The sequence below is a fragment of the Protomyctophum bolini genome (assembly GCF_963924005.1).
Source record: "Protomyctophum bolini genome assembly, chromosome: 3".
In the NCBI taxonomy this organism is placed as follows: Eukaryota; Metazoa; Chordata; class Actinopteri; order Myctophiformes; family Myctophidae; genus Protomyctophum; species Protomyctophum bolini.
In genome coordinates this window covers 28021-93351 of record NC_137864.1, presented here as the reverse complement: position 1 = coordinate 93351, position 65331 = coordinate 28021, and the positions used below count along the sequence as shown (strand labels likewise).

Below are 65331 nucleotides of genomic sequence, written 5' to 3'. Positions count from 1 at the left end.
TTTGAGTGCCCTCAAGGTCGTTGATACAAGCTGCTTTCACTGGTATGTTGCTCAAAAGATCAGTCAGTCTTGTGTGCCTACTCAGAACATCTGGAAATGTGAGTGGTCTAGTTCCTCTTTGAAGGGCATGGTAGTCTAGTATCCACAGAAGAATACAAAATGACTTGGTCTTTTGCTGTGACTATGACAATGTCTAGCGATGTCTTCTTTGTGTCACAACTGAGATCTATAATGTAATTGATCTTGATACCATATTACTTGTATATACTCAACACTGGTGACTGACAACAATGAATTATATAAGAGGACTTCTGCTTTTAGCATTGAAACATTATTCCATTATTGATACAGCACCTTCACCTTACCAATAAGGCAACCAAAAGGCTGTGACGGTCTTATGCTTGGTGACCACCATGTATATAAAGCTGCTTGTAGTATATAAAATTGCACAACTTGCATATAAGAAATTCTAAATAGACTGCATATGTAGGAAACTATTCTGAAGTAAATGGCAGGTCAATTATAAATAGGCAAAGAAGGAAATTGTAATAAACAATTTATTGAAAAAATAAAACAATAAATGAAAAAAATTAAATTAAATGTTTCTGAATCCCTCGGCTGGCTCCCAGGTGTCGTCCCATTCCTTTCCACTGTAAAACATCCATGAATGCACACAACTGTTAAAATAATTTCTTATAGTTGTACCACAAGATTATTTATAGAAGCACATTTGAAAACTTCCAAAGCTGAACAAAACCCTGAGATCTTACCATGATGTGCAAGGGTGCCAGACTATGAGAGCCATCTCCTCTCCAGTCTACAGACGGCCCCACAAACAGACAAAAATAAGTATTAGCCAGTTCAGCAGCCACTGGTAAATCCAGTACTATTCGACACAGTCAAATGAAACAGCTTACCTCTGTTTTCTTTGTCTCTCTTATGTGGTCCCATTTAAAAATCTTTGTTTTGGCACAAAGTTTGCAGCCTAAAAAGATGCAAAAATGGAAAACAGAAGGAGAAAAAAAAGAATAAGATTTAGACAAAGACAAGGGTTTGATATCCTCCAGGTGAGTTTTATCTCATGAAACAAGATAAAGCAAATTATAGTCAGTTAGCAATCCATTGTTTTTCATGATCCCTTGAAATAAAAGGGATTCTGGAAAGCTCGATCTGAGCTATGCAATCTTTTTCATAGTTCATAGTTCTTTGAATGTGTCCATGCACACCAAAAGATAACTCACAACTCACTCGAGTTGAAGAGCAAGGTGCATGTCTTTCAGTTTCCAGATCCTAATTTTTGGGATACGTGTATTTCCATTTGTGTTCATAATCATTTTCAGGGTGTACCGGTAGTCCAAACTATTGTTAATGAAAAAAATAATGTTGCCCAACCCTGTCATGTATTGAAGTGCCTGTAAAGTACAGCCTTTACATGTCTGTTTACTGTATAATTTAACAGCAGGCACAAAACAGACGAAAACATGCAGCTGAAAATAACAATGAGAATAAGGCTAGGTACACACTGCAAGTCCGCATGTAGTCATTCGGTATGCAGTTCATACACTTGATTGAAATCGGCTGTCAAATCGTTGTGGCCGATCAGCCGATAAGGGATCACACCGCAAAATATTTCACTAGGACTATGATTAATCTCCAACATGTTTATCGCAGTCTGAATGGCTTAACAGGATAAATTATGTCAGCTGCCAGGTTTATTCTTAACTTTTAAAGCTCTTCTTTTTCCTCTGCTGCTGTCCAGAGGAAGTGGGTCTAATATTAAACCACAATTATAACAGATAACCTTAATTTAAGGTGCTTGTCAGTCAAATGTAAGCGTTGTTCATAGTCTGATTTATCTGTGACGCAGTGAAGAGCAAACCACCGCTCTCTCCAGCCCTTCTGTTTTTACTCACCACCGCTTCACATTATTACAGCTCCGGTGGTCACCTCACCACCGGAGCTGTGGCGACCTCACCACCGAAAATCCAGACTATGAATAGGCCTTTAGAATTCATTTCAAAGCTTACATTTTCCACTTTTAAAGCTGGTCTCGCACCCAACTAACCTCATAATTCAAGTATGTGCCAGTCTTAACCTGATGTCTTAGGCGCCTGTCACACCTTTCAGACAAGCGTCTTATCAATGTTTTATGGTTTCATCTGTCTTGTCTTTTTTCGCATCAATTGACCACAATGCTTTGTGGAATCTGGGCGGTGCGTGGGCGGTGCGAGGACATGCGGAAACATCCACGTGTTGCCTGTTGTTGTCCTTACGCTGTTAGCTGCGGAACACAGTAGCTAGTAGCTAGCGTTGGTTGTGTCAACGTGTTGCGTCTCCACTTTATCAGTACCACTACCACAGTAGGTGCCAAGTCTGGCACTGATTCCGTGTGTATGTATATAGCCTCCAGGTACGCAGACTAAGCATGGCATCATTGTGGAAAATTAATATTTTCTGTTAACAACGACTCCATTATTTTTAATAAAGCGCATCCATTTTACCACAACACACGACTTGCTGCATTTCAGGCTGTTAGCCATGGGGCGCCTGGGCGCACGGCTCTCTCCTATCTGCAGTCAGACCGTTCAGCGTTACTTCAGGAGAGGAGACGACAGATTGCAGTGGACACCTCGATGTTAATGTTATTAAAAAAAATGAGAGAAAAAAAAGGGGGGGAATCATAACATTTCATGCCCAAAATGATTGTTTGGGAGCAGTAGCATTATATATATATATAAGTCATGGCTACGACTCTTTCATAATCTCCAGTCCAATGCGCACTGCCCATGCGAACTGAAAACATGTTCATTCATATTAACAGTTTTATTTTATTTTAACAACCAAATCATATGATTTTGAATCATATGAATCATATGAATCAAAATTTCTGCTGAGACAGTATTTGAAATTTTAATATAGTCGCGTAGTTTCAGCGATGAACGATGCACACCGAACGTTAAGCAGCTCAACCCTGAAACACAGCAGCAGCTCAATGACGAAGCTCCGTCTTTTTAAGCTCTTTTTAAGCCCTGTTTTTTAACCACTGCAGACAGCATATGGATTTTAAGGTTCGGATACACAGTTTTACTGATGTGCTTTTTAACTGGATTGCCGACATTCGGACTGTCAGCCCTGGCCTGTTGCTAGTTTTACAGCTAGCCTGTTGCTAGTTTGACAGCTGCAGCTGCTAGCTGTCACAGCCGTGGCACGTTAAACAAGCGACTTTTTCAGTTTATAAGTAGCTCCGGTCCATTCTGTCAATGCAGGGTGTGCGTGTGCGTGTGTACACGATAAATATCTAGTACATTTGTATATTCACGTACAGTCGTACAAGTAGGCTACACAGCATAGGCACTCAGATCATAACACAGGGCAGAATCATATAAGCATTAGGAGTGAAAATGCATGCACCTTGAATTATAACGTTTGTTTTAATTTTCTGTTCGGCCACGACGGGCAGGGATTATATTTTCCTGTTGAATTGCTTACTGGAACAGACCAAACTACTTTTCGTTACGAAAGTGCATAGGCGCTTTCCTAAGTTTCCTCTTCCGTGTCTGTACTCTGCAGAAAAAAAACAACAGAGTGTGAAAAGACCGCCCAGTGCAGCGTAACAAACGGACCTTCTCTCCTATTGGTTGGCGGGTAAACCCAACCCTTTTTGTCTTGTCTGAGGTGCCGCCTTGTTCTTCAGCATGTCGCCTACAAAATGTTGTATGCCTCGTGTCTTGCCCCCCCCCCCCCCATGAAACACGTTTGTCTGATGAAACCACGTGACTCCCATTAGAAATGCATTGGGAGCTGTCTTGTCTGATGCTTTTCATCAGACAACCATAAGACGCTTGTCTGAAAGGTGTGACTGCGGCCCTAGGTGACCAGAACTTTATCCTATCAATACAAAGACTGACAGTCTGCCTGAAGACAGGTTGTCAAACTCTGTAACTACAACAACAACATACCCTTCTTCTTTCTCTTGCTTGCTTGCTTGCTTGTTCTGGGAGGGTCCGGTGGGAGCTCTGAAGAGACACCTGTTAGAAACAGAATTTGTGCAAACTTAAATTCCAGTGACCTATAATTATGTTAATGTATTTGTTATTATTTTCCAATGAGGGGAGGGGACTTTCTCTTGCACATGTAGTGTCAATACTTGAAATATATCCAACGGATACTCAATTCTTTAATGCCAGAAAGTGTTAGCAAATATTGTGACACCTGCATGTCTGTATTCTGTCTGTATTCATAGGGAAAGACAAGGGTCCCTTTGAAAGTGGTGTTTATTCATGTTGAACATGACCCACGTGTCCATTCAGAATAATGCACACTGCATCACCCTAGGTGACACATGGACATCACTGTGTTTTGTTTGGTAACTGGAGAAGTGGGCACCTCAATGGTAAATTGGTTATTTATTAAAACATGTAAAAAAATAAGCTTATATTCTGGAAAAACAAAGTGTTGCTATGAGACGGCGGTAGCTCCCGGCATGAAAGATACAGTATAACAAAGTATATGTTATACCAGGTGTAAATTGGTTAAAAGAACATAATACAATACATATCAACTTACCAACCGTGAAAATGTTATGAATGCTAATGAGGCTAGATGGAGTTTGATCACTGTCAAGCTGTCATTGTGGCAACAGTCTGCTGGTCATGTTAAAGAGTTGGTCTGCTTCTTAGACCATACATGAGGACACTCATGTCTGCCACCACAAGGTGGCAGACTTACAAACTCTTAATCACTTTTAAATGTCTTTCATAGGTACTTCTTCTGTGCTCTGGTTGCAGAGGGTCTTGGTTAAGACAAGGTTAAGAAAAAAATATGTTAAGGCTCTCTTTATGCCAGACCAGCTTTAAAAGTTAATAAATACTAGGGCTGTCACGATTCGCCTAGTCCACGATTCAATTCAATTTTCGATTTGCAGCTCACGATTCGATTCGATGTTCGATTCGCTATCACGATTCGCCTAGTCCACGATTCAATTCAATTTTCGATTTGAAGCTCACGATTTGCTTCGATGTTTGATTACATTTTTTAAAAACCTCCTTTTTCAGCATTGAGGGATATATTCATTATAATTTAGGCCAATATCTTGGTTTGTAAAGAAAAACACTTGTTTCCCAATAAGTCACATTTATTTTCTATAAATAACAAATCAGAATGAGAATAATAAAAGGTTTAACAACTTTGGGTTTCATGCCCTAACATTTTTTTAATGTTTCTTTAAGATGAGATGACTTGTAACATTCTTGTTAAGCTCTAAGTAAGTAAAAGAAAGAAAAAAAAGACAAATAGTATATAGACCCATCTGTTGTTAGTGCAATTTGATCTGCATGGCTCAGCCCTTCAGTGATTTGTGCCCTCACTTTATCATACATGCCAGGCAACACACGCGTGGTCATATGCGACCTGCATGGCATTTTGTAACGTGGTTCTGCTGTTCTGCAACTCTCATTAAATATTGAAAGCCAGCGTTTTCCACCATTGAAAGTGCTCGCATGTCTGCAGCTATGCAGACCGCAACTCCGTGCGTTAATTGTTTTGCACGGGGCGAATTAGCTGAGAGCTTTTCTCTATAAGAATCTAGAATATAGTTGGCTGTGTTGTTGTCTTTGGGAGGCACACTATTTTCCGACAGCATTCTAGCCGACGGGGCAACGGTCCGCTCCGCAGCGGGGGGACCGTCGCTGCGATGCGAAAAAGCGATGGTCCGACATGCGCTGCTCCCGTGCTTGCGGTTAGGGTTGTGATGTCTGCTAAGATGCTGGCCCATATTTGACGTGTTGCCTTTGGGATACGGCACTCGTCTTCTTTTCCACACTTATTTCCGTGTATCATCGTCGTCGCCGCTGTCTACAACAGCACTGGCCATGTGAAACGCAACAGCGGTCTCGTTCTCTCACTTCTGTCAACTCCTCTCTTCTCTCTCTCTTTCTCTCTGTGTGTGTGTGTGTGTGTGTGTGTGTGTGTGACTGACTGTGTGTGTGTGGCACGGCTCCGATACAGCTGGCTTTTCGTCTCTTTTTTTTCTCCATGCATTCGCATGGGCGGAATGGCCCGGCCGCTCGCGGAAGTAAAAACATAAAACATCGCGATTCGGAGCCTCATTTCGATACATTGAATCGAACGTCAATTTCGATTCAATTTCGATTCGTATCGAGAATCGTGACAGCCTTAATAAATACACAACTGACCTCATCATTCAATTATGTGCCAGTCTTAACTTGATGTCTTAAGTGACCAGACCTTTCTCCCATCAATACTAAGGGCCGATTCATACTCCTATTTTAGAGCCGAAGAAAAGTCGGTTCGGCGCTGTAGAGCCTACAATGTGACGTAATTTGAGGTTCGGGGGAGGCGAGTACCGTCATAAAGTCGACTCTTCGGTGCTACTGACAATTTCTGACGGGCCGAAATCATTTCGGCACTACAGCGCCGAAACAGCGGTAAAATAGGAGTATGAATCGGCACAAAGACTCAAAACAACATACCCTGCTTCTTTCTTTGGTTGCGTCCAGAGGTCCTGGGAGGGTCCGGTGGGAGCTCTGAAGGGACGCCTGCTAGTATCAGAATTTGAGCAAACTTAAATTACCTATAATTATGTTATGTGAATGTAGTGTCAATACTTAACAGTGAAATATATCATAAGATAAACACAATTCTTCCCACTAATCGTTAACAAATATTGTGACAACCATTGGTCACCTGCATGTCTGTACTGGAAACTGGAAAGGTGGGCACCTCAATGGTAAATTGGTTATTTATTAAAACATGTAAAAATAAGCTTTGGAATAGTGGCCTGAATCATATTTCAAACCACTTATTATACGTTTTACGTCATAATAAGTGTTTATGACGTAAAATTTGTCAGTCAAATTTGGAATCAATTTTAAGGTTCGCTTTGTTAAACATTAAAGTTCTTCATGGGTCTCGCACCCAGGAGACCAGAAGACCTCAGGTTGTGAAGCTTGGTAACAGCTTTTAAATCTCATACCCTTTGCTGTTCTACAGCACTAGTGGGCCTGGTAGAAGGTGGGCACTTTTAAGACTGCACAAGCTAATTATAGCTGCACAAGCCTTACAATGTGGGAAATTATTATTACTTACTGGAAGGTAGAGTGGTTGTGTCCTCGGCTGTCATCCGCCATCCTTCTAAATAATTATTTAGATTAAATGGGATGGGTGACTGTGGACCAGGGACATCTGAAATGTAGTATTGTATGCATTCAGTTTTATTACAATGATATTGCATTATATTTATAATATAATCTTTTATAGTATAATCATTTATTATATAATAAATACAATAATCATACTGTATTTATGAGCATTGTATGTCTGTCCTGTTTGTTGTTGTGGCAGAGCTGTGTCACGTATTTTGCCTCTTGTCTTGGCCAGTTGACACTTGTAAAAGAGACTTCAGTCTCAATGTGGTTTTTACTGGTTAAATAAAGGTTAAATAAAAAAATAAAAAATGGGTCTTCATAGGGGGTCCTCAGTTACTACAGGGGGCCGCCAAATCAACTTTGAAAGGAATATTTCACCTCCAGCCTCGGCTCCTCCAGTCCCGGCGCCTACCGGCCCAGCGCCTCCAGCCTCGGCGCCTACCGGCCCAGCGCCTCCAGCCTCGGCTCCTCCAGTCCCGGCGCCTACCGGCCCAGCGCCTCCAGCCTCGGCGCCTACCGGCCCAGCGCCTCCAGCCTCGGCTCCTCCAGTCCCGGCGCCTACCGGCCCAGCGCCTCCAGCCTCGACGCCAGCCTCGGCTCCCCCAGCCTCGGCTCCTCCAGCGTCGGCTCCCCCAGCCTCGGCTCCTCCAGCGTCGGCTCCCCCAGCCTCGGCTCCTCCAGCGTCGGCTCCCCCAGCCTCGGCTCCTCCAGCGTCGGCTCCCCCAGCCTCGGCTCCTCCAGCGTCAGCGCCTACCAGCCCAGCGCCTCCAGCCTCGACGCCAGCCTCGGATCCTCCAGCGTCGGCGCCTACCAGCCCAGCGCCTCCAGCCTCGACGCCAGCCTCGGCTCCTCCAGCGTCGGCGCCTACCAGCCCAGCGCCTCCAGCCTCGACGCCAGCCTCGGCTCCTCCAGCGTCGGCTCCTCCAGCGTCGGCGCCTACCAGCCCAGCGCCTCCAGCCTCGACGCCAGCCTCGGCTCCCCCAGCCTCGGCGCCTCCAGCGTCGGCGCCTACCGGCCCAGCGCCTCCAGCCTCGACGCCAGCCTCGGCTCCCCCAGCCTCGGCTCCCCCAGCCTCGGCGCCTCCAGTCCCAGCCTCGGCGGATTCCGGATTGGGGGGAGGAGGAGAGGAGAGGGAGGCAGATGCTTCTGCATGCTGGAACCGTTGAGCATCTGAAATACATATCAGCAATCAGCATATCATTTTGACACTTCATTTTGACTTACAAATGTGAGATTGACATGAACTTGTCAATCGGGTCACTGGTCACATTTGTATAGTACAAAGAGAACAATGTAGTGTCTAACAACATGCCATCTAAAGGATATTCTGCATATTTTGTGATGAAAGAAAATCAAAAAACATGAGGAAAAAGGAACACAAGGGTGATACAGGGAGCATGACATGCTAGGGGGTGAGGTGGAGTCTGAAAGGTCTGTGCTAGTGGCTTAGGTGGAGTGTGAAAGGGTGAGTTTTCAGGCTACGGAAAAAAATTGAGCAAGTCTGCAGTTCTGACTGCAATTTGGAGTTTATTTCACAGTTTGAGTCTGGGGTGTGTGGATGGTTGTGCAGGGTGTTTTAGGGGTCAGTCAGAAGCATTCCTGTGTTAGGAATGCTAAGATCTAAGTGACCAGGAAGGTTAGTAGTGATGTCTTGAAGTTAGGGGGGTCGCGGTGCCATGCCTTTAGTTGCTTTGTAAGCCAGCATCAGTGTTCTAGTACTGGGTGAGGCCAGAAGCCAATGAAGGAAGTGTTAAGGGGATGTTAACATTTGGGGTGAGGGTGACCCGGTGACTGACATTTTATGAATCCTTTATGGGGCTTCAGTGAGCATTTCAACGATTTACAAGATAACAGTGTAAATCTACATTTTTGGTGTGACACAGTCGTACATGGGGCATACATTTTACAACACACTTCAGACAAAAGTTCAGCTAGGTAGATACCATGCACTTGTCTCCCATTAACTTGTACAACACCTGATTTAGCAAAAACATATCCCAATTACAGCACACTACAAACTCCAAAGCATTGCCTTACTTTTAACTGTGTGCTCATACAGCTTTGTCATCTTCTCCAAGAAGATTTTTAGCGGCCCGGACCCGTCAGGGCACAGATGTGTGATCATTTCCGCCACAACTGTGTCCGACCCCTTCTTCTTCCTCCCAAATAGCAAAATGGGGCTATAGCCCAAGACATGAAGCTTCCGAATCTGCATACAGAAATACACAAAATATTAACAGATAATTGACAGGCAAGGCAGCCTGTGTGATGAATGCCAAGCACACATATTGATAAGCCATTACCTTGCACAGAGCATCTTAACTGGTCAAAACTGTTCTCTAGAACATGAGTCTAGAATTGATGCGATACATATTTAAAAAAGTATTACATTAACCACTTGAAACCTAGCCTCCCGATTCTGGGGTGGGCTACATTCACCACAAATAACCGATCTCCAAGCTCACAACACATCGCAGCGCAACACGTGAGCTTCTAGATCAGCTACTTTTGACAAATAGTTTGTGTAGAGAAGTGTTTTAAAAACAGTGGTCCATGGACCACCAGTGGTCCTTCAGGGGGTTCCAGGTGGTCCCCAGCTAAACGGACAGTTGTGTGTAACTCCTTAGTGTAAAATTAAACCGAATTCAACCTTATTTGGCTATTTAGGATGTAAGTGATAAAATGAAAATAGTACATGAAGGATAATGTATTAAAGAAAAGTAAAAGTTTAATCTGCAACACAAAATTATGTAGTGGGCGTCCCTGCTTCATCTCTCTCTCAGCTAAGGGGTAATTGACCTTGAAGACCTCTGCTCAAGGATGCTGCTATAGAATGTCTGAGGTACCCGAGGAAAGATAATGTACTGCAGCATTCATTGGTCAACCTTTTATCAACACCACTAGTCTGTCATATAGAACATGAAGAGACTACCTGACAATATACAGTTATACTCTCTAAAATAAATGAACCAAAAGAGGAAGCACATACCATTAGCTGGGCAGAGCCCACAACTCTGCTCTCGTTCCCGTGTTTTTTTATTTTGGACCCATAGTCCTTATTCTTCAAATTATCTTCCTTTATTAAGAAAGCCTTCCTTTTCAGAAGGCTTAAAAAGCAGGTGCCACAGGCCTTTTTGGCAGCATTGTTTTCTGCCCCACAGTGGGGACAGCTCTGCTTCTTTGGCTTGGCTGTTTCTATCCTTCCCCCCTTCTGCCACTCAGGTGGAAGAGCGCATCACGGCATGCCTGGCTGACATCTCACAGTGGATGTCCTCCAACCACCTCAAGCTGAACCCAGACAAGACTGAGCTTCTCTTCTTCCCAGCTAAGTCCTGCCCTATGCGGGAGTTAACTATTTCCGTAGACAACGCCCTGGTAACGTCTGTCCCAACAGCCAGGAATCTTGGTGTTGTCCTGGACAGTCAGCTCTCGTTCAAAGCTCACATCACAGCTGTCACTCGATCCTGTAGGTTCACACTCTATAACATACGACGAATTAGACCGTTCCTCACCCAGGAATCAGCCCAGCTCCTAATCCAGACAACAGTCTTGTCAAAACTTGACTATTGTAACTCCCTCCTTACTGGCCTACCAGCATGTGCACTCAAGCCTCTCCAGCTGATCCAAAATGCCGCAGCTCGCTTGGTCTTCAACCAGCCAAAATTCTCACATGTCTCCCCCCTGCTCCGCTCCCTCCACTGGCTCCCGGTCGCTGCCCGCACAGAATACAAAACTCTGATGCTGGCATTCAAAGCAACCAAAGGTATGGCTCCCCCATATCTTGCAAGTATGATTGAACCCTACAAACCCTCCCGCGCACTCAGATCAGCTAACGCAGGGAAGCTGGAAGTACCCTCACTAAAAACGCCGGGACAACGCTCCACACGTCCCAAACTCTTCTCCCTTCTGGCTCCAAAACTGTGGAATGCACTTCCCATGGCAGTCAGAACTGCAGCATCACTCCCAATCTTCCGCCGTAGTCTGAAAACCCACCTTTTCAGACTCCATCATGGCCCATAGCACTTACTCTACCCTAGATAGCACTTCTGTAGACTTAGATAGCATTTGAAACAGACTTATAGCATGTTATGTAGACAGCACTAGAATTGCATTGTATATAGTCATAGCACGCCATAGTACATATGTATAGCATAGTAGTATATATGTAAAGTTTATACGTATAAATTTCATTATATAGATATTCCACTGTTACTTTCTTAGCTTACGCATGTTTCATGATGAATGTTTTTATGTGATGTATTCCCATGCTTTTGTTCTTGCTTAATGTAAGTCGCTCTGGATTAAGAGCGTCTGCTAAATGCCTAAATTGTAAATTGTAAATTGTCATCGTCTATGGAGAAAATGCATGAAACAAAAATATATTAGTTAGACACATACATGAGCTCAGTTCTGAGCTCAGCCTGGTATTCCTAAAACGTAGCCCAAGTAAACTATGCTTAAACCTACCTTATGCCTAACCTTAACCTCAGTAAAACTATGTCAAACCTTATTTCTAACCTGAAGCTCAGTTAAACAGTGCCAAAATCTAACCCTATTCCTCAACTATGCCTACCCCATGCTAAAACATATTTTTAACCTTAATTCCAGTAAAACAAATGCAGTAATACAACAACCACTCCACCGAGGACCAGCATTCTGGTGTTGCTTATACTAAAGAATTGCATACATTCTAAAGAACAATCTCACCAAGTCTGGAAGAGCTTATGCAAGACCCTCAGTAGTACACAGACAGACACACGTAACACACACACACACACACACACACACACACACACACACACACACACACACACACACACACACACACACAGACGAAGTAAATGCACTAAATATCATCTTACCTCCAACGTATTTCCAACTTTACCGGTAGTATCTTGATCTTGATCTGCTTTCTTCTTTCTCCCTTAAGCCCGACACCGGCTGTGTCCCCCGCGCGGCGCCGTGCGGCGCGCACAGCCGCCTCCATTATTTTCAATGAACCTAACGCACACCGGCTCCGTCCGCCGCGCGGAGTCGCGCCACGCCGCGCCGCCCGGCGCGCCGATAGAACACAGTTCTATTTTCCAGGCGGCGCCACGCGGCGCCGCGCAGCAACGCGCCGCACACGGTCGCAGACGGTGTGTGGTGGGCTTTAGTTCTCTCTTCCTACTTGCCTCAACGCGCGCAAAAACCTCTCTGTAGTTTGTAATTTATTGTGTTAATATGAACCGCTTCCCCATTGGCTAATCAGTCAATTGGCAATATTGTCTCTCTCTCTCTCTCTCTCTCTCTCTCTCTCTCTCTCTCTCTCTCTCTCGTGTGTGTGTGTGTGTGTGTGTGTGTGTGTGTGTGTGTGTGTGTGTGTCACTCAATAACTAAATACCTCAATGTTACTGTTAATAGTATGCATTTATGATTATATGTTAAACAGATTATCACACACAGACACACACACACACACACACACACACACACACACACGCGCACACACACACACACACACACACACACACACACACACACCCCCCCCCACACACACACACACACACACACACACACAGACAGACAGACACACGGACGGACGGACGGACGGACGGACGGACGGACGGACGGACGGACAGACAGACAGACAGACAGACAGACAGACAGACAGACAGACAGACAGACAGACAGACAGACAGACAGACAGACACTGACCAAAAAGGACAGGCAGTCTGTCTTCACATGAGACAGCGTTTGGGTCATTTTGGGGCATAGAAAGTACCCGTTCAAGGACGCCCACATTGTTGTGGTATACTGTGTGTCCCTTGACATGAAAATGTTTGAGAACCACTGCTGTAAATACTGAGGAGGTGCCCACATTTTAGCATAACCTAGTTATCCAGGAGACCCCTGAGAGTCAAGGGACCAGGGTCCCTGGGTCCCAGCCCCACTGGCTCATTGGGTAATCCATCTGTCTAGTCTTGTGTTCGGATAGTGCTCTTGATATTAACATTGGTTTGCAATAAGCCTAACTGTCGGACCTACAGTTTGCTCCTTTGTGTGGTTTAGCCCTGTCATAGCCCTACAAAATGACTTCCAGCTTGCTATGCATATTTCTGAAAAAGATTCCATGAAGGTGGCATGAGGGTCTGGACCCATGAGGATCTGTGCTCATAGCCTGCACCCTGCACCATGCAGCTCATCAGCGTTCACCAGAGAACACCACATTTTGCAGACCTAGACCATTGGCACCTTAAGCTTGTTCTTTTCACAGATCAGGTTTACATCAGGAAAGAGTCTGGTGTGACTTGTTTGTCAAATTGGCCTGGGCAGTGGGCACGGTTGCACAGAACTCCACATGTTATAGCGAGCAGTACCCTGACTGTTGTTGGGCGCAACACAGGGCCAGGGAATTGCACCAGTGTAAGTTAGCACAATCACTAAGGAGTTTCAGAGTAAATTCCTGGATGACATTGATGCCTTTGACTGTCCCTCTTGTTCCCCTGACCTTTGGGTGCAGACAAGCAAATTACATTTGCATCTTACTTTAGTACATAGCATGCTCAAATAGAACAGATCAACAAGCTCTCAACACATTGCTAGATAAAAAAGGTTTTTCCTTCAAGTTGTACTGCTTGAAGGAACTTGTAGTCTTGAAAAGAAAAAAGGAATCGAAGGCACTCCGTCTTTGGTGAACAAGGTTAATATAATCTGGATTGTAATAAATTACTGGAAAACTTAATGTATATTACATTGATATAATACTAATATTACTGGCCAACAATGACTATGTTGGTTTGTTTAGTGAGAAAACAATGTTGCAAATAATCAGGCAACCTCCCCATAATAATTTGGGTACCCCTGACCTGGGGGGCCTAATTCACAGGTTGATAACCAGTGTTATTGTACTTATGTACATTTATAAAACTAACTAATGTAAAGTTTATATCTGGATAATAGTCACACAAAAATTATAATTCAATAATTGTAACTACATTTGAGTTTGCCTGACACTCAGTCTGAATTTTCATTTTGTTTCACTTCATGGCCAGGACATATATTATTTAATGGTAGCGATTCATGGCTGGAGCCAGGCTACATCAGATTGAGTCTTAGATTTAGGAAAATCTACTGTAATAATAATGATCAGCTTTAATCCTGATTATAATCGCCCTGTTGATACTGTACATATATTCATTCATATAGTTCAGGTTGATACACTGTACCGTATATGCTTACCCTGATATAGTAAGTTGAAGGCCGGCTGACACTGTACATACACATAGTCGCTGATGGGAGTACTTCATCTTATAGGCACTGTATTCAATGGACCTCCATTGTTCAATGTCAGTTTTTATTGCACCATCAAAGATAGTATCATGTTTTTAGGAATATTTTATGAAAATGATGTAGAGAGGAAACCATAAATTATGAAGGCCATGTGCATTATCATATAATACTCTCTTGAAGTTGATAACGAATTCTTGCGAATGTGAACCAAACAAATACATACATGGTATGCTGTGTGCATTTTCTAGAGATCTTTAAACGATCTTAAAAAGGTGTAAAATGCGTTGGAATTCTAGTCTTCATCTGGCAATATATCTAGCCGCAAATTCCCAGGCTTGTACCCCTACAATGTTGAGTGTGTCTGGCTAACGGTTCCTCAATTCTGCTTACTTCCCACCACTATGAGCTGGAATACCATGTTCTCCTGCTCTTATGACTACAATGGTATAGCTGAGGATGAGTGGAACCACCTGGGGACATTTTGCATCTCCCCACCCCAGTTCACATCCTCCTGGAATGTGGAATGTCCATCTTCAGACCATGATGTGTCCCCATAGGGGTTTCATTGCAGGCTACTGTTATTTATTTTTCATGACATTGTCCCTCTCCTACGCACCTGTCGTTTAGGAGTGCAAAAGCCTTGCTGTTTATCGTAGGCTACAGGAAAGGTGATGTCATCCAACCATTTCTCTCAACTGAGTTAACATAAGCTTTTAGTAAAAGTATTATGCATTTATACCTTTTGTGATCTTCATGGTAATTGTTTGGCTTCATATCTTGGCCAGAGTTGGAAACATTAAATTGTAAGACCAAATATAAAGGCAGTATGTGCAAAAATATCCTTGAATTAAATTTGTTTTTACTGTGATCTTGCAAAAATATATAAATAATGCATCAGAAATTACAAGCCATTGCACACTTTATTTCTCAGTACTCTCCATTCAAGATTAGTAGTAGATCAAAATAGAGATCAAATAAGAAAACAAATAATAAAAAAATACTAGCCCTGCCTCATTTCCTTTAACCCATTCAGGACGGGAACCCCTTTTGGTGTTTTAAGCATCGTTATACTTTAGCTATTGAAATGTAGCAGATCTACAAACTCATAGCATGGCTACGAGCTTGTAGATCTTTTTTTTTTTTTAATCTTGAAAATGTAGCTCCGTGAGGAAAGCAAAAGAAAATCCAGAGGTCCAAGGAAGAGCTATACAAAAGGTAATTTGTCCCTGGTATAATCCCACCGGTAGGTCTGAGACCAGCCCACACAGTTCGTTGTCTCGCTCAACAGTCTGACAGTAGCTGGGTGTCCTACTCAACATCAGAGTCAGACGATGCGGACTCTGAACTGTAGGCGCACTCAAGTTCTTCCAAAATGTCTACTGGTTCAACAAGACTGTCGTCGGTTGCGTTCATGACGTCTATGTAGAGCTTCCTCACGCGCCTCTTCAGATGTCTCAGATGCATCTCCTTTTTACGGATGAGGCACGCGAGACCCCTCCTTGCATCCTCTGGTAGATGTCCTAAACAAAGGAACAATGTGTCACTCACTATATAGGGATGAAACACATCTTTCACACCATAATCATAATCTCTTGAAACATGACATAAAAACCAATTAGTAGAAGTGCACGTTTACTTTGCCACATATACCTTCACTCTGATGGGGAGAAAGCTCTGACAATACACTGGCTCTGGCCTTGAGAACATCCCAGTGCTGCCTCATCTCTCTCACGAGGATAGACTTCTCTTCCTGAAGCCTGCGAACTGCCATGCACTGATTGAACACCTTATTCTTGGTGCTGAAATCAACAGACCCTGTAATACATAGATATGGAGGGTTGAGACAGTGCACAAAGACTGTAGATGCATATATCATTCATGTAATCATGTATCAGTATTCAATCATATACATAATAACAACTACATGGAAGAATACATACAGGACGTTAACCTCTTAACCCATTTAGACCTCTGGTTTTGTATCTCTATGGAGAAATGTGCTCTGAACAATTAATTGTTGAGCGTCCCTCAGGACTCTACTAGTAACTATCAGCTGTTTCCACTCTACATTAAATGTCTGAAAATAGCCAATGGACAACCTTACAATGGGACAGACATGTCAATCTGCCATTTTCCACAATGGTTTTCCAAGTATACAGACACTGGGGTTTAAGTGGCTAAATGCATACCACTTTGTGAAATTTGCCACGGCCAAGGATGCTCTCTGTCCAAGATAGTGTCGAAGCACACGGTTTGCTCAGGAACCAGGCTGTTGTACTCCTCCACCATGAGCTTCAAAGCGTCTTTCTCCTGCAGTAACTTCCGGCGGATTCTGTGACGTCCTTTGTTGCTGTCTGAGAAGAAATACAAATTATTGCTGGTTTCACACGCTTGGCTATGCCTACGTATGCCTACGAGCAGTTTTCTGGCATTGTGCCGATTTTGCCAGTAAACCACTCCATTCCCATTGAAAACCATTACATAAAAGGCTGACACAGACATAACTGAATGTTGTGTGAACCAAGCCTAATATAAGACAGAGAGGCTGTAACTCTGCCCCAAACACATTGTACACAGTCAGAGAGGCTGGGACTGTTAGAATAGGCCTAAAATGTTAACTTACCATTTTTGTTATAGATGCGTTGCTTCCTGGTTTTGATGCTGCTCGTGAAGGCCTCAATCTTCCGACACAAAGCCTGCAGCGTGCCTTGATCTTGTGTTTGTCCTGAAACACAATGAATAACAGTGTGAATTTTTAAAATTAATAAATATTCAGATTTTTATATCAGACCATGTTCATCATGTTCTTACCATCTGCCCATTCTTTTACATCTTGCACATACTCTTCAACATTGTGGTCTTGAAGTTGAAGTTCTGCCTTCAGGCTTTCCAGAACTGCCAACTTGGTTTTTAAGACCTTAGATGTCTAAAATTACAAACAAAACCATTACAAAGACAGAAATTCATGTCATGATTTCTATGTTTTAAAATAATTTTATTTATTCTGTATTTGAGCCATGGACCACCATTTGATGACATTTAGTCTGTCAGCCCCAAGACTAAAGAACATTTTGTTATTGTTCGATAAGATTTTGTCCACAATGCCATGCTATATTGATGTGGTACTATAGGAGATAATGTTGTTAAGATAACGTAAATGCAGATGTTTAACACAAAAAAGAACTCAATTGTAAAAGGGGTCCCATATGGGGTCCAGTTGGTTTCATTTTACACTCAATTTAGCTGGGGACCACCTGGAACCCCCTCAAGGACCACTGGTTGGTTATACATCATGCAAAGTGCACATGCATGCACGCCTGTATACATGAAATAACAGTTTCTACCTTGTGGTATCTTTGGGAGAGTGACTTGGCCATGTTGTCACGTTTGTGATCGTTCCAGCTCATGGCCAAAAGGGTCAGCATGTCATTGCGGCCTGCAAGTACACAGAGAGGAGTTCTACAACAATTCTTACAATCATGTTATTCTCACTACACTATAAAAATGTACAATTATACAGCACCTTCTTTGGACATATGCTTCGTTGTTACGGCTATCCTGGAGAGAAATGCATTGCATTGTTCGACCTCTTCTCCAAGTGTTGAGCCAGCACCGTCCTGGTTTCCCCCGCCCCATTTCACCTGGACAGAGATAATACGAAACCTGAATATCAATTGCATTCATAAAAGCACATGCTTTTACCAAGACTCAATGGTGCCATTTAATTATAAAGAAAAAAGCCAAATGGACTGCCAACTAGCACAGGCAGTTAACCCTAGAACACCATTACTGTACAGCAATACATATCAACTTGAGGTACTCTTCTTTAATATTTCATCATGACTTTTCACAAAAAACTGAAACAAAAACATTGGGGGTGTGTGGGATTTTTCTCTACCACTCTATCACTATTCACTAAACACCTGCCTGTAGAAAAAACCAGGGATGTGGGCAGAGAAACAAACCTACCTTCTATGATGTCACTGAGCATCATGAAGGTACTGAAATACCCACCTCAGACATCAGCAACATTATGAAAATTACAATAATATAATTGTCCGGGGGAAAATCAACCGTGTGTTCTAGGCTTAACAAAGGTGAAAACGCTAACTGCCTTGACAGCAGTAGATCAGTTACTCATTGCTGGATTGTCAGATAATGTATAGGATTGACCACCATCTTATAATCACATATCGTTTTATACTAACCTCACATTTGTAGTCATGAGCCTTAGCATGGAGAACCGACAGGAAGGGCCGCATGTTTTGAAGGGGCTGGAGCTCTGGACAGCAGGCACACACTTTTTGCAGGTACGGCCAGTACTTGCAGGCAACGTCCATACAAAAGAATTTGATGTCATACTTGGATGCCATCTGGTGCTGTAAGAACATGGGGTATGCATATATTTCACCCCTAAACATGTTCAAGGCAGCCAGCAATACCCCATGTCTGCAGACAGCCAGTTCTAGGCCCTCCTCGTCGACACGACTCCTGGACCGTGCAGAATGCAGATGTTTCTCTGGCTGCCGACCACTCCCCACCACAAATACCCCTTCCACTCCAGGGACCTACATGGTAAAAAAGATTAATAGATAAAAGATCTTACCATCGGTGAACAATCAGATATTTTGAGGTAAATGTCACAAAAACATGGCACTACTTAACCACCTAAACACCAGGATCTGTATTCTGGGAAAGGTTTTGCAGAAGACCGTTAAGCTCAGCCAACAACTTTACAGTGACAAAAACAGAGAGCTCGTCGATTGTCTATTTTCAGTGAATATATTGGATGTAGAGTGAAAACTTTAAAGCCACTCTGGTATAGAGAGCCCTCCACTCAATAAAGAAACAGGATTTAAGTGGTTAAATTTCATGACAATTATTGACTTAATAATCAGATAGAAGAGAAAGTCTGCAATTACATGTTTGACTTTGCTGTGGATATCACCAACAAATTTAGACACGTCTTCATCATTGGCGATGAATGCCCCCTCAAAGATGGAATGATCTTTGGATCTAAAAAAGGAGATAAATTTAAGATGTTATAAACTCCAAGTTGAAGGCATTGCAAGACTGTAGGATCTCTCAAACATTCATGGTGGTGGGGGGGATTCAGATTTTACAGGGGCCAGTTTCGAATTGCAGCCGTCTGCAGGTGCCCTTTCAGAGCGGTTTTGAAGGAGTCAAGGGATTCACATGTCTTAATGACTGTTGGTAGGGCGTTCCACATTTTGGTGGCATAGGAACGAAAATTATTTAGTCCCTTGTTTGTGCCGAATCTGGGTTGAACATGGTTTGTTGTTGTGGGTGTGGACTTCGTTTACATTAAGGAAGTATTTAGACAGGTACATGGGTATCTTGGTGGTGTATCGAATCTTGTGGACCAGACCCATTGCAAGATACTCTACTCTGTCGTCGACCCTAAGCCATCCCAGCCTGTCATAGTGGGCAGGGGTGAGGTGGGTTCGGGGGTGAGGCCAAGTAGGAGCTTGACCAGTTTGTTTTGGGAGGTCTGGAGTCTTGTTTTAAGGGCCTTTGAGGTGCTGTGGTACCAAGAGGTGCATGCATAGTCGAAGAAACCTTGTACGAGGGCTCCTCAAGCTACAGTACATATGGGTTACACTGTGTGAAATATACAACTGATTAATTTGCCATTCCTTGATATTAACAGTGTGTATGTGTACATTACAATACCTTGCTGTACTGTTAAAACGATAATGTTTGCGGTTCCCATCAACGGAGACCGCAAGCATTGCTGGTGTGCATGCAGGACAGCAAAATGGCTCCTCCTTGCAGAGGGAATCAATTTCATGCCGAATATGAGCCCATTCAAAAAAAACTTTTTGAAAGCTGTCGGGTGAAATTTTCCCATCCTAGAAAAACAGCAAAAACAACGGTTTAACTTTAACCCATTAAGACCTGAGGATCCATCTGTGTCACCTTAGCTTTGAACCAATTTAACCATCATTTTATACCTTACCTATTGAAAAATAGCAGATGTACAAGCTCATAGCACGGCACCAAGTGCCGCTCTATGTCTGAGCTATGTCTGATTTTTTTTATTGTTAAAATGTGTGCAATTCTTTGAATATATATTATTTCACAGCAAACGTTTTTCCCTCCTATATACAGAGGTTTAATGGTAGTCTAGAAAAACATTAAAACGCCATTGACAATGGACAGAGTTTAATGTTTTGTCTATCACTGAGCAAATCGGCATATCATGTTATGTTATCGCGATGATGTAAGATGATAAGGGTTGTTAACCCATTGATGCCTGAGGCCGAATCTAGGAACGCCTTCTAGGGCCTGACCTAAGGTTTCTGAAAACCTTCAAATTCGGATGATTTTTTTTTAAATAGTTATGTTGCTACATGTATAGCAATAGCTGATGAGACACAGAGAGCGCGCCGGCATCAAGGGTAGAACAACGTATACGTTGCACCAGGCGTCAATGGGTTAAAGCCCCCCCCCCCCCACACTTCACGTGTGATTTTTAACTCAAATATTTGCTTCTTGGGGTCCCTGGAACAACATATTTTCAGATGGGGGTCGGCGGCCAGATAAAGACATTTTTGGGGGTCCTTGACAAGAAATAGTTTGAGATGTTATGTTTTCAGAAAACTGGATTTACAAGACATTTTGTAGAATCTGAAATCAGGTCTTAATGGTTTAACAGAAATGTTCATATCCAAACACTAATCATTTTACAATGCTTGAAGAAATTAGTATACTTACACGGCCAAAGCGAAGAGTCCTTCTCTCAAGCCCCTGTAGAAAAGCTTGAAGTGACAGCCCTGGTGATGCCATCTTCATCTCCTCAAAGGTGTAAAACAAGTCTGTTTCATAGACGGTTGAGAAGTTGACGGTGGCTGGCCAGTAGCCATTTTGCACAAGGTCATTCACTCCTGCATCCCACGTAGTCTGGCATCCCTCGCAGGTCAGATGTGGCATGCTGAGATCATACCGACCTACAAATAACATACATTCACTGTAATGTTCCCACTGCCATAGAAATCACAGGGCTGACTTGGTAGGAACTTAGGAAGTCTAGGAAGGGCAATGAATAAGTCAAGAGATAAATAAATGTTACCCCCCCTCCCTATTTCTTGACAGAGCTATACAATAGGGAAACATATTTTTCAAACAGAGCAGAGGAAATCCTATATGTAATTACCATTAATTGTGACCAAAGCAACGTCCTTCCCTTTGCTGACCTTCAGCATCTCCGGTGGACAACCACAGGCTTGGACAGGCATCTCAATGGGCAAGAATCGCACTAAAAGAGAGTTATGTTAATTAATCATTAGTAAAATCACATAAAGCAGTCTAACGTTCCTTCACTAAGTTATCTTAGTTATGTCAATGAACTAAACTTTTTAAAGTCACTCATTAACGGGCTGTTCTTCAAACTGCAACATTATTGGGACCACAGGTCACATTTAGTATGAAATTGAGCGTTTCCCGTCAGTCAGTCAGTATTCTGATTGTGTACTTCTAAGTTACTTTGGATAATAGTGTCTGCTAATGTAACTTACCACAGTGTCGAATACCCATTCCAACAACACAACTGGTTGGAGCTAATGGCCGGAAGAAACCATCAGTCATGCCATCCCGGTTGTGTAGAACGAGCGCCTTGTTGTGCCTGCTGATGTCGCATTCAGCACAGAGGAACGGGCACAGGAGGCAGTCTCTACACCGGACAGCTGCCATGTTGTTCCGACACTGGCTGCAGATGCGTGTTGCGGCTGTTGCTACATTCTCCTGTGCCAAGATGCTGTTAATCAGGGATGGTCTCAATGCTCTCCACCTTTCGAAGAAAAGTGCGTTGCGGGTGCTCCAATCCTCCGAAGCCAGTGGAGCTCTTTGGGGTACATCTTCTGGCTCGTCATCAGAGCTACTCTGGTACTGAAGCAGATCTTGCAGAAGACATTCTATAGGAATTGCAAAACAAAGACATGGACTAGTACCGGTACTACATATTAGGCCAAATATTATTTTGCCTACCATTTGAAATTTTTATACAAAATAACTTTGTTTTTTTTAGATCATTATATTGCTAAAGTGTTAGATAACATTGTGAATGATGCTTGGCAATCGGCCATGCCACAGGTAAAAACACAAGACTAGGGGGCCATTTTGCAGATACAATAAACTGCATTATACACATTGAATGACCTACCATCAGGGACTGTCTCTGAAGCAGTCTCTGGATCAAAGCGTGCCTCTGTACTAGGGTGAGCAGACCTGGAATGGCATGGCTTATCTGTAATGAAGAAAAGACAGATATGTGAACACTATTTTTACTTTATAACCACATTTGTTTTGAAAATTGCTGTACACAATTTGTAGGTGTTCGGGATCAGACATACAAAAACTTGAATATGCTTTAATATAGAACATTTTTTTTTATTTTCCCATTTGTATTTTTTGGGACCTATGCAGATCCACAAGCTCACAAAATCACACTGAGGTTTTAGTCAAGACCTTATTTTCAAGTGATACCTGAAAACCCCTTATTAACCCCTAATTCCTCCTCCAATGTAAGTAATCCTACCCTTATTTAAAGAAAAAAAAAAACAACCAAGTCAAACTAATCAATTTAATATTTGGATTTAGTAAATTCATAGTGATGCACATATTGGCTGCCAACTTAATACTAACCCTGTCCAGATTGTCCCCGGCTAACTGCTGGCCTCTTGGCTAGAACATGTCCATCATCATCTCTCGTTGTCCACCTCACTTTCAGTGGTCGTGCAGGACGGGGCTTTGCTGTTGCTGGTGGAGGATCTTGCTCTCTCAGAAGCTGGTCCGCATCACCTAGGATGGCCAAATCATCGGCATTCAAACTAAAAACAAACAGGTTGGAAAAATACATGGTTAATTAGCTTGCAGATTAGCCTCTTGACTATAATGTTCATTCTCGTCTCTCTACCGACCTCACTGTCGATGGTTCCTCTGAGATAAGCTCATCCACCTCATTCAGGATCGCCAAATCGTCTGCATCCATACTAGAAACAATCAGGTTAGAAAAATATATGTAGAATTAACTTTCTTGCGAAAATGTAAATATACTAAGTTATTTTGAGAATTAAAGGGTTAGTTTGTTAGTTTTTGGACCTAAAGCTGCCATTAATATAGTTGTTGCAATGGTGGTATTAATTCACTCCCTGAGTCCCATAGTATAGTGGGAATGGTTTTGGTGAATATCAAGTAGTTCCGAACATTTGGTGGGGGTCACGCATTAAACATAAATGAATCCACAAAAATAGCATAATTTATATTATTGACCTATTTCAACTATAGCGCGACTATTGTTCAACTTTTACCTGTACTGAAATTGTTTCATTTAGTACCCCATTTCTGTTCAACTGTATATTGCTCTAACTAGGTATGGTTTAAGGCCTGTCTAGTGTCTAATCAGTAATCAACCATTTTGCACATCAATGGCTTTTGTTCTGACCAAGGTGTCAGTGAGACTGTGAATGTTCCTGCCTCTCAGCTGGATGGCAACACAAACCCAGCAGCCAGTGTCTGTATTGTATTCTTTGTTATGGTCATTACCCAACACAGATTTCACTGAACCCACTCAACTATTTAGAATACCGTTTGTTGTAATGGTGTATTTTGCCTTTTAACCACTTTGTTGAGACTGTCTTTGTACTGTCTATATAGACTCTATACTAGTGACTTTTCTGTTTTCACTCTACATTAAACCTCTTCACTGAAAATCGACAAGCTCACAATGTGTTGCATTGAAGACATTCTATAGGACAAGCTCACAATGTCGAAGGAGGTGCATGGGCTACAAAGTTTGGGAGTTGTTATCACTTTATGGTAATCAGTGTGGATATTGATTTAATAAGGCAGGGGTACCCAAAAGGTAGATCACAAAGGCTCTGCAGGTAGACATGCTCTATATCATTTAAAATACAAATGGAATTTGGAAGCTGGGAAGCGTCTCAGGTCCCCAGCTTCTCTAAAATGCACTATTTTAATCATTAAATAAATGACTGCCCGGTAAATTCAGGGTACATTGCGTTATTAAAATTGCACAAAGTGCATTTTAGAGAGAAGCTGGGGACCTGAGATGCTTCCCAGCTTCGAGAATAGACTTTTACCAAGGTCTAGCAGGCTTTGTGTCGAGTAGTTACGTCGTTTGGTTTATTTGTGAATAAGTGAAGATAGGTCAAGATACTAGGACATTTTGAGTTTGCTTTAGCTGAAAATGCTTACAATCACTTACCTTAAAAGATGTAGCGATGTTAAAATCCAGTTCAGTGCAGTTGTCCCAGTTCAAGTTGTCCACGCTGTTGTTGTTGTGTTGTTACGCCAAACAAAGTGTTGCCTAGTGCCTACTACTGAGCCCCTAAGTTGTGTCCGAGCGATTCCATTTCCGCCATGAAGCCCCGCCCTCCGTCGCAGCCTCGCTCTGATTGGTCTGTGGAAAGCCATAATGGCGACGCTCGCATAACAATTGCGATTTATAGCAGTTTCATTAAGTTTTAATATACATTTAGACTAACGTAAACATGTGATTATATAATATGTTGTTAAAAAAAACATCACGTCTTTTAATACACGCAGAGACGGAGCAGCGTGATGCGTGTGTGAGCGTGTGCGTGCGTGTGCGTGTGTGTGTGACAGTGTGTGGGTGTGTGTGAGAGAGAGAGAGAGAGAGAGAGAGAGAGAGAGAGAGAGGAAGGAATACATTACTGTACAATTGATATGCAAATAGATTACAGTTTAAGGCACTTTGCGAGATGCAGGGAGAAATGGCTTGCAAGTTAAGAAGTTATATGTACAATTATGACTGACCAAGTAGTTATGAATATGCTATATGATTCATAGTACACCACAATAACATTAAAAAACATGTTTTAAAGGTCTGTTTTGTGTCTTCACAGTTTCTGGAGGAGAGGAGAGGAGAGGAGAGCAGACGTACAAGCTCGTAGCGCGGCACTACGAGCTTGTAGGTCTGTTATTTCGAATTAGGTATACCTAGTGCTTACCCCATGGATGTTACAATGCTTTACGGGCCCGCAGAATTAACCGTATCTTCCTTATTGTTCAATAAAAAAGCATTTTAATCCGATCGATGGCCATTTTTTTATATTTCTGTCAACTATGACCCTATCGGTTATGAGGTGTACTGCACGCTGATACAGTGAACGTTCGTTTAGAAAATGGCGGTCGATACGATTAAAATGCTTTTTATTAAACAATACGGAAGGAACGGGTACTTCCGTGGGTCCGTCAAATATTGTAACATCTATGGCCTTGCGGTATAAGCAAGCATGAAGATGAACGTTTATGTAGTAAGGGCCAAATATGGAGGAACTAAACGATATCAGCTTGGATCATTTCATTTTGATTCACAGAGGGAAGTCAGGGGAAGTCACGTGACAGACGTGGCCCAGCAACATTACATAATATAAAATAATTAAATATCTATTAATTCAATACGGTGCTCTTGTCATTTTGGCCGCCACAAAATAATACATGAATGAATAAATAAATACATATTTACATCAAAGATACATATACTTAATTTTATATTTAAAATAAAAGTTTGCCATGAGCGGGATATGAACCACCTGCGAGATACAGCAATAAATTGAGAGGCAACAGCCCGGACCGCTACACTATGAAAAGGCGTAATTCACTTTAAATAATTGTTCCACTAGACTAAAAGATCCTTTGCAACGAGAGCAGAAAAAAAAAAAAGCTTGCATACAGACAACGACGTAAATCAGCGCCGTTCATTATGCATTTCCAGAAAGTAGATGGAAGGCATCAAATTAATTCTCACTAAGGAAATAATCAAAACGGGATTTATAACGCAGGAACTATTAGAAAGTAGCTATATTATATTATATATTCGTAGGCACCGCAAGAAAGCCAGTGGTCACGTGACTTGACACATTTACCCCCAGGCACCAACTCGTCACCTTTAGCCTACCGTAGACGTCATACATTTGACGGGTCAGGTACCCTGACAGCCCTTCATAAAAAGACGAGTTGGGTTGAGAACATGTTGGGCATTCCACATTATGGTGGCGTATAGGAGAGAACTGTTGGTAGGGCGTTCCACATTATGGTGGAGTATAGGAGAGAACTGTTGGTAGGGCGTTCCACATTATGGTGGCGTATAGGAGAGAACTGTTGGTAGGGCGTTCCACATTATGGTGGAGTATAGGAGAGAACTGTTGGTAGGGCGTTCCACATTATGGTGGAGTATAGGAGAGAACTGTTGGTAGGGCGTTCCACATTATGGTGGAGTATAGGAGAGAACTGTTGGTAGGGCGTTCCACATTATGGTGGCATATAGGAGAAATGAATTTACCCAGTGAGCAAAAAGTAGTCTTTATGACGTCATATAGACGTGATTCCCCAACGTTCAGAAGACGTACCCAGAAGAGCCAGAATGAAAGTTTTTAAGACGTCTTTTCCGGACCTTATATAGACGTCATTATAAAACGTCATACAGACGTGATTACCCAACGTTCAGAAGACGTACCCAGAAGAGCCAGAATGAAAGTTTTTAAGACGTCTTTTCCGGACGTTATATAGACGCCATTATATAACGTCATATAGACGTGATTCCCCAACGTTCAGAAGACGTACCCAGAAGAGCCAGAATGAAAGTTTTTAAGACGTCTTTTCCGGACCTTATATAGACGTCATTATAAAACGTCATATAGACGTGATTACCCAACGTTCAGAAGACGTACCCAGAAGAGCCAGAAAGAACAGTTTCTAGACGTCTTTTCAAGACGTTAAATAGACGACATTATAAAACGTACTAAAGACGTTCTGGCTATGTCTACAGAGATGGAATGTAAAAAAACCAAAAACATAAGACATTAGGCAAGACAATAATTCAAATTTCAAACGTTTTACTGAGAAATATATTTGGGCAAGTGACAATGCAAATTTGTATTCCAAAGTAAATTCCAACGGGCATTAATTAAACAATTTCCGCTGCTTTGTACCCGCCCCCCCCCACTCTTCCAGGGGCATGTTTCAGGTAGTCTCCTGCCGCCAGCCGGATATCGCTCTCCTTGGCGGTAGGCTCAGAGTTGACGACTGCCGCTACAAAAACAAAACAAAGAAAACATGTAAAAAAATGAATGCAGTTGCCACTGACATCTACAGTTAGATATAAATCAAGTTACATTGCATCAAGTATAATACTAATCAACATTCATTTCAAATTGACTACTATATTGCAATTTACTTTGGCGTTACCAAAGCCTGCCTGAACCGATTAGTTAGTCAAAAATCACACCTGTGTGAACTGAGTGGTGCAATCCCCCCCCCCCCCCCCCCCCCCCCCCCCCTCTCTCTCTCTCTCTCAGCACAGCAATACCCCTCCGTTTCTGGCGCCCCCTACTGGTATTATTAAGTCACATACTCGTGCTCATGACAACATGATACAGGTACACGGACATTGCTGCCTGGTTGTAGGAGTGGTTGCACCAGCCGCTCATCTCTCAGGGGCACAGAAGTATGGCCACATCTCCCTGAGTCTCAGCTCCCTACACTGGCTCCCTGTGCGCTACAGGATCCAGTTCAAGATTGTAATGCTTGTTTTTAAGTCTGCAAATGAGTTGGCACCAGCCTACATATTGGAACTTGTAGCACACAAAGAATCGACAAGGGCCCTGAGGTCGACTGATATAAGTAATTTCTCAAGATCCCTAAATCAAAGCTGATATCACCCACACTGTGGAATAAACTTCCACCTAATGTTAGAGCTTCTCAAACCTTGCCCGTCTTTAAATCACATCTGAAAACTCACTTTTACTCCCTGGCGTTCGAACATGCAGATTAAGAGTTGCCGTTTCCACTGCACTGACTTTTATGTTGCCCTGTTATTATGCGTTTTCGCCCTTGGAATTTTAGTATATTTTGTGTACAGCACTTTATAAATAAAGTGGATTACCTAGAATTGCTGAAAATATCTTGGTCCCCTCGATGGCGATTTTATTCTGCTTCCCCTTCCCCTTCAAATTGAATTTGGACATCAGGTGGTTGGTGAAGAGCCTAATCCAAGAGAAATCAAATCATCATCAGAAATAATCATTTTTGCCATCCATGCATATACTGGGAGTTTATTTCAAGTCACATGGAGAACTAAACAAAAATTTGTAAGAGAACCAAATCTAAATGCCTTAAAAGATCTTTAAACATTTTATTTTAATATAATTACAAGTAAATAATTACTTTACCTGTCCATGGCTTTGTACGTGCGGTCCTTGACATCCTTACCACCTACTTTGGACAGTTGAGAAACCTAAAAATAAAAGCATTTTCTTGTATTACCACTACAGGCATGAGCTGTGAGCACAAGTAGGGATCTAGTTAGAGAAATATGGAAAATGTAACCATTATGACACTGATTTGTTTATGTTTCAATAAGCGTCTCGTTTGTCTCAGGCCTCACACATTCGAAACAGAACGTGTGTTCTGTCTGTTAAGGCTGTACTGCCAAACTGTAGGGCTCCGCTCACACTGTCAGACAAGAGATATGACACCAAATCTATAGCTCTAAAATGTAACATAGCATATAGAGCTGTGTTTATCTATCCTACTACGGATTAACATAGGCTTTAAGATTTCTAATATCAACTTCTGATATCAATCTCTGATTTAACAGTTAAGCTGAGCATTACACAGCAGCCTGCTAGTAGCTTTGTGGTCAATGCAGTTGGCTCGGTTGGACTTCATTAGTGACCGAATTTTGTTTTTACCAATGTATCAAAAGTGTTTGGGTCACTCAAGGCATCCTCTTTTTGTTGGAACTCATCCAAGGACTCCAGTCTGTGGATGTTGCTTGCAGAGTGTGATGGCTCATTTCTCTGCAGTCTGTCTATGGAGTCCTGGATCGTCACAAGTTTTGCAAGGACCACCTTCTGGTACTCTGGAAATAAAAATAGAAAAATATAAGTGCAAGTCTCTCAGAAGAGCAACGCATTTCTGACTGGAGAAACTCCCAGAAGAACCTGAGAAGATTCAGTTAAACACTTTATACAAAAAAGGAATGAACCTAAAGCCTGTGATATTTAAAGAATAAAGTTAAGATTATCATAGATGCTATCACATCCCCATGTCAAATGCCACGTGGGACAGTAGCACAGTGTGTGTGTGTGTGTGTGTGTGTGTGTGTGTGTGTGAAGATGATTAGAGTAATAAAGCCAGTTGCAAGGAGAATGCATAGTAATCAAACATAAGTAATGTGTGACACGGAAATATTCTTATACTTACTCTCTGGGAGCATTGGGAATTTGGGAATTTGTGGACGTGCTGACTGTGATCCAATATCTAAGCAAAAATAAAGTTAATGATATTGAATTAACATGTAGGCCTATGAATGTGCATCATTCAGTGAAAATGCATGAATGAATAAATACTAATGGGCCTGCTCTCCGCTGCTGTGGAACGGAATCTGTCTGAGTAATCAACACCAGAAAACGATAGTCATTAGTAGGGCCCTGTGATCTGCATGATTATTTCATGTAAATCGCTCTGGATTAGAGCATCTTCTAAATGGCCAAATTGTAAATATGCAATGAATGGAAATACTTACGACTAGTTGACCTGCTCCGGCTAGTCGACTTGTTACGGCTATTGGACCTTGAAGATCCTGAAAAGATTTTAAAAAATATATATATATATATCCATATGCTGCTTTTGATATAAATTCTGATTTACTATTCAGTGAATGACAATACTTACGGCTAGTTGACCTGTCCCTTTCACTTCCTCTGTCCCCACCAATCCTGGGAGAACCTGATCAATCCAAACAAGAGACAGTCAGTAATACTTTTGTGCTAGTGACATGAATGCTTATTGCTTCAGTGAATGACAATACTTACGATTAGTTGACCTGTCCCTTTCACTTCCTCTGTCCCCGCCAATCCTGGGAGAACCTGATCAATCCAAACAAGAGACAGTCAGTCATACTTTTGTGCTAGTGACATGAATGCTTATTGCTTCAGTGAATGACAATACTTACGAATAGTTGCCCTGTCCCTTTCACTTCCTCTGTCCCCGCCAATCCTGGGAGAACCTGATCAATCCAAACAAGAGACAGTCAGTCATACTTGTGGTGCTAGTGACAAGCATGCCTATTGCTATTCAGGGAATGACAATACTTACGATTGGTTGACCTGCCCCGTCCATGACACCTTGGTGGACCTGAGCAAAAATTAAAAATCATACCCATGTGTTAAGTGAGGGGCACTATTACGATCATACATCATGCTTAATCTCATACAGGCCAATCAGAATGCCTGCGATTGGTTCGCCGGTTTGCTCGTTTACGACGTACATGTGGGGACAAAAGCAGTTATAGAAATTAAGACTATCTGGCATCTAACCCTGTCATGATCAATACAGTGCTTGTCCTGAATGATGAGCCCAGGTTTTGAAGAGTAATTCAAGACATCAATAAATATCCAACAGCTAAGAATTTGATGTATTTATTTAAACTGTAAGTATGCAGAAATCAGACTGGGCATAATTATGTTTGGGCGCTCTGGTGTAACAGGTAGGGTTAATGTTAATCTCAGTAACAACTCACCATCCTTTGAAGCCACCGTTGGAGTGCTTGACATAATTGGTGGGATGGGAAAGGGGGGGATTTCCGAGTCTAAATACAGAATGACAAGACGATCACCAATTGTTACTGAGCATAAGATAACTACTTAATTATCCATCAACGGAATGAATGCCAAAATAATTATTACCTTGATCATGTCTCTCTTCACTTTCCACCTGAGTCGCATCAGAGTCCGACAGGTCAGATCCTATAAATAAATAGTATTTCAGTTTTAACCCATTTAGAGGAACCAGGATATATATATATATCAATCACTCAGTGACGCGCTATGAGCTTGTAGATCGGCTATTGTTCAATAGCTACAGTAAAGTATAACATAATCCTTAAAACACCAAGGGGTTAACGCCCAGAATATTAGGATATGATGATTATTAAAAAAAAAAAAAAGTGAAATCACTGAATATACACATTTAACATTATTAAGAATACTGTAGTTATTTATGATTTAAATGAAAAGAACGTACCTTGAACAAATCCCTCATACGATTTGGTCTTTTTCTTCCTCTTATGTTCAACTTCTTCCTCCTCTGCATGGCTGGTTTCCTCTGCATGGCTGGTCTCCAAATACCTTTCACATTCTTCGGCACTTTCTGAAAATAGACAATTCCAGTTCTTACAAGACACATTTGATATATGACTACTCCAATACCATTGTATGAAAAGTACAAGGTTACCTGATGTAAATTTTACTTTCTTTAGTTGAAATGTTTCCCAGTCTTCTTTAGGCACAATATGATTGAGATAACAAAATTTGACTTTTATCTTTGGCCACCTTATCGTTTTCTCAATCATATTGATCCATATTTCAGGGATGGTCCCCTCCATTTCAATACGACCTTCCATCCAAACTGCCTTGGCGTATTGGCGCATGATCTGCAAGCAAAAAAAATAAATAAATGGGAGGGGGGGGGGGGGGGGCACGACTATAAAACCAAGCTTTTTCCTGTGGCAGTTATTGAAACATTTAGATGTATGAAGAAAATACATACATTCAAGCAAGACAAATGAATGCCAACCTGTAACTTCAATGTTCGATGCCATGTCTCAGAGGAATCAGGACGGAACCATTGTTGGAATCAAGGCAGGCCACCTTGCGAATAAGGTCTCTTTCATCAACTTCTCTTCTTTTGAATACAACACTATTCTTTATATATGCTATGTTCAAGAGTTTTGACTTGCATGGTTTGTCAAATAAGTCGATAGTGTGGCTCTGCTTTACCACCTGACAAACTACTGTCCCATCTCCTCTCCTCTCTTTAACAAAGGCAAACCCATCTTCTATCAGGAAGCAACTGTCCCTCCGACGTGTAGAAATATACATTTTTGGCCTTACATCTACCTTTGCATTTCTCTGTGCATGCTCAAATTCAAACATACGTTTTGACACCTGTGCTAATGGGTTTCGTCCAGTCCTTACTAGTCGCTTTAAGTGCTGCAAGTAGTTCTCAAAGGGAAAGCAACTAATGTCATTCAAAGAACAATTGAAATGAGAGACATCTTCGTGAATATGCAACAGTCCATGGACATTGTACACATTGAATGTTTTGCCATACAGTACAGGGCAACTAGAAACAAAGTGCCTCATAAGTTCAGAGGCATAGTCCAGATAGGCAGCTCTTCTTTGGTCATCCGAGTCAAGCATGATGGAAACTGCCACAGTCAGTGTCAGGAAATGATCATACAGCTGTGAGGACACAATATTTTTAAGTACTAAGGGTCCTGTATACAGAAGAAATTGACGGAACTCAGTGGCTTTCCACCTGTCCAACTCCTCAAGACCACGGGGCTGTCGCACAAACTCACTGGGCATCTGGCCTCTAAGCATGTTAAGTTTTTGTGAGATTTCGGACTTCTGTCTCACAGACAGCTTACATACTTTTGGGCCTCTGGTCAGATACACCAAGATGCGCTTCACAACACCCAAACAAATCATATGCATGTAATCTAACACAAAGGCACTAACACAGGGAATGCCAGCAGTGATTAAAGGACTGGTCTCCATTTGATGGTTGGAATACTCTAAATTACTAAAAGCAACATCTGTGCGCAATGTGGATGTCAGTTGATTGAATACTACTCTCCTCTCAACATATTGGCCTCTTGATATACACCTCTCACAACTGTGGTATCCAGTATGACCTTTTATGCGTTTTAAAAATGCTCTTGCTGGAGCATCACATACTAAGGTTTGGATATTTACAGCATATTGTTTCTCTTGATATACAAGGCCATTCTGTTTTAGATGCACAAACTCCTCCAAAAAGTCCTTGAGGTAATCTTCAAGGGGCTGTGGTTTACTATCTCCACAATATAATGCCACAACAAAGGGTTGGAAATTGTTGAATGTCACTAGTATTGGCCAGAATTGGATGTTTCTACTTTTAAAGATGGGTAGCCCATCTACATTTACATCTAAGCTAACAGTGTCATGTTCTCGTCTAAAAGCAGTATTTTGGCTGAGTACACGGGAAATGCCCCTCTCCAACCCATAGTACACATACTTTCCACTGCATTTTGACTCACTGTCAATGGCTTGAGGAGTCTTTACTAAAGTACGAGCATATTTTGGGAGTACATGTCCATGATTTGCAAGAATGTGCAACAAGTCATTTAACGCCCTTTGAGTGATGTGATGTTTAGTATACCAGTCTCTCAAATCATCTCCCAGGCTAGGCATTTCTACATCTGGTTCACTGTTCAATGTTTCAGCATCAGAGTCAGACATTTCAATGTCTGTGTCAAAGTCGAACTCCGAGTCGGAACTGTCACCACCATCGGAATGGATCATCTCTGGGTGGTCAACGTCATCATTTGACACCACTGAGCCGCTACTGGTCGCCACTGGGCCGCTACTGGTCGCCACTGGGCCGATACTGGTCGCCACTGGATCAACATCATCGTCGCTAACAGACAGGATGAGCTTATTGATGTCTGCTTTCCTCTTTCGCCACATTCTTAAGTAAGCCATCTGTAACCAAACCCAAACAAGACTAAACAACATCCAATAACTACAAAATAATCCACCACCAACAGCCAAACCTATTGTGAAACCCAAATTAACCCATTTTGATCGAACAAATAAAAACTCTTCTAAATCCTAAAAGTTCTGAGAATCAGACCAAGTGAGGTGAAGTGAGTGAGTGAGTGAAGTGAGTGAAGTGAGTGGTGCAACAGCACCGGACGGCATCGGGACACAGGGACATAAGTCACATAGGTATCAGTAGTGCTCAACCTTTTTTTATGTCAAGGACCACAGAATTATCTGTATTTGGCCGTGGACCCCCATCTGAAAATATGTTGTTCCAGGGACCACCCCAGAAGCAAAGATTAGTTTAAAATGTTCGCTGTGAATTAATGTTAAGATTGCACCACATTTTCATGATTTTTTTTGAGTGGTGCAACCACTCCAAGGAACAGCTTTGTCCTGGTGTGACTATGTGACTAGGTTACTATGTCTGTCTAGAGTACCAGTAAGGGGTGCTGTTGCACCACTCGCTTCAGACTGGTCTGATTTTTCTACAACCTCTAGCGCAGCACTCCGTGCCGTGCTATGAGCTTGTAGATCTGCTATTTTTCAACAATATAACAATGCTTAGGGGTTCCCGCCCTGAATGGATTAAAATTATTTCTACAATACATTACATGTGTAAAAGTTGAAAATGTACCACATAGCACGTGTATATTAACCTGTCTAAATGAATTAGTCTTTAAAGTTAAAGGGATATTTCCTTTTTTTAATGGTCATTGAGTAGATGATACGTCTACTCAGGCTTATATGAACACCCCAGTGAGTTTTACAGTTGCTTGATTCAGTATTTAGATATTTGATATTCATTTTAGTTGCAACACCCCCACACAGCTCAAAACGGCACGTGTGGCAATAGTTCACTCACCTTAGAAGAGTGGAAAGGAGCCACCAGGAGCAGGAAACAGACCAAACGGAGCAGGAAACAGATTAAACAGAGCCACAGGGAGCAGGAAACAGACCAAATGGAGCCACAGGGAGCAGGAAACAGCCGCCAGGAGCAGGAAGGAGCTGTCAGAAGCAGGAAATGGACTGAATGGAGCCGCAGGGAGCAGGAAACAGACTGATGGGAATGTTACTGTTGGGTAAAGAAAGAACATAAAATCAGCTGGTTCCCATTTTGGACTGAGACAGATTCTAAAAATGCCTTCTAAATCCTGAACTTTTTCGATGCTGCTATAAATATTTCAGAAAACTTCTGAAATATTTATAGCAGCATCGATATTTTGTAATTTTTGAATACTGCATGTACTTAATCCCAAAAGGGGTTCCCGTCCAGAAGGGTAGAGTCACAAAAAGTGGTTCCTGCCTGTAATGTGTTAAGATTCCAAACACATTTTGCACACAAATATATTGTTTCACATTTGTTACAATTACACATTACAATAGCTACATCCCACTAAATAAAACAAGAACATTGACAAGTACACGTGACACGCACCTTCCACTCAAATTCTAATGGAGCCGCAGGGAGCGCAGGACAGGACAGGACCGATGGAAATGAGACTGTTGGGTAAAGAAAGATAACATAAAATCAGCTGGTTTATTAAGATTCCAGAACACATTTTGCACCAAAATAAAAATTGCAATAATAATAATCTCTAATAATCAATAATCCAACAATGATGATGTTTGGAATTGTTGGCATGGCATGTACAACATGGAATTAAGCTATAAAGGATAATTTGAAGAAAGCGCTACAGTACATCTTTCATTTGCATTACAATGATCATTTCTGATTGCATGGGCCCTGCTATATTATACCAGAGCTAGGGCCCTGCCACCCTGTATAAAATAGTTCTCAAAACCTGCCCAAAACAATAAAATAAGGTTATTTTCATGGCTGAAGAGGCATTTTAGCAAATCTCTGGAACGGAAGGCCCATCTGGTTATTTAAAAGCTTGTTAGAGGCACGATTTTGAAGAAATTATAAGCACATTGATTGGCAAAATTAAGCCAATTGCCACGCCGGCACGCTGGCTGGAGTTTTAGTATTTGTCCATTTGCTTTGGTTCCATTCGTGTAGGCCACTCTCACTTAAAAGTTGTAAAATATAAATGTTGAGAACGACTAGGTAAATCATTTGAATAACTTAATACAATGAATTTAAGGCACGCACGTGGTTCTCTAGCAATGAAACACGGGCGTCATGTGAACCATGGCTAGTGGTTCTCAGACCTCGTCATGTCATGGACCTCCCGTTTACACGCCATATTAATTCACATTAATTTACCAAAAAATATGAGATGCAATTATTTTTCAAACGGTCGAAATTACAATTAGCATCAAGAATGATCGGGAAAATACATGAGGAATGGGTAGCCTTGCTAGCTCTGGTCCATATATAGCCCCAATGCTAAGAGGGCTGCAGGAGGAGCTGCGTGGCCACATTATCTCTACGTTATCCATTTCAGGAAAACAACAATTGAATAATCCTCATAAACTACTAACTTTGATAAAAGTTTCGGGTAATAGTTTGATTTTAATTCCTTACCTCAATGATTTCGAAGCGGAGCAGCAGGAGTATGTGGACACAGGACAGAGACGATTCCGAACGTAGGCAGCCCGGCGCGTCGCACAACTTCTGCGGCAGCTTCACCGATCCTCTGCGGTGTCGCCGTGCTGCTGCCTTGGACACGGTCCCAGACCTGCTCATGGCCGTTTTGGGGCGTCTTAAGCTCCTGATAGAGACAGAGAGAGAGAGAGAGCGAGACAGTGGGGCGTCTTTGTCCACCAACTGACAGAGAGAGAGAAAGACAGAGCGTGGGGCGTCTTTTAGCCACCAACGAAAGAGAGAGAGAGAGAGAGTGGGGCGTCTCCGTCCACCGACTGAAACAGAGAGAGAGAGAGAGAGAGAGAGAGTTAAGTTAATTCACAATCAACTACATCACTTTATGTAACTGAGGGAGACACCTCCGGTTACCCCTAACCCCTTTACTTTACATACAGTATATAGCTTTTTTTTACACAGGCTTTCAACAGTATATTGGTGACAGGACAACCTGTACTCTTTTAATTACCTCGGTTGGCCTCACAGGTCTGTTCCAGGGTCTCAGGTTCAGGGGTCAGCAGCTGCAGCTCAGCTAAAATTGTAAAACTGTAACATCCAGAAAGAAGCACCAATTAAATAATGCCTATTTATATAATCCAATGAAATAATAAGCAACATAAAAAAGTAAAAAAACAAAAAAACAAATGGGGGGTCCACACTCCAGTTATTTTGCGGGGGGGGGGGGGGGGGGGGGTCACAGCCTGAAAAGGTCGAGAACCACTGCGTTAGAGGACTACAGAAACCATGACCATTAACTCAGCAACCATGTTTGGTGCTGAGCAAACAGTTTGAATGACAACCAGCATCCCATTTCTGACTGACACAGATGTCATTAACCTTAACCCATTTAGACCCGAGTTAAAAACATTCTCTGTGAAAGAATATATATTCAAAGATTTGCACCACGATTTTACAAGCTCGTAGAGCGCCACTCGCACGCGCGCTATGAGCTTGTAGATCTGCTATTTTTTAGGAAATAAAATTGGTGTTATACCTGTTCAGATCAACATAAAAGAAAAGCAAACTAGCAGCAGAATACTATGATCTGCTATGAATATGAACCAAATGGACCCTTACAGCTCTGTAACTCTCAGTGTACACATGGAAATCTAGACAGGTGAAGCAGGGACCCCTTAGCTGAGAGACAGATGAATTTCACAACATGTGCCTCTCACAGTATTTAGCTGCCCAATTTTAGTGCAATACCAGCAATGATAAACTGTTTCACAGCTTTTGTAAATGTTATGTTCCATGCTTCAACCACAATTCCCACAATAATGTAAACACCATCCTAATCATATCATATCATATATATATACACTACTATAATTAAGCCAATGTCTGTCTGAATGTGTGTCTGTCTGTGTGTCACTGGGAGAGATAAGCTAACGGTTAGCATGTAGCTACATGTTAACATTACAGTGTAGTGTCCACGTGTAAGAGAGAAGCTAACGGTTAGCATGTAGCTACACTAGTCTCCAAGGGGAAGAGGTTTGCCACAGCTAGTTAGCTGTGTAGCCATGGCATGTCACTTTCAGCAGACTGTGCATGCTTGAACAGCACGTGGTGTGATTATAATAGAAGATAGAGATCAGACCATATAAAAGAGCCAATTGCACTCGCGCCAAACATTTTGAGTCCACACAATACAAAGCCAAAGTAGCTAGCTAGCGTAGCTGCGTGGGGGCTAAGCCTACTCAATGTCCGAGCAGCACATTGTGTTCCTCTGCGTGTTTAACACGACGTCAAAGCATGCTAGAAAGGTTGAGACAATAATAGTGCAGAAACAAAACACAATTTAAAGGTTGAGACAATAATAGTGCAGAAACAAAACACAATTTTACCTTGAATGGAGTTCTGCTTTCGTGCCGTGGCGTTGGAGAATTGAATTGTGAGCAAACTGCGCCCTTCTTCATCCTCCTCATCCTCTTAAAGGCACATTCTAAAACGGGTAGTCCCAATACTTCATTCTGATTGGCTGGTTACCATCACGTGACCGGTGTAAATACACTCCTTCAATCAATTTGTATCATCTTGCAGCCTTGTAGCTGAACTGGGGAAGGAGAGCGCTTGATTGATTTACAAACACATGCCGTGCGGGCGTCTAAGCACCGCACGGCTCATAATGACTGTGAATGTGTGGCTCCAGGCAGCCCCGTAAAAACATCAAGCGCTATTCTCCCATCACATAGCCTAGTTTTATTCCAGCCAGTGTAAAATACCCGGTAACCTGAGACCTCTCGTGGCTTATTGCTTAAATGTCCATATATCCACTTCACTCTCAGGATGCCTTTCCCTGTGCGTTGGCGGTGTTTAAATTCCGGAGGGGGGGGGGGGTGATTGTGTAGCCCTGTGCGTTGGCGGTGTTTAAATTCCGGAGGGGGGGTGATTGTGTAGCCTACGTTTCGGACGCTGTTTCGGAGGGTGGGGTGCTTGGTGGGGGCTGGGGGAGGCGGGGTTGTGTGTTGGGTCGGAATGGGGGTGCGTCGGAATGGGGGTGCGTCGGAATGGGGGGGTGTCGAAATGGGGGGGTGTCGAAATGGGGGGGAGTCGGAACGGCGATGCGTCGGAATGCCGCTCTGTTCCCACAATTCGCACAGCTGCCCAGCTACTTAATCACTAATCATCAGATTTGTCACAGGTGCGGTCAGAGCCAACCCCAGCGTGTGCGTGCGTGCGCGTGCGTGCGGATGAATCTGATGTTAAATAAATAAACACATACAAGCAAACGAAAGAAAGAAAGGAAAGAAAGAGTGTGTACATGCCTAGAGTCTGGGTTTTATGTGTGTGGGTCAAGCACTTTTTGGGGATTTACAGTCTGTAACCAAGTATATATTTGTGCATATGTGTATAACCACTGCTGTAGCCTATAAATACAGAAAAGAGGGGCCCACATATTGATTCAACATTTCATTTTTAGTAAATTGTCGATATGCATGGTCTCTCTGTCCAGTTCCCAACTAAAGGGCCCCTGATGAGAGTCAATTAAGGCCACTGGGAGGACTTAATAATAATAATAATACCTGGGATTTATATAGCATTTTTTTTGCCCAAAGTCAAAGTGTGTTGGGAGGGCCGGGGGGAGAGATTAACTTTATTTGTCGATCAGGGCAGTTTTGAAGGCAGGGAGGGGGTGAGCATCTCTGATGCATTTGGGGAGTGCATTCGAGGGAGGGGGCAGCCACAGAGAAGGCCCTGTCACCCCAGGTTCAACGCATGGCCATGGGGACCCTGAGTAGGCCGGCAGCACTGTACCTGAGGGAATGGGATGGGATAAGTGGCTAGGAGGTCGAGGTAGGGGGAGACGTTGTGTAGTGCAGTGTGTGGTGAGAAGCATTTTGAAGTGAATTATTTGTGCAAATCCAATTGTTTCCAGTCCAATACAGGACTCTTTCACAATTATTTTACAATTGTTTTATAGTCATGTATACTCTGATATGTGCTCATAAAAGCATTTAAACATTTTTTAAATGTCTATGGGTAAATGCATTGGGAATCATTTCCTGGGCCTGGTGTCGTCATGAATGGGGGAGGGACTGCTACGCTCTATAGTAGCCACCTTGAGTAAAACCCGTTATTATTTTGTTATTATTTTTGTATTATTCTATACCAGTAAGAAGCCTTGACTCAGGGCCAGAAGGCATGCATGCATCCACCTGCCTGGGTGATGGCAGACTGCAGACTGCTGGGCGAGTGCTGGCACTTTGGCATGAGGGGTCAGATCAACATATATGGAATGAATTCTGTACTGGCCATACATGTACATAGAGCATTTTTCAAGTGTACAGGGTTTGATGAGGTCAGATCAACATATGGTAATTCAGAATAGAATAAACTATACTTATGAATTTATGATCTATAACTGGTCAGTCAATGGACATCATGATTATGGCCTGTCAGGACACATTTGCTCAATGTCATTTAAGAACAAAATCTGCTTGGACGTCCATATTACGGCATAGCAGCAACGTCTTTTGTAAACTAAATCTGGTTGTCAATGGACGTCCAGATTAAGGCCTGTCGCGACTGTTTGCCCAAAGTCATTCATCAACTAAATCTGGTCGTTAATGGACGTCCATATTAAGGCCTGTCGCGACTGCTTGCCCAACGTCATTCATCAACTAAATCTGGTCGTTAATGGACGTCCATATTAAGGCCTGTCGCGACTGCTTGCCCAACGTCATTCATCAACTAAATCTGGTCGTCAATGGACGTCCAGATTAAGGCATAGCAGCAACGTATTTTGTAAACTAAATCTGGTTGTCAATGGACGTCCAGATTAAGGCCTGTCCTGACGTGTGTGCTCAACGTCATTTATCAACTAAATCTGGACGCCAATGGACGTCCATATTACGGCATAGCAGCAACGTCTTTTGTAAACTAAATCTGGTTGTCAATGGACGTCCAGATTAAGGCCTGTCGCGACTGTTTGCCCAAAGTCATTCATCAACTAAATCTGGTCGTTAATGGACGTCCAGATTAAGGCCTGTCGCGACTGCTTGCCCAACGTCATTCATCAACTAAATCTGGTCGTCAATGGACGTCCAGATTAAGGCATAGCAGCAACGTATTTTGTAAACTAAATCTGGTTGTCAATGGACGTCCAGATTAAGGCCTGTTGTGACGTGTTTGCCCAACGTCATATATCAACTAAATCGGGTCGCCAATGGACGTTCGGATTACGGCCTGGACGGGCGGACGTGATATCAACTAGATTTAGACGTCCACAGACGTTGCCTGCTCACTGGGTAGTCTTGTTGCACATTACATTGATTGAATGCCCAACTTTAAGTGTTTGTGTAAACTGAAACATTGAAGACAAAAGTCAGGACGCAAATTGTGATTGGCCGGAATGACATGATGTGATGATAAGAGCGCCCATCACTTCACACAGGGGTGATTTTTTTTATTATTAATGTTTGCCTTGATTGAGTAAGGCTCTGCTTAAGGTTTTGGTTTGGCAACCTCTAGCTTGAGTGGGAGGTATGTGGGGTTATTCATGGGTGGATGAGTGCCTCTGGTAGATGCATGAAGTGTCACAGCTTGAAGCCAGAATGAAGGGCGACCACGCCTCCAGTAAGGTTGTGATATTGTCACAGCTTGAAGTCCAGAATGAAGGGCGACCACGCCTCCAGTAAGGTTGTGATATTGTCACAGCTTGAAGTCCAGAATGAAGGGCGACCACGCCTCCAGTAAGGTTGTGATATTGTCACAGCTTGAAGTCCAGAATGAAGGGCGACCACGCCTCCAGTAAGGTTGTGATATTGTCACAGCTTGAAGTCCAGAATGAAGGGCGACCACGCCTCCAGTAAGGTTGTGATATTGTCACAGCTTGAAGTCCAGAATGAAGGGCGACCACGCCTCCAGTAAGGTTGTGATATTGTCACAGCTTGAAGCCAGAATGAAGGGCGACCACGCCTCCAGTAAGGTTGCGATATTGTCACAGCTTGAAGCCAGAATGAAGGGCGACCACGCCTCCAGTAAGGTTGCGATATTGTCACAGCTTGAAGCCAGAATGAAGGGCGACCACGCCTCCAGTAAGGTTGCGATATTGTCACAGCTTGAAGCCAGAATGAAGGGCGACCACGCCTCCAGTAAGGTTGCGATATTGTCACAGCTTGAAGCCAGAATGAAGGGCGACCACACCTCCAGTAAGGTTGCGATATTGCACGCGGCAGAAACCAGTGTCCTCGATCATACACTTAAACGTCTCCTGGTCGGGGAACCTGCGGATGCTCTCCACCAGGTACTGATAGGACTTCCAGTCCCCTGCGATCACCTCCCCCAGCACCGGTATCATCTGGAAACTGTACGCGTCATACAGCCTGGCGAGCAGAGGGTCGGTCACTTTGCTGAACTCTAAGCACATGAACCGTCCTCCGGGCCTCAGCACCCGCAGTGCCTCTCGCAGTGCCCGGTCCACGTGGGTGACGTTGCGGAGGCCAAACGCGACGGCGTAAATGTCAAACTGGTCGTCGTCGAAGGGCAACTCCTCTGCGTCCCCCACCACCCACGACAGGCCAGAGGCAGTGCCACTGATGCCCAAGCTGGCGGCTTTCCGCTTTCCCACTTTGAGCATCTCCTCGTTGATGTCACAGACCACGGCCCTGCTGGGTTCCTGGCCGAGCTCACCGCCGCCGGCTCGCTCCTCTGAGGCGCAGTCGTACTTCCTGGAGATGTCCCGCTGCCGTGACAGGTCGGTCTGCGTGGAGCGCAGGGCCGTCCCCCTCCTCCTCCGCTCTGGCCGGGAGCTCACATAGTCCAGGAAACGGAAGGCGACGTCACCCGTGCCTCCGGCCACGTCCAGCAGGCGTTGCCCGGGCCGAGGGCTCATGGCGCGTATGAGCGTGTCTTTCCACAGTCTGTGTACGCCCAGACTCATGACGTCGTTCATTACGTCATACTTCTGGGCCACGCTCTCAAACACCTCGTGCACTCTCTGTGCCTTCTCCGCTTCGGGGACCCTCCGGAAGCCAAAGTGTGTCGTCGTGTTTCTGTCGGCCGCGCCGCCGAAACGACGACGGGCCAAACGACACCACGCCGTCGTCCCTCCGAGCCTTCTGACGTTCTCGTTTATAGTTGTAGTGTTTACGACGACGCGAGAATCTCGCGGTACCGTCCGGACGAGCAGCCTGATGGAGGCTGCCATGTTTTACAAATCTTTGAACGGGTGATTTACCTCAGTATTTGTATTTTTGAATACTTTTCTATGACAAATTTAAATATATTTTGACCCCACTACTGTTGCTATAAAGGGAAAAAAGGTGCATTAGGAATTTTTCAAATAATAGTGAAACTGGCCGATCTACAAGCTCACATCTGTGTTGCTATGTGACAAATCTCTCTGAATGTAGAGGTCGCCACCTAGGATTCTGGATTCTGATACATGGTCAGGACCATCAATCCTGTAGCCTAGCCAGCGATCCGTTACAAGGGACAAGGCAACTGTAATGACTTTATATCATTTTATCCGTCTAAACATGATTCAAAGTGACATCAGCAATGATGTCCATGTCCATTGTTGTCCATTGGTCAAAATGTTTACCTGGTTTGATTGACTGATTGAATAAAGTTTATATCACAGGCAAAATAAAACACAGTATACGGGTGGGGAAATAAAGGCCTGCTGAAAGTTGGATTCTCAGGCCTGTTTTAAAAGATGCCAGTGATCTGCATTACTGTGACCCCGCGTGCAGTTGAGTGCTCAGTGGCTCTAGGAAGCAGTGTGACGTTGGGGGTCGGGGCGGTCTGCCTCAGCCGTGTCCGTCTACAGACTGCACCCACAGACCGTACGACCGGAGCAGGCGCTCCAGCTCTGCAGGGCTGACGAACTTCTCCCAGTCGTGGGTCCCCGTCGGAACGATGCGTAGCAGCCTCTCTGCCGCTACTATACCCAGCGTGTAGGACATGGTTGGTCTTATTGATGGTGGATACGAAGAGCGAGCTGCCTGGCTTGAGCGAGCGGCTGCAGCGGCAAAGCGAATGTTTCCAGGTCGGCCAGATGCTCCAACACCTCCGAGGCCACCACGGCATCAAACCCGTCGTCGTCGTCCACCTCCTCCCCTTCCAGCGGTGAGCTCTTCCGGAGTGCAGGCCCGGTACCGGACCCGCTGACGGAGGTCCGGTGTCGCGGGACGAGTGGAGACGCGGCCGGTCCAGGGGCTCTGTGAGCAGGCCACCTCCACAGACCACGTCTAGTATCTGGAGTCCTGCGAGGGGTTTCCCTGGCCGCAGCCCTCTACTCGCGTTCAACAGATTGTACCCAGATTGTATGAAAGGCACTCTTAAGTCGTTCATGGCGTGCAGAGCAGCAAATTATCCTCGTTCGTCCCACCACTTCCTGGCCAGTGACTGGAACGTCTTCAGCTCATTGGGGTCCACTGTAGTCTGGGAGGCTGATCGAACACTGATATGATTTGTAGGGTATGATACAGTATGCAGGGCACTGATATGCAGGCCATTGTGATCGACATCCACACAAGTGTTCCTCTGCAACAGATGTTTGCGCCGTTTACACACGGATGTCCAGTGGAACGCACTCTCCAGCTGCAGGACATTCTTCACGCTTGCATTTGGACTTGTGCAAATGAGTCCAAGCATTAGAGTACATTTTGAATTTGATGTTGCATAAAATGGTATATTTTATGTTTACGAAAAAGGAAGGGATGTCCCTACACTGATTTGTAGCTCCCAGGAAAATCTTTATTTGTAACAATGTTTCGACCACTGTGGGTCTTCGTCAGGTATGAGTGTACAACATCAAGAGGCGTATTATATGCACCAGCATATGGGCAGGTCTACAAGGACACTCCCATATGGAGTCAGAACAGTCTCTAAAGATTCACAGTAAATAACACAGATTTAAAAATCACACCCGTGTGAAGTGAGGGGCGCTAATATATTAAAGTCTAACTCATGGTGATGTAATGGTGTTGTGAAACAAACTGTCAAAACAAACATTAAATTATCTTTATTGTTAATGGCATGTAATGTTTGTGTTAGGGACATGATGACGTAAATTTAGCTTTCATTGTCAATGGGGTTTTTAAAACAAACATTGAACTAAAACCAAACATTAAACCTGTATATAGGAGGGGCTAGCACCCCTCAAAAACGCCATTGACAATGAAGGGACATTTTACCAGCTTTTCCCTAACACAAACATTAAATGCAATTAACAATAAAGATATTTTAATGTTTGTTTTACATCATTACATCACCTAATCATAGCTATACCGAATTCCCTCCTCGATGTTGTAAGATGATAAGAGTGCCCCTCACTTCACACGGGTGTGATTGTTTTTTGTATTACATTAACCACATGCAATATGTACAGGGTAGGGTACCCCAGAACTAAACTACCTTATTCCCTGTACCAACAGAAGGCTTTAACAAAACTGAAAGGTTATACTTAAACTTGACACTTATTAGCCCGCGGACCCCCATTAGAAAAGATATGCCAGGGTCGGGACCCCCATAAGAGAAGATTATAGCAGTGATTCTCAACCCGTTTAATTTCAAGGACCCCCCAGTTTGACATGCATTATGCATTTCTATCTCTGGGACCCTCAATTTATTTTGTAAAATCTATGTTGATTTTATTCTTGAGAGTGTGCAAATGGAACCAAATGGAACCAAACGGGTCTAGTTGGTTCCATTTGTACACTCTAAGTGTTACAGACCTGCAAGGGTCCATTTGGTTCCAAAATATAATTTAGCTGGGGACCCCCTGAAATTGCAATGACCAATGGGGGTCCCCGGACCCCATATTGGGAACCACTTCTTTACAAGACTATTATTTTACTGATTTCTTTGCCACAAAATAGCCGATCTACAAGCTCACATCGCAATGCATTATTGCATTGTAGATCGGCATTTTTTTAATGTTAATTAATGCTAATGTTCCCCCAGAATATGTAGCCTGGGGATATTAAGCAAAATATTCTCTTACATCATCTTTAAGAGATTGATAACACAAGTGGATGATAGATTAAAATATAAATTAACCCTATAACCTTAATGATTTGAATAGTTTGAATATCACTGCTCTATTGTGAATTATAATAATAATCTATTCAAATGTTATATAGACTATATATATATATATATATATATATATATATATATATGTATATATAATATTGAATATTATATTATTATTATTATTATATTGAATATTATAATATTTAATATTTAATATTGAAGATGCTCATCATATTAATATTATTAATTAATTAATATGAATAATACTATTATTAATATAATATTAATATGAATTAATATTAATATTAATTCATTTTTACTGAAGCATCGATGCAGTGCAAAAGGAGCCCCCCCCCCCCACAATGTAAGGAGCCATAGGATTGGCTGAAGGCGGACCGATCTGATTGGCCGAGGAATCTGTCAATCAGAATGATTGACAGATTCCCTCAGCCAATGATGACGTCCGTTAACGCCCAACGTCAGAAGAGTCTCAAAAATAGTCTCAAAGGTCTCACATATTTGTAACTCACAAGTTCAGATTTGCAACTCACGTGAGTGAACTCACAGGTTCACATTTGTCTTTTGTATCCACAAGTTCAGATTTGTGTTTTGTATCCGTGTTTCGCATCTGTGTTTTGTATTTGTGTTTTGTATTTGCGTTTTGTATCTGTAATCTGCATCTGTGTTTTGTATCCGTGTTTCACATCTGTGTTTTGTATTTGTGTTTGAAACACAGATGCGAAACACGGATACAAAACACAGATGCGAATTACAGATACAAAACACAAATACAAAACACAAATACAAAACACAGATGGGAAACACAGATACAAAACACAAATCTGAACTTGTGGATACAAAACACAAATGTGAAACACAAATTCACTCACGTGAGTTGCAAATCTGAACTTGTGAGTTACATCTGTGTTATTTACTGTGAATCTTTAGAGACTGTTGTTACAGCACCAGCCTAGGGGAACTGGGCTGCAACATGAATGCGATGGATCCCTCTTAAAAACTCTCACATGAACCACCAGCAAACAGGGAGACAGTCTTTCCATGGGTTTTATTTCGTCTGTAAGGGGGGAAGGAAGTCTGAGCATTAACAACACCAAAGAAATCACACTAAATATACTAACCCTACCTAAACTGTCCGGAACCATCAAAATAAAGTACAATAATACTCTAACTCCTGCTTTAACAAAACAGACAACAAACGGGGCCCCAAAGCAAATAACCCCCCCCCCACCCTTACCAAACCCGACTGTTCAGATCATGACATTTGGGGATTGTTATGCCATCATAAATACACAAGAGATTGGCACTAAGAGAATTAATTCAGGGAGCACAGAGGGAGTGGTGTGTTTGCTGGGAGTCCACATGGGAGTGAAGAGAGGACCGCCTGGCACTGAACAGAGTTGGCCTGTTATCCTCCTCCTCCACCCGCCGAAGACCAATCACTGCCTCCAGGCTCCGAGACACCACCTACTTTCCCAAGCATCCACTTAACTCTCTCACTCTCTGGCCACTTCCACAGATGACACACCTGTCACACATCACTCTCTCATCAAGCCACCACACCAGGGAAAAGAAGGTTAACTCTATACATATTCCAACCTCATATTACTCATATAGACCCAGGGTCGTAACACCTCCCCCCTCAAGATTGAGCATTTCTGCCCCAACAGAAAGGCCCAATCCCTTACAATCTATACATCATAACACCGTGAAAGTGCATCCGCCAACACATTTTCTAACCCTTTTCTGTGATGGATCTCGATATTGAAATCCTGCAACTCCAAAGACCAGCGCATCAGGCGCTGGTTGTGGTTACGCATTTGTGCTAGAAATACTAGTGGGTTATGATCCGTGTACACACGTACTGGCACTGACGCAGAACCGACATATACCTCAAAATGTCGCAGAGCCAAAACCAATGCCAACGCTTCCTTCTCAATAGTACTATAATGAATTTGGTGCTTATTGAATTTCTTCGAAAAAAAACACACAGGGTGGTCAACGCCGCCCACATCCTCTTGCAACAACACAGCCCCTGCGCCCAGACCACTAGCATCCACTTCTAGTTTAAAACATCTCTCAAAATCAGGGGATGCAAGGACTGGAGTGCTACAAAGAAGTGCCTTTGCAGCCTCAAACGATTCCTGACAGCGGGGAGACCACACAAAAGGCTTTTTAGTACTAGTCAATGCTGTCAATGGAACGACTATATCCGCAAAGTTTTTGCAGAAACCTCTATAAAATCCGCACATACCCAGAAATCTGCGCAACTGACGTCTGTCACGGTAGCAGAAAGTTGAACCCAAATGCAGAGCCAAACACAGGAGCAAAATTCAGATATTTATTCACAATATGGTGAATTGCAGATTGTGGAAGGTTGCATGGCAAACAAACATGGAGGATGAGGAAAGCAGTCCAGGCAGGAAGCAGGCAGAAGAGCAGGCAATAGAATATACCGTAGGTGAGCTGGGTTCTGGAGGAGAGGAGAAGAGCTTGAGATTGCAGAAAACACAGGAGCAGATACTAGGAAATATAACTAGACTATGACTTCACTAGAACATAAACACTGGCTAGAATCAAGCTATAGTACTACCATGAAAGGTTGAACAATGATCTGACGATGAGTGGAGTGAAGACCAGGGTATAAATACTGTCAGGGCTGAAGAGTTGATGGCCGGCAGGTGTGTCAATTGAGTGCGATGAGGTGACCACAGACAGGTGTGCCAAGGCTGGAAGCTGGGTGGAAGGGCGACGCCCACACATAGCCACAGTATGGCAACACAGAGCCCCATACTGTGACAGTACCTCCCTCTTAAGGGACGGCTCCCAGACGTCCCACAATGCCGATCAGGAACACCAAGCAGGGCGGGTGGAGGGGGTCCGGAGGAGGGAGACCAGGGCAAGGGACTAGGCACATGCTGTCTGGAAACCTGGACACCAGACAGATGGCCTGGACGCTGGTTCGAGGCAAAACTGGAGTCATCAGGGGGGCGGCCTGGACGCTGGGATGAGGCAGAAGTGGAATCATCGGGTGGACGGCCTGGCCTCTGGGATGAGGCAGATCTGGAGTCATTGGGCGGTCGGCCCGGAGGCCGTGACGAGGCAGATGCGGGGTCATCAGGCGGTCGGCCTGGAGGCCGAGACGAAGCCGAACTGTGGTCATCAGGCGGTCGGCCCGGAGGCCGAGACGAAGCCGAACTGTGGTCATCAGGCGGTCGGCCCGGAGGCCGAGACGAAGCCGAACTGTGGTCATCGGGCGGTCGGCCCGGAGGCCGAGACGAAGCCGCACTGTGGTCATCAGGCGGTCGGCCCGGAGGCCGAGACGAAGCCGAACTGTGGTCATCAGGCGGTCGGCCCGGGGGCCGAGACGAGGCAGATGCGGGGTCATCAGGCGGTCGGCCCGGAGGCCGTGACGAGGCAGATGCGGGGTCATCAGGCGGTCGGCCCGGAGGCCGAGACGAAGCCGAACTGTGGTCATCGGGCGGTCGGCCCGGGGGCCGAGACGAGGCAGAACTGTAGTCATCGGGCGGTCGGCCCTGGGCCCGAGACGAGGCAGAACTGTAGTCATCGGGCGGTCGGCCCTGGGCCCGAGACGAGGCAGAACTGTAGTCATCGGGCGGTCGGCCCTGGGCCCGAGACGAAGCAGAAGACACCGATGGCGATGCCAGGGAAGCCGCAGTCGGGGGCAGGGAAGCTGCCCACGGAGGCAATGCCAGGGAAGCTGCAGGCTTGCGAGGCGATGCCAGGGAAGCTGCAGGCTTGGGAGGCGATGCCAGGGAAGCTGCAGGCTTGGGAGGCGACACCGGAGGTGCTGCAGTCCTGGGAGGCGACGCTGGAAGTGGCAAGGTGGGTGCTGCACACCCTGGAGGCAAAGTGGGTGCTGCACACCCTGGAGGCGAGGTGGGTGCTGCACACCCTGGAGGCAAGGTGGGTGCTACACACCCTGGAGGCGAGGTGGGTGCTGCACACCCTGGAGGCGAGGTGGGTGCTGCACACCCTGGAGGAAAGGTGGGTGCTGCACACCCTGGAGGCGAGGTGGGTGCTGCACACCCTGGAGGAAAGGTGGGTGCTGCACACCCTGGAGGCGAGGTGGGTGCTGCACACCCTGGAGGAAAGGTGGGTGCTGCACACCCTGGAGGCGAGGTGGGTGCTGCACACCCTGGAGGCGAGGTGGGTGCTGCACACCCTGGAGGCGAGGTGGGTGCTGCACACCCTGGAGGAAAGGTGGGTGCTGCACACCCTGGAGGAAAGGTGGGTGCTGCACACCCTAGAGGAAAGGTGGGTGCTGCACACCCTGGAGTTGAGGTGGGTGCTGCACACCCTGGAGTTGAGGTGGGTGCTGCACACCCTGGAGTTGAGGTGGGTGCTGCACACCCTGGAGGAAAGGTGGGTGCTGCACACCCTGGAGGCGAGGTGGGTGCTGCACACCCTGGAGTTGAGGTGGGAGTTGCTGTGGCTCTGGACCGGTTGGGTATGGTGGCTTGGCGACCCAAGGAGAGTTTTGCTCGTTTGGTGGTACTACGAGGACCTCCCCGGGCCAGCCTGGTGCCCAGAAATGGGTCTACAGCTGGCTCAGAATATGCTGGGATTTGGACCCTACTGCTGAAATAGGCCAGCAGACTAATTGACTGGGTGTTTAGCTGGTCCGATTCAGTGCAGGCGGGCTCATTTAACACAGAAACAGGATGAGTAGCTGACTGCTTAGGCTCATAAAAGGCAGGTTGAAGGGCCACAAATCCGAGTCTAATTGACTGGAGATCTTGCTGGGAAGCAGTGGAAACTGAACTGGTATGCAGAAAAGTCTTGAGCCGATCACGGATAATGTCAAGTTGGGGAACAAAATGACTCACCCATGGCCTCTCTGCGAACCACTGTTGTTGAGTTGAAATCTCTCTGTGGAGCGTAGTATGCTGGTTCGGGGGAGAGGCCATGAGGCGTGCCACCACATGGTCAAAATCGGCAACCTTACTCTCGAATAGCTTTAGCTCTGCTGGGTTCATTTTGGGTCAGATCATTCTGTCACGGTAGCAGAAAGTTGAACCCAAATGCAGAGCCAAACACAGGAGCAAAATTCAGATATTTATTCACAATATGGTGAATTGCAGATTGTGGAAGGTTGCATGGCAAACAAACATGGAGGATGAGGAAAGCAGTCCAGGCAGGAAGCAGGCAGAAGAGCAGGCAGTAGAATATACCGTAGGTGAGCTGGGTTCTGGAGGAGAGGAGAAGAGCTTGAGTTTGCAGAAAACACAGGAGCAGATACTAGGAAATATAACTAGACTATGACTTCACTAGAACATAAACACTGGCTAGAATCAAGCTATAGTACTACCATGAAAGGTTGAACAATGATCTGACGATGAGTGGAGTGAAGACCAGGGTATAAATACTGTCAGGGCTGAAGAGTTGATGGCCGGCAGGTGTGTCAATTGAGTGCGATGAGGTGACCACAGACAGGTGTGCCAAGGCTGGAAGCTGGGTGGAAGGGCGACGCCCACACATAGCCACAGTATGGCAACACAGAGCCCCATACTGTGACAACGTCGGGTCTTTGGTACTGGGAAATCTACCATAGCTTGTATTTTCACATTTACAGGAGACACCTGCCCCTGTCCCACCTGTTTCCCCAAATAAGTCACCACTGCTTTACCAAACTCGCACTTGGCCAAATTAAGTGTGAGTGACGCATCCCGCAACCTGCAGAAAACCTCGGTCAGGGTTCTTACATGTTCGGACCACGTAGAAGTATAAAGAACAATATCATCCAAATATGCATCGCAGTTTGGCACACCCGCCAATACTTTAGACATAAGCCGCTGAAATGTAGCAGGCGCATTTTTCAAGCCAAAAGGCATTACCTTATACTGCAAGAAGTGATCCGGAGTCACAAATGCGGACATCTCTGAGGCGCGCTGAGTCAAACGCACCTGCCAATAACCTTTAAGCAGGTCCAATTTTGTTACGAACTTGGCAGACCCCACACGATCAATAAGGTCCTCAATTCGAGGTAGGGGAAAAGAATCTGAGGTGGTTATTGCATTTAACCTACGAAAATCATTGCAGAACCTAAATGTCCCATCTGGTTTTGGGACTAATATCGACGGAGAACTCCATGCGCTACAGCTTGGTACTGCAAAATCATTTTCCAGGAGATACTCAACCTCTTGTTGCATAACTGCTCGTTTCACAGGATTTACCCTATATGCATGCTGTTTTATAGGTTTATTTTCACCAACAATGATATCATGACAGAGAACGTCCGTCTGTGTAGGATTGTCGCCAAATAATTCAGGGAAACTCAGAATAAGCCTTGTGACCTCTTTTCTCTCGGGTTCTAACAGATATGATAGAAAACCCTCCAGCTTCTCTACCAGCTCTGAGTTTTTCATGCGAGCACATGGAACCTCCCCTCGCCTTCCACTCTCTTCGTCCCCCCCACCCTCAGGAATCGGTGTGCCTACTATGCCCACTGGCCCCCCCACGGGCGCATCACTAGTGCGGGACACATAACCCTTCAACATATTTATATGACAGACTCTCGATTTCTTTTTCCTATCGGGTGTATTATCACATAATTCAGTTCACTTATTTTGCTTTTCACAACATATGGACCTGAAAATGTAGCTTGTAAGCCTGAACCCCTCACAGGTAGCAAAACCAAGACTCTATCCCCCGGCTGAAACTCTCTAGCCACCGACTTTTTGTCATAACGTGCTTTCATTTTTGACTGCACAGAGGAAAGTGACAGGCGGGCTCTTTCACACGCACGATGTAGCCTCTCCTTAAATGATTTAACATAATCCAAGATTTTATGCTCTGCCTTCGGTTCGTCCGCCAGCCACTTCTCTCTGAGCAGCCGCAATGGGCCACGCACGGTATGTCCAAAAACTAAATCAGCGGGACTAAATCCCAAGGACTCTTGCGTGGTTTCTCGTACAGCAAACAGCAGTAATGGCAACCCCTCATCCCAATCCTTTTCATTTTCCTCCCCATATTTTTTTAGCATAGATTTCAACGTTTGGTGAAATCTCTCCAATGCGCCTTGGCTCTCTGGATGATAAGCACTTGATACACTGTGTTGAACAGACAATTGGGCCATCACCTGGGCAAACACGTTGGACATAAAATTACTCCCACGATCACTTTGAATCCGTTTTGAAATGCCAAACGTGGTAAAAAATTTCACCAGCGCCTTCACGATATGCTTAGCCTTTATCGTGCGTAAAGGCACCGCTTCTGGATACCGGGTAGCCGCACACATCATTGTAAACATATATTGATTACCCGCTTTTGTTTTTGGGAGTGGTCCAACACAGTCTATCAAGATGTGTTCAAAAGGTTCACCCATTACGGGGATTGGGTGTAAGGGGGCCGGTGCAATTTTTTGATTTGGCTTACCCACCATTTGGCAAATGTGACACGAGCCGCAAAACCTCGCCACATCCCCTTTTAAACCCGGCCAAAAGAAGTATCTGAGAATCCGGTCATGTGTTTTTCTAATGCTCAAATGGCCTGAGAGACTGTGGTCATGAGCTAAGCTCAAAACCTGCCCACGGAAGGGAGTTGGAACCACTACCTGCCAAATGGCATCCCGGTCGCCGCCGCACACAGGAGACCAAGTGCGCATTAGTACCCCACCCTCTAAGGAATACACACTCAACCCCGGACTATACGTCCTTGAAACTGCATCAAAACAACTTTTCAAAGTAACATCATTCTGCTGAGCTTGAATTAACTCTTCTTTTTTTACAGCCAAACTCAACTCAGGACCCACTGTAATTACACTGGCCCCAGCTGCATTATCGCCCAGGACAGCCCCATCAATCACTTCATTGTTCAGGGTATCCACATTAACCAAGAACGTATCATCCAGTTGTACTGCCTCCCCATTTTTGCGCGCTTGGGCGCGCGTCACCGCACACACAGGAAAAATGGACGTGGAATCACTCATATCGCATGTAGGAGTTTCCACCACCTCGGGAGAGGAAAATACCTTACCTCCCGCAATATCATTTCCGAGTATGAGGTCAATGCCTGCCATAGGCAGTCGATCACGTACCCCCACCCGTACGGAACCAGACCCCAAAGTGGTCGACAACTGTACATTGTGGAGAGGCACGCGTAACACGCTCATTCCCACCCCCCATACAAGCAAATCTGAGCCACAATAGGTGTCATTAAAAAACGGCAATATCCCCCTACGAATAAGTGAATGTTTTGCCCCGGTGTCACGCAAAATCTTTATGGGCACGAGCACGGCCCCCACTCCCATCATAGACACCGAACCGTCTGTCACAAATGGTACAAAGTCTGCATCAATTTTTTCAGTCCTTTCTACAGAACCGACATTGGCGAGGTTGCTCGGCCCCGTGTGAATTAACCCAATAGCGGACGGTTGTGCATTACGAGGCTCGCCCCGCTGTCGCCCCGCAGCTGGACATTCCGCAACAAAATGCGTGCTGTCATGACAATAAAAGCAAGTCCGCTGTGTAGTTTGTGCGTTAGGCGACTGCCGCCGCCTATTTCGTGGTGAATTCTGCCCGCCCCGAGACCCTGCAGGGCCTGGGGAAGAAAACGCATTCCTATGAGTTAAAGCAAACTCGTCAGCAGCCACTGCTGTTGTTGCCAAAGTAGGCTTTTTCTGCTCATTTAAATGAATCACAATATTCTCGGGCATGAATCTCTTAAATTCTTCAATCAAAATCAACTCGCGCAATTGTTCAAACGTTTTGGTCTCCGTGGCATTACACCACTTATCAAACAATGTGCGTTTTGCATGTGCAAATTCCACATGCGACTGGGCACCAGCTTTCCTGCTTTCCCTAAACTTCAACCTGTATGCTTCAGGGATGAGCTGATATGCGCGAAGCACAGTTTCCTTCACTACTTCATAGTCTAAACCCTGGTCCAACGACAGGCTGTTACACACTTCCTGGGCTTTTCCTACAAATTTACTTTGGACTAAAATAGCCCATACATCCCGTGACCAGCGCAAAGCACTTGCAACTCTTTCAAATGCACTGAAATATGCGTCCACCTCTGCTTCTCGAAACGGTGGAAACAGTGCAACGTGTCTGCTAATATCCAAGCTACGTTGGGGGGAGGAGATCGCTCCCTGGGCAAGGGTGGATGTGGTTCCTGACTCAAGTTCCAACGCACGCACTTTCAGATATAGCGTATCTTTCTCCAACTGCTTGCTCTGAACCTCCATCTCTTTAATACGAAGCACAAGTGTAAGGTCCGCCGCTGACATGCCTACCGGTAACGGCACGACCGGGTCTTTTATTGGCGTAGGAGGCTGTTGCTCCTCATTCTCCCCACTATCCATACCCCCACCCACTACGGGCAGCACCCCCTTCTCCCCCAGCTTGGTTATGAGAAGCTGTTTCATCTCAGCTTTCTTTCCACTTATAGATACGGGCACACCATAATGCTTTGCCACATCAACCAGGTCACATTTTCGCAGTTGTTCTAACTTTTGCCATGAGGGATGTTCCACAAATTCACTTGCCCTATTCTCCATCATGGAAAACAACAAAGCTGGCACCCAAGCGATGAGAAACAAACACCAACACACGCGCGGCCTATACATTACCTGCAATGTCGACTCGAACCACAAGATGGCAGTAGACGAGCCCCCAATTCCTGTTACAGCACCAGCCTAGGGGAACTGGGCTGCAACATGAATGCGATGGATCCCTCTTAAAAACTCTCACATGAACCGCCAGCAAACAGGGAGACAGTCTTTCCATGGGTTTTATTTCGTCTGTAAGGGGGGAAGGAAGTCTGAGCATTAACAACACCAAAGAAATCACACTAAATATACTAACCCTACCTAAACTGTCCGGAACCATCAAAAGAAAGTACAATAATACTCTAACTCCTGCTTTAACAAAACAGACAACAAACGGGGCCCCAAAGCAAATAACTCCCCCCCCACCCTTACCAAACCCGACTGTTCAGATCATGACATTTGGGGATTGTTATGCCATCATAAATACACAAGAGATTGGCACTAAGAGAATGAATTCAGGGAGCACAGAGGGAGTGGTGTGTTTGCTGGGAGTCCACATGGGAGTGAAGAGAGGACCGCCTGGCACTGAACAGAGTTGGCCTGTTATCCTCCTCCTCCACCCGCCGAAGACCAATCACTGCCTCCAGGCTCCGAGACACCACCTACTTTCCCAAGCATCCACTTAACTCTCTCACTCTCTGGCCACTTCCACATATGACACACCTGTCACACATCACTCTCTCATCAAGCCACCACACCAGGGAAAAGAAGGTTAACTCTATACATATTCCAACCTCATATTACTCATATAGACCCAGGGTCGTAACACTGTTCTGACTCCATACTCCCACCCAGTGGCGGCCGGTGACATTTGTCCTAGGGAGGGCGCTATAACAAAATCAAGAAAACATGCACTAGGTATCATAGATTAAATATCTACTGAGGGAGCCTGTCTAAAGTTTATTAAATATATCTACTAAGGGAGCCTGTCTAAGGTTTATTAAATACATCAAAATGTAACAAAAGGTTCATATAGGGTTAAAGAAACAAACCTGAGACAAAGCCACATGACCTTGCTACAGTGGCTTTAACATTAACAAAAAAATAAACAAAACGTCCTTATAAAAGAACCCTCAAAGCCATGACTCTGCCACCTTATGGCTTAATTTTTACTTTTTGTACATACATTTGTGATGATTACATCAGGTTTGTCTGGACCCAGCTCTTTAATTCTTATTTTTTCTTGCAGTGTCCTTCTCTCAAATGGTGTTTTCTGCAGTGATTTCACAGAGTTTTATTTTTCCTCTTATTTTTCCATTATGCAAGTGAATTAAACTATTATTATATTGACTTTACCTGGCTCCATTCATCTGTCTCATCCCTCGTTTTTCTAGCGTATGTTGTTGTGGCTGTAAACCCTATGTCAAACTGTGCTGTAATGTGTATGCTGCCCCCAAGTGTTTTGTGGTGTGAATAACGTCATGGATCGCACATATTTCGCGACCCAGTGGCTTCCTATAGTTTGTATTGAAGACAAGTGTACCGCAATGCATTACTCTTCAGTGCTGAGAACCAAGGGCTACATATGGACGCGCACCAACACGTGACACACACTAACCAATCAGAAACGTTATACAACGTAAATAACATTTGACATTTCATGGAGGCATAATACTAACGTGTCAGCATAAAACAACTTTTAATCACTGCCTTTAGTTAGTGGCTACTTATATAATATAATATTTACGTTTCTGATTGCTAATTTTAAATATATTACAGGCTGTAGATTTCGTTTCTCAGTCATTCTTATTCACGTTTTATTAAGGGGTTGTGCATGGTGGTGCGGCGCACCAGCGCCCCCTATGGACGCACCGCCACTGTCCCACCACATCTAAAAGGATGAGGCTGCAATCAGCATGTAGGGTGTGTCAAGCTAAGGACACATGTATATAGGATATATATAAATATATTGAACAATAGTGGCTCTAAGGCCAACTTTTTAGAACCCAGTACAGAGAAACCCAGTACTGCTTGTATTTGTGAACTTACCGAACCTTGTGCTCACTACAAACTATTTTTAATTTAGAGATGACTTTTACCTTCAAACTAAGGGCTAACCTTTATATGGGCCTTTTTGAGCTCTCCTTTATTCTGAACTCTGAGGCTAATCCTTTTTATTCTTCTATTCTCTCCTATCAACGCTACATAGATGACATATTCCTTATTTGGAATAATACAGCTGCGAACTTGGGTCTTTTTCATGATTATTTGAATTCATGTATCGAACACCTTAACTTTACTCTGGAGTCTAGTGACTCTCAGATCAGTTTTTTGGATATTTTGGTGATAAAAGAAGGGACTTCCCTTCCACAAACCCACAGAATACAGATAGGAATACTTTACTTCATGGGGATAGCTTTCACCCTGGTCACCTTATTAGGAGTCTGCCTATAAGCTAGTTCCATAGGGCCAGGAGAGTCTGTAGTTCAGATCAGAGTTATCACAGGCAAGCAGTTGATTTAACAAATAGATTTCTTACAAGGGGGTACAAACCAGAATGGATTGACACAGCAGCTAAACGTTTTGAGTCTGTCACACAGCAGGATTGTTTGAAACCCACTACACGCACAAAACCAAAAGATAATTCCCCTTTCTGTATTACTAGTGTGGGAGGTCGGGTGGGAAATAGGACTCGGAGTGCAGGATCAGGGGTTAGACACACGAGGGCGCCCCTTGCTTTATTTCACAAACAGGTTCAAACAAAGTCAATTTCACAGCAGAACTTAAACAGATACTATTCTTTGCATGAGGTCCCGGGTCCGGGGCGGGAGTCGTCACTGCAGAGGATGAGAGGGGTCGTTAGCATACGGTCAGAGCACAAGGTAATACAGGGTTGGGGCCTGAGACTCCGGTCTAGGCAATCTACCAACTAGACATTTCTATAACTCTTTCTCTTCTTCTTTTCCAGGTTCCAGAGGAGGCCAGGAGGCTCCCCCGGAGGTAGGTAAGGTGGTACGTAGCTTTCTCTATCCACAGGGCACAGAAGAGTACTTTAGAGTAGAAGTACTTGGATACGGGGTGGTGAGTAATCAGAGTAAAAGTACTTGGTTTGGTACCGGGTGAGTATGGTACATAGGGCCCCTTACGCTCGGCCAACAGGAAGATACACAAGCATTTATACTCTTATTTCTCTCTATATACTGGGTGGCCGTGTCGGTACGACAACGGCAGTCAGGGGGCCGGTCGATGCCACATTTTGCACACACACTCCCTGGATGCCAACGATGAACGGCCTGTTATAGCGCCACCAGGAGGCCGCATTTTGAAAAACACAAATATGAACGGAGCGTGCAATTTACATGAAATCTTTCACAGACTTTCCTAATATGCTGAGGAATATATCTCACCATTTTCACATTGGCCTGTTATAGCGCCACCAACAGGTGGATTTTTGCAAAACACATTTTTTGAACAAAATGCCTCAAATCATCCAATTGCCATCCAAGGCGTAAGAAGAAATGTCACCCTTTTCACAACCCCAGTTGTCCCTGAATATGTTTTGAGGAAGTGCTAAATTGTGTATAACAAAGTAAGGTCTGGATTGAGACAGAGAGGGGTCTGGGCGTTTCTTTTTAACACACTTTTTATGTGCCTTGTTGCATGCCCGCGAAATCACCTCAGAATTATAGCCTCTGCTGGTAAAGGGGACTGCCCAGAGATCCGAAGTCCCGTTATAGTCCGAACATGCAGAAAGGTTGGTGAACATGCGCTGCTGGTTGGTGAACATGGCTGCTCCCGACATGCACTGCTCCCGTGTTTGTGGTTATGTTTAGGGTTAGGGTTAGAGATAGGGTTAGTAATTCCAGAACAATGGGAGGTCGGAACTCGGAACAATGACTCTGGCAAATCGGTTAGCCATATCAGTAGCTTGTGCCTCAAACACACTGTCATCACAAATGCGTCTTAGGTGCTGATTAGGAAGGGTGACAAGAGTCTGAGTGAGCAGTCTGTTGCCAGACATTTTCTTCCTAAATATAGGATGTTTGGGGATTGTGTGGTGTGGGGCCTTTCCATTCGATCCTTAGGTATCGTAAGGTCAAGGAAGTTTATACTCATTTGAGAGTATTCAATTGTAAGTTTAATGTTGGGGTTTAGCAAATTTAGATATTTATGAAGTTCAAGCAACTGTGTCTCAGAGCTGTTAAATATAATATAAGGAGTAATTAAGTCATCATCAGGTAATGCAATGAAAAAAGGGGGTTGACAAAGCGATTCTCTCAATAGCCAAGATACAAGCATGCATATTTACAATTATGTGTTGCCTTTAACAACCTAAAAGAAAAATCAAATTTCTTCAATGTGTCATTTTCGTCATATTGGTATTTTTACGAATGTATTTACTTCATTTTTTTGCCTAAATTGGGTGTCACGAAAATACAATGTATATTAATGTTAGGGGCCATTGGTTTTTTGACCTGTGCCCCATGGCTTCTGTCAATCGGTCAGGCGGTTCAAGAGATAAACTGGACACACACACACACACACACACACACACACACACACACACACACACACACGCATGCAATACAAATGTAAACATTTTAAAGTGTTCTGTGTCAGACATGCCCCAATATGGAGTCCAGGCCAGTCTATGACACCAGTACTAATTATATGTCAGACTATTGATGACATCATTAGCAACATTCTAACGCAGATACCTAGGGGCTGTATTTTGCGTGTCTTAAGTACCAGTGGTCTTATTACCTAACTTGAGTAAACTAAAGACCTGGAGGCGTGATCAATGTTCTTTGGCCACTCAGAATAGCCAAATGGCATTGATCATGCCTCCAGGTCTTTAGTTTACTCAAGTTAGGTAATAAGACCACTGGTACTTAAGACACACAAAATACAGCCCTAGAGTCCTTCTAGTATTGGAAGTACATGGTATATGGAGTCAACTGACATAATACTGACATCATAGACTGTGACATCAGTAGTAATGTCATAGGCGGGAACTCCACCATATGGACCTTTTATTTCAGTTTTTTTTTTGTTACATAATATAGAAGTTTTTATTTATTCTGAAACATGTCCTTAATGAAGATCTGGATGCCTCGATCTCCGTTCTCACGGCGTGTCCATCATATGATCACGAGGAGGCATACTGGATCCTTGTCATCATCACCACCACCACTCTCTCTCCCCCCGCATGCGTCTCAGCCCGTGTCCTCCCTATTCAAACCCTGTGATTCTGTGGGGGTCTGTGGCGCCGCTCTCTTCCACACGCACGTTCCCCGGCACAGTTCCAACAAGACGTCCATAGTGCGCTACGGCAGGCAGTGATACGAGAGGCAGTATCCGGTCCTTTTGGTCAGAACCGACGGGTCCACTATAAACATACGATACAAAGAACCAAGGCGGATACTCACGATGCCGGCAGACCCGTCCACTCTGTCGGAGGAGGAGCGTAGAGCTCGTCACAAGAAGAGAGAAGTAAAGAAGACAGTGGGACAGGACGAAGTCCACTACGAAGACGACTTTAAGATCGACGATTACAGAGAGTTCTGGAAGAAGAAGAAATAGTTCAGTTGAGGCAGGTGATGGTTTCATGCATCTATCTGGACTTGATGCATTGTATAAAACAAGCAGTTTCTTGAATGTGAACTTGGGAGATGGCGGCTTCAATGCATATATTGGAATTATATATTAACCTAATTCAACCAACTTTCAGGCGGTTTGTTACAAATGTTGAAACACGTTAGGTTGACAGCCGATTGAGTAAGCCTATAATGCTTAACCCATTCTGAACGGGAACCCATTTTGGTGTTAGCATCATGTTATGCTTTAGCTATTGAAAAATAGCAGATCTACAAGCTCATAGCGCGCCACCGAGTGGCGCGTTACGAGCTTGTAGGTCTGCTATTTTTTGAAAAATCGACTGACATTTTTAGAATCTGATCTCAGGTCAGAATGGGTTATAATCAGACCAGTGTGTGTCCAGTGGAAACCTCGTATGAATCTGATCTCAGGTCAGAATGGGTTAAAGGCTACTAGGTTAAAGGCACACTATTTATATAATGTATAGGCCTATTTTGTTCAGTTGAGCTTCCCACTGAGCATTTTTTAGTCTATAGATGGCCATCTAAAAATGGGTTATAAATGAAAGTATTTTAGCAGTCTAGGCTTAGATTAGACATTGAAAAAAAACGACGTTTCAACGATTAGACAGCCTATATTTAGACCTTGATTAGCAGTTGTATTGTACGTTGGATTTTCAAAAACAATCACCTACACATCCAAAAAAAAAGCAAACCAGTGCTGAACGGAGGATATACAGTACAGTTTAAGAGATGATAATATATTAAATGTATGTTCTCTGAAACACCCAAGTCTGTCACTGCGTGGGGTTCTCTAAAGTGGCATGTAGTATATTCAATTGTACGTAAACATTTTAATGTTCTACCACAGTGAAAGTATGACTTTGGATGATTTGAGCAAGTGGAGATTCAACTGTCAATGAGGATGTATATATATATATATATATATATATATATATTAGGGCCGGGACAAATTGCGATTAATTGCGATTAATTAACTACAGAAAAATTAATGCATTAAAAAAATTAACGCATTTTAATCGCACTATTTTTTTCACCGCGGAACGTTGTCACTGGACAGTTTTCAGACGGACCTGCGCACCAAGTGTCCGTGTCCTCTTCAGACAATAACACCACCAGACACTGGGAAGCCGCTGAGATCACTTTGCTTGTCCCCGTGGATTGGAAATAGGATTTAAAAGGCTATCCGATGGTAGCGTGGATTACAGCACAGTTGTGTGCAATTATTCAATTAAGAACTATTACCCCTATTACTACAAAAACAATGTTTTATTGCATAAACTTATGTATTCACTATTCATTGATTCACTAGTATACCAAAATCCATTTGAAAAAATGGCTCTCACAGTTCTTGGGTGAAATAATGATATGCGATTAATCTAGATGAATTAACTACAAAGCCTCTGATTAATTAGATTAATTTTTTTAATCGAGTCCCAGCTCTAATATATATATATATATATATATATATATATATATATATATATATATATATATATATATATATATATATATACAATGTATAACCATGCTAATGAATGGTTGATTTGTGGGCGTAACAATGATGTCATCTCCAGTCTCCAACCTAATTTGGAAGAGTATGAAGTCACTCCTCTCTATAACACAACTTGTTACCGGTATGTTATATTAACATCAATGCATTGATTGTTTCTATAGCTCATTGTGCATAATGCATAGCTTTTTGAGGGCCTCCTTTGTTTGAGGGCCTCATCCTAGCGATGATTTTATTGGCTGAGCCAAGTACATATTGATGATAAAAGTGAGGGCAGCAAAGTGAAGACGGACAAGTGAGGACGCAAATTGTGATTGGCCAGAACGAGATGATGTACGATGATAAGAGATCCGGCGCTCACTTCACACGGGTGTGATTCTATTCATTTATTCACGGAGATCGTTTCAGTGAACGGAGTTTCAGTGAACGGAAGAGTCGGTGAGTTGTGCAGTGAGCGCACAGTACACTGTGATGCGTGGTCTCGCAAAAGCGTCGCTGGCTTTGAAAGGATTTAGCCGGTGTTACATCACGAAGAAGCACCCGTCTACTGTAACAACGACCATTAGTCGAGGACCAGCGAGCACACAGAACGACCAGGGCGATGACGTCTATGACGTCGTCATATCCGGAGGAGGGATGGTGGGCTCGGCCATGGCTTGTTGTTTAGGGGCGGATCCCAATCTGCAGGGGAAGAGGATTCTGCTGCTCGAAGCGGGCGGCAAGAAAGCGATGGACGGCGTCCCCGAACACTACAGCGCCAGAGTCAGTTCCATCAGCCGCGGCTCCGCCGCCCTCCTTCGTGGCGTGGGAGCGTGGGACCACATCACGGCCGCGAGGTGCAAGCCCTATCGGACGATGCAGGTCTGGGACGCCTGCTCCGACGCCCTGATCACGTTCCATCGCGAGGACGACCCGCGGGGTGGCGGCGGCGACATGGCCTACGTCGTGGAGAACGACGTCGTGGCGGCCGCCCTCTCCAAACGGCTGGACGGTCTCCCCGACAACGTGGAGGTCAAGTACGGCTCCGAGGTGGCGGGTTACGCTTGGCCGAATTCCGCGGCCGCCGCCGACTCCGCGCCCTGGGTCCGGTTGACGCTGGGCGGCGGAGAGACGCTCCGAGCCAAGCTCCTGATCGGCGCCGACGGAGCCAACTCGGCGGCGAGGCGAGCGTCGGGGATCCGCACGGCGGGGTGGAGCTACGAGCAGTCGGCCGTGGTGGCCGTGCTGCACCTGTTGGAGCCCGCGGCGGCGGAGAACGCGGTCGCGTGGCAGAGGTTCCTCCCCGCGGGGCCCGTGGCCATGCTGCCGCTGTCGGACACGCGCAGCTCTCTGGTGTGGTCCACCGGCCTCCGCCGCGCGCGGGAACTGCTGCAGCTGGACCCGGGGAGCTTCGCGGACGCCGTCAACTCCGCCTTCCGGAGCGACGGGAACCGGTCCGGCTCCCTGTTCCGCAGCGCGCTGTCGGTTCTGACGCCGTCTTCTTCCGCCGGCGCGGCGCGCCGCCAGCTTCCCCCGCGCGTGTCCGGCGTCGACCCGAAGAGCCGCGCGGCGTTCCCCCTGGGACTGGGCCACGCCGCGGACTACACGAGGCGCCGGGTGGTGCTGGTCGGGGACGCGGCGCACCGCCTGCACCCGCTGGCCGGCCAGGGAGCCAACCTGGGCTTCGGGGACGTGGCTTGCCTCGCGCGGGTCCTGAGCCGAGCGGCCTCCGACGGGAAGGACCTGGGAGCCGCGCGCCACCTGCTGGAGTACCAAGCGGAACGACGGCGGCACAACCTCCCCATGATGGCCGCCGTCGACCTCGTGAAACGTCTTTACTCCACCGACGCCGCGCCCCTGGTCCTCCTGCGCACCTTCGCTATGCTGGCCACCGACGTGCTTCCTACGCTGAAAGAGCACATCGTGGCGTTTGCAAGCAAGTGACAGGTTTTGGTTGACTCGGATTGATTGGTCGTGGTGACGCACGATATCATCGGTGGCATAATGGGAATCTGCCGTATCGGCCGTAAAAATGCCATATCGGAACGGTCTCAAACTAATCCCAATTATTTAATCGGCAAACAAAATTTAAAATGGAAAAATCTAATACGATGTCAAATCAAAGTAGAAACAAACCTTGCATTTTTCAACATTTAATTTGTGTCAAACAGACACTGGGAAATGAGTATAGGCTATTTATTGATTACTACTTTTAGTAATAAATTAATACTTTATTAACGGGCGTTGGTCCAGAAATCAGATCAGAAATCGGGCATAATTTCATAATTGTGAATAGTTCATCAAGTCCTTGCGGTCTGGTTTCCATTTAGCCATTTAGGCCCTATATGCAACAGTGGTGTTTTCGTCGACTAAAACTGATGACGAAAAATGTTCGTCGACTCTTTTTACACTGACGAAAACTAAATGGAAACTAAAGCATAACTAAGCTATGATGACTAAAACTAACACTAAATATACTGACAATTTCGTCAACAAATAAATACTAGACTAAAGTGTTAGGGACTAGTGGACAAGAGATCCAGCATGAGTCATTGTATACACTTG

General features: G+C 44.3%; 3 protein-coding genes, 1 long non-coding RNA gene and 1 pseudogene across 5 annotated transcripts; 1 reads left to right on the top strand and 4 right to left on the bottom strand.

Annotated features, from left to right (window-relative positions):
* Window positions 1–15746: 15746 nt before the first annotated feature.
* On the bottom strand, window positions 15747–17749 carry LOC308313402 (uncharacterized protein; the record flags this gene model as incomplete). Its single annotated transcript, XM_080760501.1, has 6 exons — window positions 15747–15958; window positions 16089–16253; window positions 16628–16792; window positions 17062–17163; window positions 17250–17364; window positions 17744–17749. 6 exons carry the CDS (start codon window positions 17747–17749, stop codon window positions 15747–15749), a joined length of 765 nt encoding a protein of 254 aa, XP_080616627.1.
* A 33-nt stretch (window positions 17750–17782) lies between these two features.
* On the bottom strand, window positions 17783–18886 carry LOC308312752. Its single transcript, XR_013963806.1, has 3 exons — window positions 18647–18886; window positions 17962–18079; window positions 17783–17874 (listed from the first exon to the last, which is right to left on the bottom strand). It is a non-coding gene; the product is annotated as an uncharacterized lncRNA (long non-coding RNA).
* A 23366-nt stretch (window positions 18887–42252) lies between these two features.
* LOC308311325 (2-methoxy-6-polyprenyl-1,4-benzoquinol methylase, mitochondrial-like) lies at window positions 42253–43134 on the bottom strand (the record flags this gene model as incomplete). Its single annotated transcript, XM_080758004.1, has 1 exon — window positions 42253–43134. The coding sequence occupies exon 1, from the start codon at window positions 43033–43035 to the stop codon at window positions 42253–42255; it is 783 nt and encodes a 260-aa protein (XP_080614130.1). The 5' UTR covers window positions 43036–43134.
* A 760-nt stretch (window positions 43135–43894) lies between these two features.
* LOC308313401 (ubiquinone biosynthesis O-methyltransferase, mitochondrial-like) lies at window positions 43895–44741 on the bottom strand (annotated as a pseudogene). The gene has a single exon. The product of its transcript is annotated as a ubiquinone biosynthesis O-methyltransferase, mitochondrial-like (transcript).
* Window positions 44742–63258: 18517 nt separating this feature from the next.
* LOC308313400 (ubiquinone biosynthesis monooxygenase COQ6, mitochondrial-like) lies at window positions 63259–64710 on the top strand (the record flags this gene model as incomplete). Its single annotated transcript, XM_080760500.1, has 1 exon — window positions 63259–64710. The coding sequence occupies one exon, from the start codon at window positions 63259–63261 to the stop codon at window positions 64708–64710; it is 1452 nt and encodes a 483-aa protein (XP_080616626.1).
* Window positions 64711–65331: the final 621 nt, after the last annotated feature.